Raw genomic sequence first — 72,089 nt, forward strand, 5'->3', positions numbered from 1 at the left:
TTTGTTTGAATGTGTTTGACTAGCATTTGATTCTATAGGCTTTATTTGATAGTGTTTGACTTTCATTTGATTCAATTAGCTTTGTAGAATTTCATTTGACTTTAATTTGATTCAAATAGCTTCTTTGAATGCATTTGACATTAATTTGATTCTAAAAGCTTTGTTTAAATGTGTTTGACGTTCATTTGATACAATTGGCTTTGTAAAATGCATTAGACTTTCATTTGATTCAATTAGCTTTGTTTGAATGTGTTTGCCTTTTATTTGATTCAATTAGCTTTGTTGAAAGCATTTGACTTTTATTTGATTTAAAAAGCTTTGTTTGAATGTGTTTGACTTTCATTTGATTTAATTAGATTTTTAGAATGCATTTGACGTTCATTTTATTCAATAAGCTTTGTTGAAAGCATTTGAGTTTCATTTGATTTAAAATGCTTAGTTTGAATGTGTTTGACTAGTATTGGATTTAATTAGCTTTGTTTGATTGTGTTTAACTTTTATTTGATTTAATTAGTTTTGTAGAATGCATTTGACTTTCATTTTAGTTAAATAGCTTCTTTGAATGCATTTGACTTTAATTTGATTCAAAAAGCTTTGTTTGAATGTGTTTGACTTTCATTTGATTCAATTTGCTTTGTTTGATTGTGTTTAACTTTCTTTTGATTCAATTAGCTTTGTAGAATACATTTGACTTTCATTTGATTCAATTAGCTTCTTTAAATGCACTTGACTTTCATTTGATTCAATTAGCTTTGTAGAATGCATTTGACTTTCATTTTATTCAATTAGCTTTGTTGAAAGCATTTGTCTTTCATTTGATTCAAAAAGCTTTGTTTGAATGTGTTTGACTAGCATTTGATTCTATAGGCTTTATTTGATAGTGTTTGACTTTCATTTGATTCAATTAGCTTTGTAGAATTTCATTTGACTTTAATTTGATTCAAATAGCTTCTTTGAATGCATTTGACATTAATTTGATTCTAAAAGCTTTGTTTAAATGTGTTTGACGTTCATTTGATACAATTGGCTTTGTAAAATGCATTAGACTTTCATTTGATTCAATTAGCTTTGTTTGAATGTGTTTGCCTTTTATTTGGTTCAATTAGCTTTGTTTAATGCATTTAACTTTCATTTGATTCAATTAGCTTTGTTGAATGCATTTGACTTTCATTTAATTCAATTAGCTTTGTTTGATTGTGTTTAACTTTCTTTTGACTCAATTAGCTTTGTAGAATACATTTGAGTTTCATTTGATTCAATTAGCTTTGTTGAATTCATTTGACTATCATTTGATTCAAAAAGCTTTGTTTGAATGTGTTTGACTTTCATTTGATTCAATTTGCTTTGTAGAATGCATTAGACTTTAATTTGATTCAATTAGCTTTGTTTGAATGTGTTTGACTTTCATTTGATTCAATTAACTTTGTTTGATTGTGTTTATCTTTCTTTTGATTCAGTTAGCTTTGTAGAATGCATTTGACTTTCATTTAATTCAATTAGCTTCTTTAAATGCACTTGACTTTCATTTGATTCAATTAGCTTTGTAGAATGCATTTGACTTTCATTTTATTCAATTAGCTTTGTTGAAAGCATTTGTTCTTCATTTGATTCAAAAAGCTTTGTTTGAATGTGTTTGACTAGCATTAGATTCTATAAGCTTTATTTGATAGTGTTTGACTTTCATTTGAATCAATTAGCTTGGTAGAATGTATTTGACTTTTATTTGATTCAAATAGCTTCTTTGAATGCATTAGACTTTCATTTGATTCAATAAGTTTTGTTTGAATGTGTTTGCCTTTTATTTGATTCAATTAGCTTTGTTTAATGCTTTTAAGTTTCATTTGATTCAATTAGCTTTGTTGAATGCATTTGACTTTCATTTAATTCAATTAGCTTTGTTTGATTGTGTTTAACTTTCTTTTGACTCAATTAGCTTTGTAGAATACATTTAAGTTTCATTTGATTCAATTAGCTTTGTTGAAATCATTTGACTTTCAGTTGATTCAAAAAGCTTTGATTGAAATTGGTTGACTTTCATTTGATTCAATTAGCTTCGAAGAATGCATTTGACTTTCATTTGATTCAATTAGCTTTGTTGAAAGCATTTGACTTTTATTTGGTTCATAAAGCGTTGTTTGAATGTTTTTGATTTCATTTGATTCAATTAGCTTTTTAGAATGCATTTGACTTTCATTTAATTCAATTAGCTTTGATAAATGCATTTGACTTTCATTTGATTCAAAAAGCTTTGTTTGAATGTGTTTGACTTTCATTTGATTCAATTAGCATTGTTTGATTGTGTTTGACTTTCATTTGATTAAATTAGCTTTGTAGATTGCATTTGAGTTACATTTGATTCAATTAGCTTTGTTGAAAGCATTTGACTTTTATTTGATTTAAAAAGCTTTGTTTGAATGTGTTTGACTTTCATTTGATTTAATTAGATTTGTAGAATGCATTTGACTTTCATTTGATTCAATTAGCTTTGTTTGATTGTGTTTAACTTTTATTTGATTTAATTAGCTTTGTAGAATGCATTTGACTTTCATTTGATTTATATAGCTTCTTTGAATGCATTTGACTTTCATTTTATTCAATAAGCTTTGTTGAAAGCATTTGAGTTTCATTTGATTTAAAATGCTTAGTTTGAATGTGTTTGACTAGTATTGGATTTAATTAGCTTTGTTTGATTGTGTTTGAATTTTATTTGATTTAATTAGCTTTGTAGAATGCATTTGACTTTCATTTTAGTTAAATAGCTTCTTTGAATGCATTTGACTTTAATTTGATTCAAAAAGCTTTGTTTGAATGTGTTTGACTTTCATTTGATTCAATTTGCTTTGTTTGATTGTGTTTAACTTTCTTTTGATTCAATTAGCTTTGTAGAATACATTTGACTTTCATTTGATTCAATTAGCTTCTTTAAATGCACTTGACTTTCATTTGATTCAATTAGCTTTGTAGAATGCATTTGACTTTCATTTTATTCAATTAGCTTTGTTGAAAGCATTTGTCTTTCATTTGATTCAAAAAGCTTTGTTTGAATGTGTTTGACTAGCATTTGATTCTATTGGCTTTATTTGATAGTGTTTGACTTTCATTTGATTCAATTAGCTTTGTAGAATTTCATTTGACTTTAATTTGATTCAAATAGCTTCTTTGAATGCATTTGACATTAATTTGATTCTAAAAGCTTTGTTTAAATGTGTTTGACGTTCATTTGATACAATTGGCTTTGTAAAATGCATTAGACTTTCATTTGATTCAATTAGCTTTGTTTGAATGTGTTTGCCTTTTATTTGGTTCAATTAGCTTTGTTTAATGCATTTAACTTTCATTTGATTCAATTAGCTTTGTTGAATGCATTTGACTTTCATTTAATTCAATTAGCTTTGTTTGATTGTGTTTAACTTTCTTTTGACATTTGACTTTCATTTGATTTAATTTGATTTTTAGAATGCATTTAACTTTCATTTTATTCAATTAGATTTGTTGAAAGCATTTGACTTTCATTTGATTTAAAATGCTTAGTTTGAATGTGTTTGACTAGTATTGGATTTAATTAGCTTTGTTTGATTGTGTTTAACTTTTATTTGATTAAATTAGCTTTGTAGAATGCATTTGACTTTCATTTGATTTAAATAGCTTCTTTGAATGCATTTGACTTTAATTTGATTCAAAAAGCTTTGTTTGAATGTGTTTGACTTTCATTCGATTCAATTTGCTTTGTTTGAATGTGTTTGACTTTCATTTGATTCAATTAGCTTTGTAAAAAGCATTTGACTTTCATTTTATTCAATTAGCTTTGTTGAAAGCATTTGACTTTCATTTGGTACAAAAAGCTTTGTTTGAATGTGTTTGACTTTCATTTGATTCAATTAGCTTTGTAGAATGCATTTGACATTCATTTTATTCGATTAGCTTTGTTGAAAGCATTTTACTTTCATTTGATTCAAAAAGCTTTGTTTGAATGTGTTTGACTAGCATTTAATTCTTTTAGCTTTATTTGATAGTGTTTGACTTTCATTCGATTCAATTAGCTTTGTAGAATGCATTTGACTTTTATTTGATTCAAATAGCCTCTTTAAATGCATTTGAATTAAATTTGATTCTAAAAGCTTTGTTTGAATGTGTTTGACTTTCATTTGATACAATTAGCTTTGTAGAATGCATTAGATTTTCATTTGATTCAATTAGCTTTGTTTGAATGTGTTTGACTTTTATTTGATTCAATTAGCTTTGTAGAATGCATTAGACTTTCATTTGATTCAATTAGCTTTGTTGAATTCATTTGACTCTAATTTGATTCAATTAGCTTTGTTTGATTGTGTTTTACTTTCTTTTGATTCAATTAGATTTTGATGTGATTTTTAGTCCGAAAACTAAGCCTCACAAAGATATGAATCTAACCTAATTCTACACAAAAAATACACCAAGAATTAAGCAAGAAACTTAGATTAATTAATCAAGAATCCACCTAATTAATTAACCTAGATGATTGTTTTAACTAAAACAAACAAAACAGCAAATTGGAATCCACCAATCAAGAATTTAAGAAATCCAACTTAAACAAAAGTAATAAGAAATATTATTATGAATGTATGATTAAACTTGTATATTATTCAAGATTACAACCCTATATTTATAGACTCAATCAACTATCCTAATCCCACTTGAAATAGAATTCTAATCCTCTAACAAAAACCTACGGATTGCATAACTTAATCAAGTTTAGATAACTTTGATTTAGTTATTTAATCCTACTTAAACTCTAACTACTCTTAATATAAAACTTGTCTATTTTATCCTAACTCAAGCTTGCACTCCAAGCTATTATTAACGCCTACTGGACTAAAAATAATTCCTAATCAACTTAGGAACTCACTTTGCTAAAAACAAATCCTAATCAACTTAGAAACTTGCTTCTTTCTTTCCAATTTAAGCTATTGAACCTTTCCTTGATTATTTCCTTGTTTAGGCAGCTTATAATGGAGTTGTTTAGACCATCTAAAAGTACATTAGATCCTTCAAAAGAATTAGCTTCTCTATTCGCATCAGATTTGTAGAATGCATTTGTCTTTCATTTGATTCAATTAGCCTTGTTGAATATGTTTGAGTTTTATTTGATTCAAAAAGCTTTGTTTGAAAATGTTTGACTTTCATTTGATTCAATTAGTTTTGTTTGATTGTATTTAACTTGCATTTGATTCAATTAGCTTTGTAGAATGCATTTGACTTTTATTTGATTCAATTAGCTTTGTAGAATGCATTTGACTTTCATTTGATTTAAAAAGCTTTGTTTGAATTTGTTTGACTTTCATTTGATTCAATTAGCTTTGTTTGATTGTGTTTGACTTTCATTTGATTCAATAAGCATTGTTAAATGCAATTGACTTTCATTTAATCAAAAAGGCTTTGTTTCAATGCGTTTGACTATCAGTTGATTCAATTAGCTTTGTGGAATGCATTAAAATTTCATCAGATTAAATTAGCTTTGTTTGAATGTGTTTGACTTTCATTTGATTCAATTTTTGTAGCATGGATTTGACTTTCATTTTATTTGATTATCTTTGTTGAATACATTTGAATTTCATTTGATTCAAAAAGCTTTGTTTGAATGTGTTTGACTTTCATTTGATTCAACTAGCTTTGTTTGATTATGTTTAATTTTCTTTTAATTCAATTAGCTTTGTTCAAAGCATTTAACTTTCATTTGATTCAATTAGCTTTGTTGAATGCATTTAACTTTCGTTTAATTCAATTAGCTTTATTTGATTGCCTTTAGCTTTCTTTTGACTTAATTAGCTTTGTAGAAAACATTTAACTTTCATTTGATTCAATTAGCTTTGTTGAATGCATTTGACCTTCATTTGATTCAAAAAGCTTTGATTGAATGTGTTTGACTTTCATTTGATTCAATTAGCTTTGTAGATTGCGTTTGACTTTCATTTGATTCAATTAGCTTTGTTGAAAGCATTTGACTTTATTTGATTCAAAAAGCTTTGTTTGAATGTGTTTGACTTTCATTTGATTCAATTAGCTTTTTAGAATACATTTGACTTTCATTTGATTCAATTAGCTTTGTTGAAAGCATTTGACTTTCATTTGATTCAAAAAGCTTTGTTTGAATGTGTTTGACTTTCATTTGATTCAATTAGCTTTTTAGAATACATTTGACTTTCATTTGATTCAATTAGCTTTGTTAAATGCATTTGACTTTCATTTGATTCAAAAAGCTTTGTTTGAATGTATTTGACTTTCATTTGATTCAATTAGGTTTGTAGAATGCATTTGACTTTTATTTGATTAATTTAGCTTTTTTGAATGTATTTGACTTTCTTATGATTCAAAAAGCTTTGTTTGAATGTGTATGACTTTCATTTGATTCAATTAGCTTTTTAGAATACATTTGACTTTCATTTGATTCAATTAGCTTTGTTGAAAGCATTTGACTTTCATTTGATTCAAAAAGCTTTGTTTGAATGTGTTTTACTTTCATTTGATTCAATTAGCTTTTTAGAATACATTTGACTTTCATTTGATTCAATTAGCTTTGTTGAAATCATTTGACTTTCATTTGATTCAAAAAGCTTTGTTTGAATGTGTTTGAATTTCATTTGATTCAATTAGCTTTTTAGAATACATTTGAATTTCATTTGATTCAATTAGCTTTGTTAAATGCATTTGACTTTCATTTGATTCAAAAAGCTTTGTTTGAATGTATTTGACTTTTATTTGATTCAATTAGGTTTGTAGAATGCATTTGACTTTTATTTGATGAATTTAGCTTTTTTGAATGTATATTACTTTCTTATGATTCAAAAAGCTTTGTTTGAATGTGTTTGACTTTCATTTGATTCAATTAGGTTTGTAGAATGCATTTGACTTTAATTTGATTCAATTAGCTTTGTTGAAAGCATTTGACTTTCATTTGGTTCAAAAAGCTTTGTTTGAATGTGTTTGACTTTCATTTGATTCAATTAGCTTTGTATAATTCATTTGACTTTCATTTTATTTAATTAGCTTTATTTGAATGTGTTTGACTAGCATTTGATTCAATTAGCTTTATTTGATTGCGTTTGACTTTTATTTGATTCAATTAGCTTTGTAGAATGCATTAGACTTTCATTTGATTCAATTAGCTTTGTTGAATTCATTTGAATCTAATTTGATTCAATTAGCTTTGTTTGATTGTGTTTTACTTTCTTTTGATTCAATTAGATTTTTGATGTGATTTTTAGTCCGAAAACTAAGCCTCACAAAGATATGAATCTAACCTAATTCTACACAAAAAATACACCAAGAATTAAGCAAGAAACTTAGATTAATTAATCAAGAATCCACCTAATTAATTAACCTAGATGATTGTTTTAACTAAAACAAACAAAATAGCAAATTGGAATCCACCAATCAAGAATTTAAGTAATCCAACTTAAGCAAAAGCAATAAGAAATATTATTATGAATGTATGATTAAACTTGTATGTTATTCGAAGATTACAACCCTATATTTATAGACTCAATCAACTGTCCTAATCCCACTTGAATTAGAATTCTAATCCCCTAACAAAAATCTACAGATTGCATAACATAATCAAGTTTAGATAACTTTAATTTAGTTATCTAATCCTACTTAAACTCTAACTACTCTTAAGATAAAACTTGTCTATTTTATCCTAACTCAAGCTTGCACTCCAAGCTATTATTGACGCCTACTAGACTAAAAATAATTCCTAATCAACTTAGGAACTCACTTTGCTAAAAACAAATCCTAATCAACTTAGAAACTTGCTTAGCTAAAACTATTCCTAATCAATCTAGGAACTTATTAAGCTAAAGCAATTCCTAATGCAATTAGAAATCCTAAGTGCTTAAAACAAGAAAAACCCTTTCAAGTGAAAGGTAAAAACTTGTAAGCAAAAACCTAAGTAAAGACTCACAAAATAAAACTAAGGAAAAGAAATCATTCTTTTCATATCGCTGCCAGAACACCACTTCACGCGCCACCACTTGTGACATGCGCCACACCACCTTGTGGATGGGCTCAGTCCGGTGCCGGAGGACAGGAGCGTGGGACCCATCTCGGCGTGTGGCCGCCTGTATCGTCGCCGAAAGTGAACTGCGCAACTTCTTCGTTCCTGGAAATCATGCTTCTTTCTTTCCAATTTAAGCTATTGAACCTTTCCTTGATTATTTCCTTGTTTGGGCAGCTTATAATGGAGTTGTTTAGACCATCTAAAAGTACATTAGATCCTTCAAAAGAATTAGCTTCTTGATTCGCATCAGATTTGTAAAATGCAATTGTCTTTCATTTGATTCAATTAGCCTTGTTGAATACGTTTGACTTTTATTTGATTCAAAAAGCTTTGTTTGAAAATGTTTAACTTTCATTTGATTCAATTAGTTTTGTTTGATTGTATTTAACTTGCATTTGATTCAATTAGCTTTGTAGCATGCATTTGAATTTTATTTGATTCAATTAGCTTTGTAGAATGCATTTGGCTTTCATTTGATTTAAAAAGCTTTGTTTGAATTTGTTTGACTTTCATTTGATTCAATTAGCTTTGTTTGATTGTGTTTGACTTTCATTTGATTCAATAAGCATTGTTAAATGCAATTGACTTTCATTTAATCCAAAAGGCTTTGTTTCAATGCGTTTGACTTTCAGTTGATTCAATTAGCTTTGTGGAATGCATTAAAATTTCATTAGATTCAATTAGCTTTGTTTGAATGTGTTTGACTTTCATTTGATTCAATTTTTGTAGCATGCATTTGACTTTCATTTGATTTAATTAGCTTTGTTGAATACATTTGAATTTCATTTGATTCAAAAAGCTTTGTTTGAATGTGTTTGACTTTCATTTGATTCAACTAGCTTTGTTTGATTATGTTTAATTTTCTTTTGATTCAATTAGCTTTGTTCAAAGCATTTAACTTTCATTTGATTCAATTAGCTTTGTTGAATGCATTTAACTTTCGTTTAATTCAATTAGCTTTATTTGATTGCCTTTAGCTTTCTTGTGACTTAATTAGCTTTGTAGAAAACATTTAACTTTCATTTGATTCAATTAGCTTTGTTGAATGCATTTGACTTTCATTTGATTCAAAAAGCTTTGATTGAATGTGTTTGACTTTCATTTGATTCAATTAGCTTTGTAGATTGCATTTGACTTTCATTTGATTCAATTAGCTTTGTTGAAAGCATTTGACTTTATTTGATTCAAAAAGCTTTGTTTGAATGTGTTTGACTTTCATTTGATTCAATTAGCCTTATAGATTGCATTTGACTTTCATTTGATTCAATTAGCTTTGTTGAAAGCATTTGACTTTCATTTGATTCAAAAAGCTTTGTTTGAATGTGTTTGACTTTCATTTGATTCAATTAGCTTTTTAGAATACATTTGACTTTCATTTGATTCAATTAGCTTTGTTAAATGCATTTGACTTTCATTTGATTCAAAAAGCTTTGTTTGAATGTATTTGACTTTCATTTGATTCAATTAGGTTTGTAGAATGCATTTGACTTTTATTTGATTAATTTAGCTTTTTTGAATGTATTTGACTTTCTTATGATTCAAAAAGCTTTGTTTGAATGTGTATGACTTTCATTTGATTCAATTAGCTTTTTAGAATACATTTGACTTTCATTTGATTCAATTAGCTTTGTTGAAAGCATTTGACTTTCATTTGATTCAAAAAGCTTTGTTTGAATGTGTTTTACTTTCATTTGATTCAATTAGCTTTTTAGAATACATTTGACTTTCATTTGATTCAATTAGCTTTGTTTAAAGCATTTGACTTTCATTTGATTCAAAAAGCTTTGTTTGAATGTGTTTGACTTTCATTTGTTTCAATTAGCTTTTTAGAATACATTTGAATTTCATTTGATTCAATTAGCTTTGTTAAATGCATTTGACTTTCATTTGATTCAAAAAGCTTTGTTTGAATGTATTTGACTTTCATTTGATTCAATTAGGTTTGTAGAATGCATTTGACTTTTTATTTGATTAATTTAGCTTTTTTGAATGTATTTTACTTTCTTATGATTCAAAAAGCTTTGTTTGATTGTGTTTGACTTTCATTTGATTCAATTAGGTTTGTAGAATGCATTTGACTTTAATTTGATTCAATTAGCTTTGTTGAAAGCATTTGACTTTCATTTGGTTCAAAAAGCTTTGTTTGAATGTGTTTGACTTTCATTTGATTCAATTAGCTTTGTATAATTCATTTGACTTTCATTTTATTCAATTAGCTTTATTTGAATGTGTTTGACTAGCATTTTATTCAATTAGCTTTATTTGATTGCGTTTGACTTTCATTTTATTCTATTAGCTTTGTAGAATGCATTTGACTTTTATTTTGATTCAAATAGCTTCTTTGAATGCATTTGACTTTAATTTGATTCAAAAAGCTTTGTTTGAATGTGTATGACTTTCATTTGATACAATTAGCTTTGTAGAATGCATTAGACTTTCATTTGATTCAATTAGCTTTGTTTGAATGTGTTTGACTTTTATTTGAATCAATTAGCTTTGTAGAATGCATTAGACTTTCATTTGATTCAATTAACTTTGTTGAATGCATTTGACTTTAATTTGATTCAAATACCTTTGTTTGATTGTGTTTAACTTTCTTTTGATTCAATTAGATTTGTAGAATGCATTTGACTTTCATTTGATTCAATTAGCTTTGTAGAATGCATTTGACTTTCATTTGATCCAATTAGTTTTGTTGAATGTGTTTGACTTTCATTTGATTCAATTAGCTTTGTAGAATGCATTTGACTTTCATGTGATTCGAATAGCTTTTTTTGAATGTGTTTGAGTTTCATTTGATTCACTTAGCATTGTGGGAAGCATTTGACTTTCATTTGATTCTAAAAGCTTTGTTTGAAGTTGTTTGACTTTCATTTGATTCAATTTGCTTATTGAATGCCTTTGACTTTCATTTAATTCAAAAATCGTTGTTTAAATGTGTTTGACTTTAATTTGATTCAATTAGCATTGTTTGAATGTGTTCGACTTTCATTTGTTTCAATTATCATTGTTGAATGCATTTGACTTTCATTTGATTAAGATTGATAGGGTTCTTGTTAATTCTATTTGGTTGGATAAGTGTAGTAAGGCTAGGGCTACCATTATGCCTGAAGGGCTTATGAACCACTGCCCTTGTATCATTTCTTTATTTGAGTATAAGGACAGTGGTAGGAAACCTTTTAAGTTCTTTAATGTCTGGACAAATTGCCAGGGTTTTTTAGATGCTGTTAAAGATGCCTGGAATATGCCTGACCAGGGCACTACTATGTATACTGTGACTAAAAAGCTTTATGCTGTTAAGCAGGCTTTAAAGCAATTAAACTTTCTTAATTTCTCTGACATTTTTAGTAGGGATACTCATTCTGCTTCTGTTTTGTATAAAAGTCAGGTGGAGCTTGCTTCTGATCATGAGAATTTTGTGTTGATAGAGAAGGAAATTGAGGCTCGGAGGCTGTATGCTGAAGCTCATGCTTTGAAAATGAAAATTTTAAAACAGAAAGCTAAGTTGCATTGGCTGAAGGAGGGGGATATTTGATGTGGATTTAAACCCCTTAACTTAATAAAGAATCTAAATCACACAAGTAACACAAGCCCTTCGAATTTCGTTAGAAAATCGAACAACTTAAAGATAACAAACCGGATATAACTTTGAAAACGACCACTCCTGGAACGAATTCAACGCCTCTCAAATTACCTAGACCACTCCTGGAACTAAGTACTTTGATGAACAAAACTTAGACTACTCCTAGAACTAAGAATTGAACGTTCTAATTATCAAAACAACTCCTTGAATTGAAAACTAGCAAAAGAATTTGTAAGCAATTAAGCAAAACAAACAATAAACTTGTATTGAATTTTCTGGTTTTTTGTGTACAAAGCCACGAAAAATCCCTTCTTTATAGACTAAAACTAACTATTCCTAAGTCTATTCAAACTAGAAAAAACCCTAGCCTTGATCCCAAAGTATCCTAGATAGAATAGGAAAACCAATTCTAATGGAACTAGGAAACTAGTAATAAGACTAGTTCTAATTAACCTAAAACTTCTTAAAACAATTCCTAATTGACTTAGAAATTATTTTAAACTAAAATAACAGAAGTTAAGAAGATTCCTAATTGCTTAAACCAAGAAAAACCCTTTCAAGTGAAAGGTAAAAACTTGCAAGCAAAAACTCTAGAAAAAACTAAGTTAGGAAAATCTTTCTTTTCGTACTGCTGCCGAACCACCACCTCACGCGCCGCCATCATCGACACGCGCCCCACCGCCGTGTAGCTGGACTCAGGCCGGAGCTAGGGAGCCGGCGCGTGGCACCCAGATCGGCGCGTCGCCGTCGCTGCCGTCGTCGGACCCAACTGGTCCTTGACTTCTTCTTTAATGGTTGCGCATGTTAACCATTCTTGATTCTTTACTCCAAGCTCGAACCCTATTGGCCTTAAAACCAATATGATTGGCTCTTCAAAAGAATTTCCCTCTTGATTCACATCATTCTCCCCCTCTTCAAAAGAATTTGTCCTCAAATTCACATCATCTAGGTATGGAGTCAAATCACCAACATTAAAAGTAGCACTTACATTACCATATTCGCTTGGTAAATCAAGTTTGTAAGCACTATCACCATAAACTTCCAAAACCTCAAAAGGGCCGTCAGCTCTAGGCATGAGCTTGTTCTTCCTTTTGTTTGGAAATCTTTCCTTCCTTAAGTGTAACCAAACAAGATCTCCCGGCTTGAATGTAGGTTGCTTGCGCTTTTTGTTTGACCTTTCTTTGTAAAAGTTATTCATCTTCTCAATCCTTACTTTAACTTGTTCATATATCCTCTTAAAAACATCAAGCCGTTTCTTAGCATCAATATGGATGTCCTCTTTGTTTAATGGCAACAAATCAATAGGCAAGAATGGATTAATACCATAAACAACTTCAAATGGAGCTTGTTGTGTAGTTGATGAAGGTGACCGATTATAAGAAAACTCCGCATGGCAAAGTCTCATATCCCAATCCTTTTGAGTCTTACTTACCAACCCTCTAAGTAAAGTACCTAAGGTTCGATTGGTTACCTCAGTTTGACCATCTGTTTGAGGATGATGAGAAGTACTAAACATGAGCTTTGTTCCAAGTAGCTTCCACAAACACTTCCAAAAGTGACTAAGGAACTTTGAGTCCCTATCCGAAACTATGCTTCTAGGAACTCCATGAAGTCGAACAATTTCCTTGAAGTATAGATTAGCTACATGTTGCGCATCATCCGTCTTGTGCATTGGAACAAAGTGAGCCATCTTTGAGAATCTATCAACTACAACCATAATAGCATCCTTCCCTCTTTGAGTTCGTGGTAGTCCAACAATGAAGTCCATGCTAACACTATCCCAAGGACAATTTGGAACTGGAAGAGGTGTGTATAAGCCCTTTGAAAAAGAACTCTTTGCCTTTTGACAAGTAGCACATCTTGAAATCACACTTTGAACATCCTTGATCATCTTTGGCCAATAGAAATATTCACTAAGCATATCAACTGTTTTGTGAACACCAAAGTGCCCCGCAATTGCACCACTATGCACTTCTCTAATAAGCAATTCACGTACACCACATTGAGGAATACAAAGTTTGTTACCTTGAAATAAGAAGCCATCTTGAAGCACAAAGTTGCGTGAAGGGTCTTTGTACTCTTTTTCCAAATCCGGACAGGTTGCATACAAATCAAGTATATGGTCAAAACCAATGATCCTAGCATCCACCATGGCTAGCAAATAAGATCTCCTTGATAGTGCATCGGCAACCACATTCGCTTTGCCTTCCTTATACTTTGAAGAAAACGTAAAAGACTGTAGGAACTCAACCCACTTGGCGTTTCTATAATTCAACTTTTGTTGTCCATGGATATACTTCAAAGCTTCATGATCCGAATGTAGCACAAAAGGTTTTGGTCTTAAGTAATGAGACCAATGATCCAAAGCACGTACAATAACATAAAATTCACGATCATAGTTAGAGTAGTTCAACTTTGCACCACTTAGTTTCTCACTAAAGTAAGAGATAGGTTGTGCTTCTTGAATTAGAACCGCACCTATACCTGCTCCACTTGCATCACATTCAACTTCAAACAATTTATCAAAGTTAGGCAAAGCTAGAACCAGTGTATTGCATAGACTTTCCTAGATTGTCTCAAATGCTTGTTGCGCCGAATTAGTCCACACAAAGTCCCCTTTCTTCATCAATTCCGTGAAAGGTGCCATGATACTAGAAAAGTTTCTAATGAACCTTCTATAGAATGATGCATGACCATGAAAACTACGTGCTTCACGAATGTTTTTAGGCGCCACCCAAGTAGAAATAGCAGCCACCTTCTCGGGATCCACTTAAATACCCTTTCCCGAAATAATATAGCCAAGAAAAGAAATACTTGGAACCATGAATGAGCACTTTTCAAGTTTGCCATATAGTTGTTGTTCTCTTAAGGTTTCAAATAATCTTCTAAGATGATCAATATGTTCAATATTATCTCGACTATAGACTAATATATCATCAAGGTAAACGACAATGAACTTATTTAAGAAGGGTCGAAGTACCTCGTTCATGAGCCTCATGAATGAACTTGGCGCATTGCCTAGCCCAAAGGGCATGACCATACATTCATATAATCCTTGCTTAGTTTTGAAAGCAGTCTTCCATTCATCTCCTTCTCTAATTCGCATTTGATGGTAGCCACTTCTAAGATCGATCTTGGAAAATATGGTAGAACCATGTAACTCATCAAGCATATCTTCTAGTCGTGGCATAGGAAATCGATACTTGATATGTAATGTTGTTGACCGCTCTTGAATCAATACACATTCTCCATGTACCATCTTTCTTTGGAACTAGTAAAGCTGGAACCGCACAAGGGCTCATGCTTTCACGAACATAGCCTCTTTCAATCAATTCCTCTATTTGTCTTTGAAGCTCTTGGGAAGCCGTAGGATCGCACCTATAGGCTGGTTTATTAGGTAGAGGAGCTCCGGGAATAAGATCAATAGCATGCTCTATTCCACGCAAAGGAGGTAGACCTTTAGGAAGTTCCTCTGGGAACACATCCTTAAATTCATCTAGCAACTCTTCTATGTGCATGTTTGTTGAGGAACTTGTGGATTTCGCCTCTTTTATCACTAAGGCAAAGACCGTGGCTCCCTTTTCTACTTCACTCTCAAGTTCCTTAGCATTCAAAAAGAAATTTGGCACTTGCTTCTCTTTATCTTTGGTATGACCGTAGCTTGAATTAGGGGGTAGAGGATTGAGTTTGAACCTTTTGTTTCCTATTTTGACCGAATAAGTATTTGCCTCACCATCATGTGTAACTTGACGATCAAATTGCCAAGGTCTCCCTAAAAGAAGGTGACAAGCACTCATAGGAATAATATCACACCATAACTTTTCTTTGTATTTGCCAATGGAAAAGCTTACTAAGGCTTGTTTCTTCACATGAAGTCCCTTAGAATCATCAAGCCAACTCAACTTGTAAGGATTCTCATGTACTCTTGTTGGAAGGTTGAGCTTAGTAACCATCTCTGTGGACGCCACATTAGTACATGAACCACTATCAATGATCACCTTGCATGATATATCTCCTACTTTGCAACGAGTATGGAATAAGTTTTCACGTTGAGATTTGTTAGGGTTTGCTTCGGCATGGAAGATCTTCCTTACCACAAGCACTTTTTCATCATCTTCGGGATCAATCTCATCGTTCTCTTCCTCACTACTTGTTGCCTTAGTTTCGGATTCCTCATCGTCACACCCAAAAACTATGTGTTTCTCTTCTTCTACTTGTTGTTCGTATTGTCTTATTGTGAGAGCTTTCTTGGAAGGACATTGATCCGACCTATGTCCCTTTCCTTGACATTTGAAACACCTAATTCGGGATTCGAACTCTTCTTTAGATATCTTAACAAATTTCTTTTCTCCACTTGTTGAGCTTTCTCCCTTAGACTCGTAGGAACTCGGTTTAAAAGGCTTGAAAGTTTTGCTTGTTTTGGTCCCTTGTGAGAACTTGGTACCAAAACTCTTTGTACTTGTGCTCTTCTTATCTTCGAGCCAATGACTTTCAATTTTTAAAGCTAGTTTGCACACATCATTGAATGATTCATACGTACTCAATTCAATCTTCCTAGAGATAGTGCGATTTAGACCTTTAAGGAACCTAGCAATCCTCAATGGTTCTTTTTCATTCAAATCACAAAGAGAGGTTAGTTTATCAAATTCAGTAATATATTCGTTAACACTCTTAGTACCTTGTACCAACATAGTGAGTCTCACATATAGAGTTTGTTCGAAATCATGTGGAAGATATTTAGAACACATCTTCCTTTTCAAAACCGTCCAAGTCTTGATTTTTTCTTTTCCTGCTCTAGCACGTCGTGCTTTCAAATTATCGAACCAAATTCCCGCATTCTTAGTGAGTCTAGTATAAGCAATCTTGAATCGTTGGGAATCATTAAAACCCTTATAATCTGAAATTTTCTCTAATTGTCTCGCCCACTCAAAAAAATCTTCGGGGCTTCCTAGACCCGTAAAATCATCAAGCTTGATACCTTTATCATCGATCTTATTCTTATTATGAGTATCATCATCACTACTAGAAGCATCACTATCACTATCATGCCGTTTTTTCTTCTTTTTCTTTTTATCAAGCAATAATTGTGAAAAAGCATTAAAACGTGCCTCCGTATTATCTTGCAATCTTGCAAATTCATCCATGAGTTTTCTCAAGGCTTCCTTCATGATTATAAGATAAAAACAGTCCTAATAGGACCCTTCCCTCAAAATATCACATCACAACTTCGAATAAAAACGCACACACAAAAACAAGTAGCAATTAATCGGACCAAACTGACACTGTTGCGGAAAACAGTCCAGTTTAATAGCAAACGACAGCCAAAAATTCTGCAATTTTACAGGCAGAAAGTTGACTACATTTCACCCAAAATCAAAAAACAAATCGTCTCAAAAGACCTCGTAACGAAGGAGAACGAGCCCTCTGAAGTTGACACAAAACCGGAAATCCGAGAACGAGTGCGCCTTGTAAGAACGAGTTGTGGAACGATCAAAATCTCCCCAAATCTGATACCAATTTGATGTGGATTTAAACCCCTTAACTTAATAAAGAATCTAAAATCACACAAGTAACAAAAGCCCTTCGAATTTCGTTAGAAAATCGAACAACTTAAAGATAACAAACCGGATATGACTTTGAAAACGACCACTCCTGGAACGAATTCAACGCCTCTCAAATTACCTAGACCACTCCTGGAACTAAGTACTTTGATGAACAAAACTTAGACTACTCCTAGAACTAAGAATTGAACGTTCTAATTATCAAAACAACTCCTTGAATTGAAAACTAGCAAAAGAATTTGTAAGCAATTAAGCAAAACAAACAATAAACTTGTATTGAATTTTCTGGTTTTTTGTGTACAAAGCCACGAAAAATCCCTTATTTATAGACTAAAACTAACTATTCCTAAGTCTATTCAAACTAGAAAAAACCCTAGCCTTGATCCAAAAGTATCCTAGATAGAATAGGAAAACCAATTCTAATGGAACTAGGAAACTAGTAATAAGACTAGTTCTAATTAACCTAAAACTTCTTAAAACAATTCCTAATTGACTTAGAAATTATTTTAAACTAAAATAACAGAAATTAAGAAGATTCCTAATTGCTTAAACCAAGAAAAACCCTTTCAAGTAAAAACTTGCAAGCAAAAACTCTAGAAAAGACTAAGTTAGGAAAATCTTTCTTTTCGTACTGCCGCCGAACCACCACCTCACGCGCCGCCATCATCGACACGCGCCCCACCGCCGTGTAGCTGGACTCAGGCCGGAGCTAGGGTTGACTTCTTCTTCAATGGCTGCGCATGTTAACCATTCTTGATTCTTTACTCCAAGCTCGAACCCTATTGGCCTTAAAACCAATATGATTGGCTCTTCAAAAGAATTTCCCTCTTGATTCACATCAATATTAATTCTGAGTTCTTCCATGCATGCATTAGGAAACGAAGGATTCAAAAAAGTATTCATTGTTTCAAGGATTCAAATGGGGTTTGGTTAAGGGATCCTAATCAGGTTGCTAATGCTTTTATAGAGTATTATAAGAGGCTGCTGGGGAATAGCTCTCAACCTAGGAAATTTATCCATCCTAGTGTCATTAGTGAGGGCTCTATTTTGAGTTCTGAAATGTAAGATGCTCTCCGTAGGCCTTTCACTTCTAGGGATGTGAAGGAGGCTCTCTGGAAGATATATGATGACAAGGCGCTTGGTCCTAATGGGTTTTCTAGCAAATTTTTCAAGGCTTCATGGGCGATTGTGGGAGAGGACATAACAAAAGCTGTGGTTGAATTTTTCTCTTATGGTAAGATGCTTAAGCATATTAACAACACTATTCTCACTATGTTTCCTAAAGTTGACTTTGTTTAAGAGATTAGTCAGTTTAGACCTATTGCCTGTTGTAATGTTGTGTACAAGGTCATCTCCAAGATTCTCTGTGATAGATTAAAGGAGGTTTTGCCTTTTCTTGTTTGTGAGATGCAAGGTGCTTTTGTAAAGGGGAGGTTAATTCTTAATAACATTCTGATTTGTCAGGATATGCTCAAAGGTTATAATAATAAGAGAATGCCACCTAGGTGTACTATTAAGGTTGACTTAAGGAAAGCCTATGATTCTGTGCACTGCAGTTTCATTGAAGATATGTTGACTGCTTTGAATTTTCCTCCTATTTTTATCAACTGGATCATGATTTGTATTTCTTCTCCTTCTTTCTCTATTATGCTCAATGGGGGTATGTTTGGTTTCTTTAAAAGGAAACAGGGTGTCAGGCAGGGGGATCCCCTTTCTCCTTTGTTATTTGTTTTGGTAATGGAGTACCTGTCTAGGCTTCTTATCAAAGTTGGGAAGTTAAGGCAGTTTAAGTTCCACAAGAGATGTAAGTTGTTGAATCTTAATCATCTAATCATTGCCGATGATTTAATGTTATTTTGCCATGGTGATAGAGGTTCTGTCTTGTTATTGGCTAAGGCTCTGAGAGTGTTTGAGCGGTGTTCTGGTCTCAGTGCTAATGTGGATAAGACTGCAATTTACTTTGGTAGTATGGATCCTTATTTACAGCAAGCTATTATGAATGATTCTGGGTTTTCTAGAAGGTAGACTCCTTTTAGGTACCTTGGCATTCCTCTTAATGCTAAGTACTTGAGAACTGATGATTTTGATAGCCTCATTGATAAAATGTTGAAGAAGATTACATGCTGGTCAAGTAGAAATTTGTCTTATGCAGCCAGAGTTGTGCTTGTGAATGCAGTGTTAATGAGCTTACATTCTTATTGGGCTTAAGTGGTTCTCCTTCCAAAGACTGTCATGCACATAATCACTCAATTATATAGGGCTTTTCTGTGGTGTGGGAATGCTGTTTTGTCTAAGGTTCCTCTTGTTTCATGGGATTGGATCTGTAGACCAAAAAAATATGGTGGTTTAGGAGTGAGGGATTATGGGAGTTAGAACAAGGCTGCTCTAGGAAAATATGTTTGGAAGACTGCTATGAAGGAAGATTCCTTATGGGTGAAATAGGTTCACTCTGTGTATATTAAACAGGCTGATTGGTGGACTTATAAACCTAAGAGGAGTGATGGTTGGGCATGGAAGAAAGTTTGTGATGTGAAAGATGATCTGAAGGAAGGCTTCCTGAGTAACAGCTGGACTGATAGTAAGTATCAATTGTCTGTGGTATACAGGTGGATTCAAGGTCCTATGGAGCCTGTGCATTGGGATGCCTGGGTATGGAAAAGATTTAATGCTCCTAAGCATGCATTCATTACCTGGCTTGCTTATCAGGGCAAGTTAAGAACCAGAGACAAGTTGTCTGCTTTTGGTGTCTATTCTGACATTAGTTGTTTGCTGTGTGGGCTGGAAATGGAGACTAAGGAGCATCTATATTTCAAATGCAGTTATAGTAAAAGATGTTTGGACCTGATTTGTCAATGGTTAAACCTGAGAGAATGCCATTATGATATTGACACTTCCTAAAAAAATTGGAAAAGGAAGTTCAGGACTGATATTACTCGAAGAACAGGTTATGCTATTTTGTCTGCCATGGTGTATCATCTTTGGCTGGCCAGAAACCAGGAGTTTTGGAGCAAGGTTGTCATGCATCCAAGACTATTATGCAAGGCTGTTTGTATATAAATTATAGATAGGATTAAATAGTTAATCAATTGTAAACGGAATAGAGCTTTATGTAAGTGGATACACCATATGTATCTCATTGTCCCTGTCTAGGCTTGTTGTTCTAGTTTGGGTGGCTGTTTGGGTGTAGTGGGTGTGGTTGTGCCTTTTGGTGCTTTCCTTGTTTTGGTTGCTCTTTTTTGGTAATATTATTTCTTACTTACCAAAAAAAATAAAAGAATCAAATGAAAGTCAAACACATTCAAACAAAGCTATTTAAATCAAATGAAAATCAAATTATTTTTACAAAGCTAATTGAATTAAATGAAAGTCAAACACATTTGAACAATGCAAATTAAATCAAATGAAAGAAAAACACATTCAAACAAATCTATTTGAATCAAATGAAAGTCATATGCATTCTACAAAGTTAATTGAATCAATTGAAAGTTAAAGATATTCAAATAAACCTTTTTAAATCAAATGAAATTCAAATGCATTCTTCAAAGCTAATTGAATCAAATAGAAGTAAAACACATTCAAACAAAGCTATTTGAATCAATGGAAAGTCAAATGCATTCTACAAAGCTAATTGAATCAAATGAAATTCAAACACATTTAAACAAAGATAATTGAATCAAATGAAAGTCAAACACATTCAAACATAGATTTTTGAATCAAATGGAAGTCAAATGCATTCCACAATGCTAAATGGATCAAATGAAAGTCAAACACATTCAATTAAAGCTAATTGAATCAAATGAAAGTTAAAGATATTCTAACAAAGCTTTTTAAAATCAAATGAAATTCAAATGCATCTACAAAGCTAATTGAATCAAATAGAAGTAAAACACATTCAAACAAATCTATTTTGATCAAATGAAAGTCAAATGCATTCCACAAAGCTACTAAAGCAAGTCTAGCAGTTAAGATTTTAGAAACTAGCTTATAAAGCACTGTTTTAGGCACTAAGGTAATAGTGGTACAATTCCACATTCTCAACATTTTGCCAATTCTAAAGAATTCCAGAACCCAAACATACACATCAGTCTTGACAATGTTCCAAGTTTTCTTGAAAAAGAAAGAGTTGAACCCATCAATACTAGGGGCTTTCGTGCTTTCAATACCCTTAAGAGCCAAATCAATCTCATCAACAGTGACAGGGCTAACAAGAATATCCTGAACTCCTCTAGACAATTGCCTACCTTTCCTCATGGTACAGAGATCAACACAAGATAGAGAGGTAGATCTAGAACCAAGGAGCTTCTTATAGAAGCTTGTGAGTTCCCCTTCAATGTCAGCAGGAACATTAAGGATCATATCATGTTCATTATACAAAGTGTCAATCCTATTTCTACTTTGTCTTTGTTTCATCACAGAAAAGAAATAGTGATTATTACCATCCCCCAGCTGCATCCAGTCTAACCTGGATTTATGTTAGTAGATACTCTCTTGAATCCTCAACCAATACTTAACATTAGCAATATCTTCTATTTCTTTATCATAGAGGTTAGTGTTAGCCTCATCCCCAGAAATTTGATGCTGAACAGTACTGAGTTGATTACAAGCATCCTCAACTCTACCATGAATATCACCAAACTTCTGAATATTTAGAGTCTTCAGCACACTCTTCACCTTTTTGAGCTTGCACCAGACTACATTCATAGCATTTCCAGAATGAGAACTTTGCCAGGCACCCTCAACAGTACTCATAAAATTTTCATGCTCAACCAAATAGTTTAGAAACCTAAAAGGCTTCCCTTTCCCTTGTTGAGGCTGAAAAATGTTGAAAACAAGAGGGCTATGATCAGAAAGAGAAAGAGGGAGATAAAGAGGGAGAAAACCCCATTCAACTTATCAGAAACAAACAGGACAGAATTAAAGTCTCCAGCATAGAGCCATGGGATAGAAGCACTAGGCACCCCTTTAAGAGCAGTCCATAATTGCATTCTATCATGAATTGTGTGCAGACCATATACAAAAGTAATTAGAATCTTAGTCTGTAAATCCTTTGAACACAACAGACAGTGAACAAATTGTTCAGTAAAAGCCATGTTGTCAAGAGTAAGGCAATCAGCCTTCCAACCAACCCAAATTCTACCTTTAGGAGAGCTAGAATAATTACAATGCCAAGACCAAGCCATCCCAAACTTCTTCTATATATTACTACTGTTTTGAACTTTTACTTTAGTTTCCAAAATACACAAAACATCAATTTTATGCTCTAAAAGTAACTGTTTAATAACAGCTACCTTCCCAGGGTCATTAAGACCCCTTATATTCCATGAAAGAACTATCATGTTCCTAGAGAGGGATTACCATCACCCTCAATAGGATCTTTATCAACAGTTTCAACAGGTCCCTCCTCTTCCAAAGGTAAAGGCTGGTAAGAATTAGACATAGAAACAGGGAAAGTAATCTGTCTAGTAGCTTTCTTCACAGTTTTCTTACCAATCATCTTCCATTCATCTGGTTTCTGAATCTGGGGTTCTGGTGTGATCTTAGAGCTACTATCTTTAGATGCTAGGACAGAATCGTTTTTCTCTGGGACCCATATCTTCTTCTGAACTTGATTATTCCCTATATCTGGTTGTTGAGGTTTAGGCTGACACTTAGGCATAGAACAGTCATGACCAACCTTATTACATTTTTTACAAAATGGCGGATGCCATTCAAATTGGATTTTAAGTTCAACTAGCTCACCACCTGGATCTTCAACCCACACAGAAGATGGTAAGGGCTTTGTAACATCAATTTCCACAAGAAGTCTAGAAAAAGAGACCCTTAATTGCCTTGAGGTACACTCATCTACACAGATTGGGACCCCTAACAGGCTTCCAATTCTGCTAAGAGTGTCAGCACCCCAGCAGTTCAATGGCAGATTTGGCAATTTAACCCAAAGAGGAATAGTTCTCAATACTTCTGAATGAAACTCAAATTTATCATTCCATGCTTTAATTATAGCTGGCTTACCATAGAACATGTGAGGTCTAGTACACAATATTGTATTCTTATCACTAACAGATTTCAGAATAATAATGAAGTACCCCTCATCATGCCAAAATATATCAGGTCTAGCTACACTCTTCCAATTTTCAGTTACAAATCGATGAATAACAGTAATAGAAGGAGAAAAGCCAAAAACGTAAAATATCAGAGAATTACCCCATCTCCTTCTACCTTCAGAAAGTTCAGCAGCAGTAATTTTAGCAATTGATTTCCCATCCTTGATTCCTAGAAACCAACGGAACAGTATTCGCTGAAACCCTAGTTACTGTTTCATTGGATTTACTTAGATTTTTAACAATTGAGCTTCCATGAAATTGCTTAAGCTTCCTCAAATCACCCCTGGATATCATACCAGCAGCTGGATTAACGAGGTGAGGGGGAGGAGTAACTAGTTCATCATCTTCAGCAATCGAATCCAGTTTTGAAGAAATCCCTGATTTCCTCAAATTATCTAAGATTTTATCGAATGGAGGTTGGTTAGAGTTTTGCAAGAGTGGAGTTTATTGTTTTTTCTTGCGGGGTATTGTGATGACAAAGCTAAATGAACGAACCCAACCTAGCAGTAGAGAATCGCCATAGGAGACCTACAAAAAGTCAACGAAAAGTCAACGCAAGCAAAAACTCTTCATTTGTTTGAATAGCTTTGATTAAAATAGCTTTGTTTGAATGTGTTTAACTTTCATTTGTTTCAATTACTTTTATAGAATGCATTTGACTTTCATTTTATTCAAAAAGCTTTGTTTGGATATCTTTACCTTTCATTTAATTCAATTAGCTTTATTTACATGTGTTTGACTTTCATTTGATTTAGTTAACTTTTTTGAATGCATTTGACTTTCATTTGATTCTTATAACTTTGTATGAATGTGTTTGACTTTCATTTGATTTAATTAGTATTGTTTGAATGTGTTTAACTTTCAACTGATTAAAATAGCTTTCTTTGAATGTGTTTGACTTTCATTTGATTCAAAAAGCTTTCTTTGAATGTGTTTGAATTTCATTTGATTCAATTAGCTTCGTAGAATGCATTTGACTTTCATTTGATTCAAATAGTTTTGTTTGAATGTGTTTGACTTTCATTTAATTCAAATAGCTTTCTTTCAATGTGTTTAACTTTCATTTGATTCAATTAGCTTTGTAGAATGCATTTGACTTTCATTTTTTTATTCAAATAGTTTTGTTTGAATGTGTTTGGCTTTCATTTGATTTAAATAGCTTTGTTTGTATTTCTTTGACTTTCATTATATTTAATTAGCTTTGCAGAATGCATTTGACTTTCATTTGTTTCAAATAGCTTTGTTTTAATGTGTTTGACTTTTATTTGATTCAATCAGTTTTGTAGAATGCATTTGACTTTCATTTGATTCAAATAGTTTTGTTTGAATTTGTTTGACTTTCATTTGATTCAAATAGCTTTGTTTGAATTTGTTTGACTTTCATTTGATTTAATAAGCTTTATAGAATGCATTTGACTTTCATTTGATTCAATTAGCTTTGTTAGAATGTGTTTGCCTTTCAATTGTTTCAATTAGCTTTGTTTTGATTTGTTTGACTTTCTTTTGATTCTACTAGCTTTGTAGAATGCATTTCACTTTTATTTTACTCAAATAGAATTGTTTGAATGGGTTTTAACTTTCATTTGATTTAATTTGTTTTATAGAATGCATTTAACTTTCATTTGATTCAAAAGGCTTTGTTATAATATCTTTCACTTTCATTTGATTCATTTAGCTTTATTTGAACGTGTTTGACTTTCATTTGATTTAATTAGCTTTGTTAAAAGCATTTGATTTTTTCATTTGATTTAAATAGCTTTATTTGAATGTGTTTGACTTTCATTTGATTTAATTAACACTATTTGAATGCGTTTGCCTTTCATTTGATTCAATTAGCTTTGTATAAAGTATTTGATTTTCATTTGATTTAAATAGCTTTGTTTGAATGTGTTTTACTTTCTTTTGATTCAATACCTTTTTAAAATGCATTTGACTTTCATTTGATTCAAAAAGCTTTGTTTGAAGGAGTTTGACTTTCATTTAATTCAATTAGGTTTTTTTTTTTTTTGGTGAATAGAATTTTTATTTCCAAAATAAAGAGTACAACTAACAAAGAAAGTTTCACTAGCAAGAACATCCAAACTACACAATTCTCGAAGGTCAAACCACCCCTAAAACAGTCCAAGGATCTGGTTTAGCCACCTTCTAGGAAGGGATCTAAACAAAGCCAAGATCAAACTAAGCCCAGGCCCCTGAGCACCTTCTAGGAAGGGTATTAGGAACAAGGACCAGGCAAATATAAACCAACCCAACTCAAACAAAACGCAAGGAACTATTACAAAATAATAGCAAAATATTACAAGCAACTCAAAATAGGTTGCAAGCTATAGGAACACATGCTGATAGGACACAGGCTAGAAACAAGAACAGGCACCAGGAATTAGCACCCAAATCGGAGCACAGAACAGAAAGCACAAGGGAACCAACCAGGAATAGGACAGAGCCAAAACAAACCAACCCAGCAAGCTAGAAAACAAGAGACAGAATGAGCTTCAAGAGGTCAGATTAGAACCCGACAGGAACACAACATCACCCTATCTTGACACAAGAACACCAGCAGAAACACAGAACACAGCAGCATAACTAGTTAGCAGTTATGATCAGCTTTTGTCTATCAACTGAATCACACCTGCAAGCAACTTTATACACTACATTTCTGAACACAGCATAAGCAGGATCACCAGTGCCATTGAACATAGTGTTATTTCTTTGGATCCAGATGCTATACACAGTTTCAGCTAAGAACATCAAGTGTAATCTGCTAGTTGAGCTTGACCTCCTACATCTTTTAATTGTCCATTCAACTTCCTGACTGAAACCTTGAACTGGTCTCTAACAGTTAAGAAGTTGTAAGACCTTCCCCCAAATTCTGCTAGAATAAGTGTAAAGAAAAAACAAGTGTTGAACACTTTCCCTTTCTTGTAAACATAAAAGGAAAATAGGATCACAAACAGGATTCCATTTGAGAATTCTGTCTTTTGTAAGCATTCTATCCCAAGAAGCAAGCCATAAAATAAAGATACTCTTTGGAGAAGCACTATTGTTACAGAAAATTCTTCTCTAGGGAACCTTAGAGCTTTGTTGTCTAAGTTTAGCATAGATCTTTTAATGCAAACTCTATTGTTCCTTATCACAGAGCTCCAACCTCCAAAGTAATCTATCATCCATCTGTATTTCATTACTTCCCTAAGAACCTAGGAGCCTTTCTGAGGGATATCAGCTTCCCAAAACTCAACAATTTTAAAGTAATGCACATGAACCGACCTTACCCAGAGGGAATCAGCTTTGTGAGCAATATCCCAGAGAAGTTTTCACACAGCAGCAGTATTCCAAGCATGAAGAGCAATAACATTCCATTCCCCACAGGATTTAGGTAAATAGACAGTATACCAAGCTATAAGGGCTTTCTTTGTGGGATTAGTAGTGCCTGTCCGGAGAAAGGCTTTAAACCTGCTTTCAATCTCCTTCATAGTCTTTTTTGGCAGCACAAAAATCTAAGCCCAATAAGTTTGGACCCCAAAGAGCACACTCTTAATAAGTTGTAATCTGCCAGCATAAGAGAGAAACCTAGCAGCCCAACTTTCAATTCTACTAGAAATCCTGTGCAGCAAAGGCTTACATTGTTTAATAGTCAACTTCTTTGAAGACAAAGGTACCCCAAGGTATTTAAAGGGAAGAGTACCAGCAGCCATACCCAGACAAGCTAAAAGGATCTCCTGGTCTTCCAGATTTATTCCCCCAAAATAAACCTCACTCTTATTAAGATTAGCAACTAAGCCAGAAGCTCTTGAAAATTTCTGAAATGCCTTGAACATAAGCTTGATAAAACACTCATTAGCTCTAGCAAACATAAGAAGATCATCTGCAAACATAAGGTGAGTAATCCAAAGCTTCTCACACCTTGGATGAAAATTAAAATTAGGCACCCTGACAAGCTCATAAAAACACCTGGACAGATACTCCATTCCTATAGCAAACAGGAAAGGGGACATAGGATCACCCTGTCTTATCCCCTTTTTTTGCCTTAAAAGGGTTAGTAGGAATACCATTGATCAAAATAGAAAAAGACACAGAGGTAATGCACCCCATAATCCAATTAATGAACACAATGGGAAACCTAAGCTTACACATTACATCCTTAATAAAGCTCCACTCAATGGAGTCATAGGCTTTCTTCAAATCAACCTTGATCATGCATCTAGGAGTGATGTATTTGTGGTTATACCCTTCAATTAGCTCAGTAGCTAGCAAAATATTGTCACCAATATGCTTGCTTGGAATAAACCCAGCCTGAGCTTCATCAACAACCTCCCCAATAACCTTTGCAAGCCTAGCTGTGAGGATTTTAGAAACAATCTTGCAGAGGACAATACAACAAGCAATTGGTCTAAAATCCCTAACATAAGAAGGGTTTTGCACTTTAGGAACCAAGGTTAAGGTTGTGCAATTCCACTGAGCATTCATAGTGTCAGTTTCAAAGAACTCATGCACAGCCTTATACACTTCAAGCTTAATGATTTCCCATGTATGCTTGAAAAATTTGGAGTTGAAACCATCAATCCCTGGAGCTTTGTCATTAGAGAAATCCTTTACCGCACAATCAATCTCAAAATTTGTCCCACGGACAATTAACATGTTCTGAGCATCCATAGAAAGTTGGATTCCAGATCTCATAGTAACTAGATCAATGGCATCAAGATCAGGAGAACTAGATCCCATCAGTAGCTTGTAAAAAGAACAATATCCTGCTCCACTTCATCAAGGGTTTTGAGAGGAACATGCTGATCAGTCATGATAGAGTCAATTCGATTCCTAGCTTGTCTTTGTTTCATCATAGAAAAGAAATACTTAGTGTTAGAGTCACCAAGTTTAACCCATTCTACCTTAGAGTTCTGCCTAAACACACTCTCCTAAATAGACCTCCAATACTTAAGCTGTTGAATAGCAGTAGCTTCCTAATCCCCTAGAGCAGGAGAATGAGGGTCAGAAGCCATTTGGTCTTGTATGTCTAACAAAGCCTGCTGAGCAAGATCAATTCTCATTTCAACATTTCTAAAAGAATGATGATTAAGCTGTTTAAGCTTAACTTTCAAACTCTTAAATTTCTTCCAAACTCTACTCATAGGACTACCATGAGTACCACCACTCCAAACATCATGCACTAGAGTCAGGAAATTAGGATGAGTAATCAAATGATTCAAAAACCTAAACGACCTTCCCTTACCTGGAGATGGGGGAAAAATCTCATAGAGAAGAGGAGTGTGATCAGAGAGGGAGGGAGGAAGGTAGATGGCCTCGACATTAGGAAATTAAAGCAGCCACTCCAAATTAACCAAACCTCTGTCAATTCTAGTTTGAGTTCTAGGACCACAATAAGCTTTGTTAGACCAGTAAAAACGAGAGCCCTTACTTTTAATCTCAACAAAACCCATATCTTCAATAAAATCTTTGAAGTCTCTAACTTCATAATCAGTGATCTCACTTCCATTAATTCTATCACCATCCTGCAAAATAGAATTGAAATCCCCAGTACATATCCAGGGAAGAGAAACAGGACCAATAGCTCTAATACCACTCCATAACTCTCTCCTGTCATGGATATCGTGCAAACCGTAGACAAAAGAAACAGCTACATGTCTGCTGTAATCAAGAGAACTGACAATGCAATGAATGAACTGAGTGTGAACAGTGATTACCTCAATATGAAGCCTTTCACTCTTCCATCCAAGCCAAATTCTACCTTTTTCAGAACAAGAATAATTGCACACCCAACTCAGCCCATGAGAAATTTGTTTCTGAATTCCAGTACACTTCTTTTGTTTAACTCTAGTTTCAAGAAGGCACAATACATCTGTTTTAGTTCTATTGAGTAGCTGTTTAATATCAGCCACTTTACAAGGGTCATTAAGACCCCTGACATTCCATACAGTGAGAATCATTGATGTGTAGGAGGCCTACCCCCGCTTGGTTTAGTAATGTTCTGTCTCTAAGGAGTAGTAGTATCTTCAGTATGATCTTTAGGAAGCACAGGATATATGTTTGTGGTCAACAAATGAACAGTATTCACAGCAGTTTCCTTCCCTTTCTTTTTCATAGTTTCCCACCTCTCAGTTGATTTGGAAGGAAAACCAGGCTCTTGTTTCACCTTCTGAACCTATGTTTTCTTCTATGGTTGAGCCTTAGGAACAAGTTGATTGTGACTTGCTTTAGGCTCATCACAGTTATGGCCAGCCTTATTACATTTCCCACAATAGGGAGGAGTCCATTCATTTATTACAGCTAACTCTAACACCTCACCTTTAGGGCTCTCAACTAAAATAGACTTTGGTAAGGGTTTAGTGATGTCAATCTCAACAAGCATCCTGGAAAAAGAAACCCTCAATTATCTTGATGTGCATTCATCAGCAAAGATTGGAACACCTAGAGTACTACCAATCCGGCTTAGAGTTTCAGGACCCCAGTAGTTAAGAGGAAGATTAGGCAACTTGATCCATACAGAAACATTGCGCAATATTTCAGTACTGAAGTCAAACTTCTCAGACCAAGGCTTGACTATAGCAGGTTTCCCATAAAACATGTAAGGTCCTCCACATAAAACAGCATTCAAATTATCTTGTGAGCAAAGATTAATTATAAAATATCCCTCATCATACCAATAAACCTCAGGATTGTTACTAAATCCCCATTCATCAACAATAAATCGTTTGACAGAGGCAATTGTGGGGTAATAACCAACAACATATAGAACAATTGCATTACTCCATTTCTTATTTCCTTCCTCAATTGCAACAGCAGGTAAGATATCAATGAGCTTACCATTTTTTATTTGAGGGGGAACAAAATTCATAGAAACCCCTTTGGCATTCAGCTTTCCAATGAAACCTCGATTACCATCTAGACAAGAACTAGCACCATCAGGCTCAACATCAACAGTAATAAGGGATGATCCACACCCAGTAGCTGGCAGAGCAGATGAACTCGCTGCTTGATTTCTAGGCAATGGAACAGTACTCGGAGAAATCACTGTTCCATTGGATTTAGGTCCAACAGAGCCAAAACTTAAGGCTAGCAATTCAGCATCTCTTCTAGTAATCATTCCCGTAGATGGATGAACAAGCCCAGGAGCTGGGGTTACAAGTTCATCCCCTTCATCAAAAACCTCATGAACAATTGAAAATCTAGCTGAAGCTGGGACAAACAAGGATTCAGCAATTTCATTTGTGATCTTAGAGGGAGCAAGGTAGCTTGCTTCTTTTTTCGAGCCATGATAATTGATTTTGGAAAGAAAAACCAGCAAAATCAAGCCATTATGGATGAAAACCAAGCGTTCTATCTCTAGGGTTTTTCACTTTCTCTCTCTTGATTCAGATAGCTTTTAATGATTCAATTAGTTTTATTTGAATGTAGTTAACTTTCATTTGATTCAATTAGCTTTGTTCTAATGTGTTTGCCTTTCATTTAAATCAATTAGCTTTGTTTGAATGTGTTTGACTTTCTTTTGATTCTACTAGCATTGTATAATACGTTTCACTTTCATTTAATTCAAATAGCTTTGTTTGAATGTACATAACTTTCTTTTGATTTAATTTTCTTTGTATAATGCATTTACCTTTCATTTGATTTCAAAAGCTTTGTTCTAATATCTTTAACTTTCATTTGATTCATTTACCTTTTTTTTAACGTGTTTGACTTTCATTTGATTCAGTTAGCTTTGTTGAAACATTTGACTTTAATTTGATTTAAATAGCTTTGTTTGAATGCGTTTGACTTTCATTTGATTTAATTAGCACTGTTTAAATGCGTTTAACTTTCATTTGATTCAATTAGCTTTGTAGAATGCATTTGACTTTCATTTGATTAAAATAGCTTTGTTTGAATGTATTTTACTTTCATTTGTTCCAATTACCTTTTTAGAATGCATTTGACTTTCATTTGATTCAATTAGCTTTATTTGAATGTTTTTGACTTTTAATTGATTCAAATAGCTTTCTTTGAATGTGTTTGACTTTCATTTTATTCAATTAGCTTCGTAGAATGTATTTGACTTTCATTTTATTCAGTTAGCTTCGTAGAATGCATTTGACTTTCATTTGATTCAAATAGCTTTGTTTGAATTTGTTTGACTTTCATTTGATTTAATTAGCTTTGCAGAATGCATTAGACTTTCATCTGATTAAAATAGCTTTCTTTGAATGTGTTTGACTTTCTTTCGATTCAATTAGCATCGTAGAATGCATTTGACTTTTATTTGATTCAAATATTTTTGTTTGAATGTGTTTGACTTTCCTTTGATTCAAATAGCTTTGTTTGAATTTGTTTAACTTTCATTTGATTTAATAAGCTTTGTAGAATGCATTTGACTTTCATTTGTTTCAAATAGCTTTGTTTGCATATGTTTAACTTTCATTTGATTCAATCAGCTTCGTAGAATGCATTTGACTTTCATTTGATTCAAATAGTTTTGTTTGAATGTGTTTGACTTTCATTTTATTCAAATAGCTTCTTTTGAATTTGTTTGACTTTCATTTGACTTAATAAGCTTTATAGAATGCATTTGACTTTCATTTGATTCAATTAGCTTTGATCGAATGTGTTTGCCTTTCATTTGTTTCAATTAGCTTTGTTTTAATGTGTTTGACTCTCTTTTGTTAATTATCTTTGTAGAATGCATTTCACTTTCATTTGATTCAAATAGCTTTGTTTGAATGTGTTTAACTTTCATTTGATTTAATTTGCTTTGTAGAATGCATTTAACTTTCATTTGATTCAAAAAGCTTTTTTTAATATCTTTTACTTTAATTTTGATTCATTTAGCTTTATTTGAACGTGTTTGACTTTCATTTGATTTAATTAGCTTTGTTGAAAGCATTTGTCTTTCATTTGATTCAAATAGCTTTATTTGAATGTGTTTGACTTTCATTTAATTTAATTAGCATTTTTTGAATGTGTTGTACTTTCATTTGATTCAATTAGTTTTGTAGAAAGCATTTGATTTTCATTTGATTTAAATAGCTTTGTATGAATGTGTTTTACTTTCATTTTATTCAATTACCTTTTTAGAATGCATTTGACTTTCATTTGATTCAAAAAGCTTTGTTTGAAAGTGTTTGACTTTTATTTGATTCAATTAGCTTTATTTGAATGCGTTTGACTTTCATTTGAATTTTTTTTTTTTGGTAAGTAAGCAGATAATATTATTACCAAAGAAAGAGGGCAAGCTCTCACCAATTACTTAGGCCAAACGGCCTCACACATAAAGATACAAGGTATAACAAAAAAAAAACAAACCCGAACAATTTCATTTGAATCAATACAAATGCAACAGCCTCCTTAACACCGCAGCTACGCAGCAGCAGGGCCACATCATAACATCCAAGCAGCCATCACCAGACAAGAAGAAGCAAACAGTAAAGCAACCTAGTAGCACAGAAACATAATTACACAACAGCAGCTCACAGACAACAGCAGCTCAACTTGTATAACAGCACAGAGACACAGCAGCAGCAAAGACACGCAGCAGTCCAGCAACATAGCAGGCCAGGAAAACAAAAACATAGCAAAACAGCAACAGAAAAACCAGCCCACAACAAAAACCTGACCAAGGCCAGCCACCACCAGGAAGCAGCAAAGCAACACAGCAGACCAACAAATAGAAAACAGAAGCTCAACAGCCTGAGCAACACAGCAGCACAACAACCAGCAAAACAAGCCACCAAAAATACTAGGAACAGACCTGTTGTCCTCTCTCAACCACACTCATGGGGTCCTGCTATCCAAACAGTGAATAAAAACAGCCCCCATCCCTCTAAGTTCCATACAGAACAGCATTAGCTACTTGTTGGAGACTTTCAGCGCTACTACATTGAATGCCAGCACCAGCAGCCCTCAACGAGGAGTCCCATTGCTGATTTGTTCTTCCATTCTCCCCCTGAAACTTTCCACACTCTGCCTGCACGCATTTAAACCTTCCCTGATCAAGAATTGCTGAGCTGCCGTATACATCAGCTTGCTTGCAAGAAGGTTGCACCGGCCTCCAAACTTTCCGAGCTGTGGGAACATAAGTTTGTTTCCATACCCTTTTGTTTAGGCAGATATCTACCATATGTCCCATGCCCTTACACATGGAGCAAGTGATAGGCTTCCACTCAAATATCATCTCTTGTTTCACATTGCTACCATTTTCATCTAAAAATTCAATATGGTCCATAAAACTACCATTAATCTCTACCTCTACTAAGATTTGATTCATAAAGCTTTGTTTAAATGTTTTTTACTTTCATTTGATTCAATTAGCATTGTTTGAATGTGTTTGAATTTTATTCTATTCAATTAGCATTGTTGAATGCGTTTGACTTTCATTTGATTCAAAAAGCTTTGTTTGAATGTGTTTGATTTTCATTTGATTCGTTAGCATTATTTGAATGTGTTTCACTGATATCTGATTCAATTAACTTTGTTGAATACATTTAACTATTAATTGATTCAAAAAGCTTTGTTTGAATGTGTTTGACTTTCATTTGATTCAATTAGCTTTAATTTGTTGAAAGCAATTGAGTTTCATTTGATTGATAAAGCTTTGTTTGAATGTTTTTTACTTTCATTTAAATCAATTAGCATTGTTTGCATGTGTTTGACTTTCATTCTGTTTAATTAGCTTTGTTGAATGCATTTCACTTTCATTTGATTCAAAAAGCTTTGTTTCAATGTGTTTGATATTCACTTGATTCAATTAGCATTGTTTGAATGTGTTTGACTTTCATTTGATTAAATTAGTTTTGGTTGAATGTTTTTAAATTTTATTAGATTCAATTAGCTTTGTTTGATTGTGTTTGATTTGCATTTGATTCAATTAGTTTGTAGAATGCATTTGATTTAATTTCACTCAAATAGCTTTGTTTGAATGTCTTTAACTTTCATTTCATTCAATTAGCTTTGTAGAATTTCATTTAATTTAAAAAGCTTTGTTTGAATATCTATATTTTCATTTGATAAAATTAGCTTTATTTGATTGAATGTGTTTGACTTTCATTTGATTCACTTCTCATTGTTGAAAGCATTTGACTTTCATTTGATTAATAAAATCTTTGTTTGAATGATTTTGACTTTCATTTAAGTCAATTAGCTTTGTTCGAATGTGTTTGACTTTCATTCGATTTAATTAGTTTTGTTGAAAGCATTTGACTTTCATCTGATTCAAAAAGAGATGTTTGAATGTGTTTTACTTTCATTTGATTCAAATAAATTTGTTTGAATGTGTTTGACTTTTATTTGATTCAATTAGCTTTGTACAATGCATTTGACTATCATTCGATTCAAAAAATCTTTGTTTGAATGTGTTTGACTTTCATTTGATTCAATTAGCTTTGTTTGTGTTGGGTTTCGTAGTGACCCACACTGCGCGGAATGAAAACCCGCCAAGACCCGCCCCCATAATAAATGCAATCAACAAGCAAAACATAATTTAAAGCATAAGAAAGGATAAAAGACTATACCTTTGATGTGTGCTTCGCTCGCATATCGAGCTCTTACTTCGAAAGCTTGAGCATCACAAGTGTGAACGCCTCTAATGGCTCGTACCCACAAACCCGACCCGAACGGTCCAAGTCCCAAAGGTTAGTCGGGACCCGACGAATAAAAACTTGGAGTTTTACGAACTTAGAGGTTTTCTCTCTTAATGGGAGATGCATCATTGAGTTCTACTCAAGTGAATTCTCAAATGCCCAACCATTGGGTATTTATAGAGAAAATCAACTTGTCATATCAATCATGATCAATGTGGGACAATTGCATTTTCCTACTAATTTATTTTAATCAAAAACAAATTAATAAACAATGCAATCAATGAGTTACAAGTGGCACATGGAGAGGAGAGGGTAGGTAAGGACCATTCCAAGAAGGCGGGACCATGGCCTTGGTGTCCAAGGCAATGCTTACAACTCTTGGTCCCCACTTTGCTCAAACCGGTTCTTCCATGTGGCTGCTAGGAACAGCTGGCTGCCAGCAAGCCTTGGCTGCCAAGGCAGCCTTGCTGGTGCCTGGCGCCTAGGTGTGCTAGCAAGCCAACCAGTACTCACATGCGCACAGCCAGCAAGCTACACACACCATGCGAGCTGCTGCTGTGCCATGCCTTGTGCAGTGTGCTGCCTAGCAAGGCTGTTAGTCCACGCTAATGCTATCCTCGCAATATGCCTAGCCCAGCTCTCGCATGCACAGCACGCATTGCTAGCAAGGCCCAGCCCTGCGATGCTGCGTGCTTGCGAGAGGCTGGCTGCTGGTCGCGCGCCATTGCTGAGCATCATGCAAGGTTTCCAGTGCCTAGCACCATGCATAGCCTTGCATCCTAAGCACGCTGCTATGCGATGCTCGATGCGTGGCTGCGATGGCTTGGCACTGCTATTGCCATGCGTGCTAGCAAGGCTGCCAGCGCCCAGCACCACGCATAGCATAGCATGCTACTATGCGATGGTGCGTGGCTGCGATGGCTAGGCTAGTGGTGCCAGCCCATGCCTTGCACCAGCGCGAAGCATGCATAAGCCTAGCACGCCTAGCATGCTAGGCTTGCGGTGGGTCTTGCCTAGCCTAGTACTCACATGGCTAGGCCAATGCGAGGCTACGGCTAGGCTTGTACTTGTAACTCGATTGATTTTGCGTCTCGTCGAATTCTAAATTCGACTCGACTTGCGATGCTTGATCTCGACGCTCTAAGCTCGATATCCGACGTCTTTGTTCGTAAAACTTCGACGACTCATCAAAATCCTTCGGATTGATTCGTCGTCTCGGATCGGTTGTTCGATTGGGTTCAACCCGAAGGGTTCAGTCAAGATTAAGCTGTAATATTAATTGTACATTATTATTACTGATCGAAAGCGGCCTCCACCTAGACATTCCGATCACTTGACCTTACTGAAGAATTAGGTTTCAGATAATTCTGAACCCTCTATCGGAATAATACACTTGTTGGAAGGACACTATTCCTTTCAATCTCCCACTTGTCCTTCCGGACAAGTATGTATATAGTGTATAGCCCATTTTCTATGTCTCTTAATGTCTCTTCGCGAACTATAAGGTAAGATTCATCGTCATCCTTATTACGTTCAGAAGTGTTTCTCGATCTCCGAGTTCGACTGTCAATAAGCAGATGATTTCTAAATTCCATCTGAGCATGGCCATGCATTTTCACAGTCTAGCTCTTCGAGCGGCCTTGTAAACAACAAAGACATATTCCCTATTGTTAATAGGGGGACATTCCCAGTCCTGCATTGTAAGTTTCTCTTACTAAGAGGATCTAATCTCCTGAGTGTTCCCGTTATGATCCCTAGTTACGGCAGACGTTAGGCAACATCAAAGAGACTAGTACTCAAATAAGAAAACTTCACAATACTCATGGTCGAGGAAACGAGTTCCGCTAGCTATAATGAGAAATGTACTTATGACAATTTTGAATCTCTTAAAGTACTCTCATAGGTCGATCCAGTACAGTTCCAAATTGGCACCTATGAAAATGATTCATGACCATCATGTCCTTGCAGCACAAGAAACGGTGCTGTGAATCATACTACACACTAATCTTTAGTGGTCATCAATCGTCCATCAGTTAGATGACCTCGATTAGGGATAATTTTCGATTTAAATATTCATTGTTCACTTAACAGTTGTTTCTTTATCCAAGACATGGTCTTGATACCCTATTTTGAATATTTCCATAAATCGAATGGACTCATTATTTAATTCTAAACCACAATTAAATAGTTCGTGGAATTTTATTAGTTAAATTTTATTCCACTATGAAACTTCCAAACGTTTCATCTTATGATAAATGGTGATTAGGGGATTTTTCCCCACCAATCACCATCTGACAAGTGGACCAATCAGGTTCTGCCATGTGTCCGTCACATGGGCCAATAGGAGCCTGCCACGTGTCAAGCAATGATCCGTCCACTATGGACCAATTACGACACGACACGTGTCCTTCCCATGACACCTGGGATAACCGGTCACCTAGGCCCAACTTTCGTGGGAAGCCCAATCAGCCCAAGGTTATCCTAAACCTAGATTGGCACGTTTCCCGAGGTTATAAATACCTCCCTTAATCCTCATTAAGGGAGATTACGCAGATTACACACATTAAACTCTCTCACCTAGAGAGACCCAATCACTTTAATTTCCGCATTAATTACTCCTTAATCAAGTACTAACTTGACCGTCGGAGGCGGATCTCCAATCATCCGGAGCATCTGTTTGTTTTGAAGGTACAGGCGTCCGGTTCCAGTCTCGGTATTGTAACTCTCCCGCAGGACATCAGAAAACCCCGAAACCCGTCATACCGAAAGGAGGGAACGGGAACATCTTCAAACTGGAAGCGAGCCAGCAGGCGCACCGCCTGTTCGGCAGCAGCCGACTGATGGGTCTGCTCCCATCACAAGGAACGAACTCATGACCTTCATGAGGGACTTAAAGGGAGAAATTCAAGAGTTGATCAACAAGAAGCCGCCTGCTCTGGACAAGGAGCAGTCGGCTAAGAAACCCTCCACTTCACGGAAGAGGAAGCCAGTTCAAGGGCGAGAGGCGACCCCTCATCCTAAATCTAGGAAGTGGGAGCCACCTGCCCTTTATTTCACAAAATACCGTTTTCCTACTCCAGGAAATAGGAAACCTGTTCGTCATATTCAGGCGGACGGGTCGAGGAAAACATACACAGACGCTCGGCTACTGCTAGAGCAGAAGAAGAGTGACCGATTGTCAGAGTCGGCCTCTACTTCAAACTTTCAAGACAGTCTGCGAAATACCTCGATGAGGCATACTCAGTCGTATCATGAGAGTCAGTCAGGCGGCACCTCCCGTCAGTCCGGCTTTCATAGCGACCAGGCGGTACCAAACTTACCGTTTGTACCGCAACAACAGTATTTTTTACAGCCACCTCCGTTTGGTGGACATGCAGCAAAAAATGTCCAACCTATGGACTGGTAGCTACGGTTGCTTAGACTTGGTGAACAGCCGTCGGCCTTCTCCAAGGAAATTACTGAAGCCGCTCAGCCGGTCAAAGTGAAAAATGTATTAGTAGGCGCCTATGACGGCACTATTAACCCAGAACACCATCTGATTGCATTCACCAACCTGATGTACCTTCAAGGGTTGGATGATCCCACTTGGTGCAAGTGTTTCCCAGCGACTCTCAAAGGAATCGCACAACAATGGTTCGGCAACCTGCCGACTGGTTGTGTAAATAACTTCAAGACGCTTGCTTACTTATTCACCTCCAACTTCGCCATGAACATCCCTGCGAAGAAGACGACCCTTGATTTAGGAACAATTCAGCAGGGCGAGAAGGAGGGGCTTCGTTCTTACATCAGGCGGTTTAACCTGATGAGAATAAAGATTCAAGGGTTACCGGATGAAGTAGCCTATACTGACTTTTTCGGAGGTCTCAAGGACGGTTCGACCTTCAAATTTGATTTGGTCCGAAGAGGGTGGCGACTCTTCAAGAGGCCTTGATTGAAGCGGAAGCTTATATACAGGCGACTGATCTTTGTAGTACGGTAAACCAGTCAGACGGGAGAAGGTCCGACAAAAGAGAAGGACGACAAAAACAGTCGTCAAACAAAGACGAGAAGAGAAAAGAGGTCTGGGCGGCTGATTCCTCTAAACAGCCGGCCCAGAAAAAGAAAAAAGAATTCAAACCATACTCCCCAAAGTATGCGTTTAACAAGGATAGCCAATTTATCCTAAAGGAAATCAAGGGACGGATCTCAATTGAGAAGCCGGTCCCCATGAAGGGTTCTGCAAACAACCGGAACCAAGAAAGATTCTTTGATTATCATGAAGATGTTGGTCATCACACCAATGAATGCATCAGTCTCATGCGGTATCTGGATCGCCTGGCTGAGCTAGGTGATCTTGACACTTATGTCAAGAAATCTACGGGGAACACTTCCTCGAAAAAGCAGTCGGCCAAAAAGAATCAACAGGCCGACAGTTCCGATACAGATGATACAGTCGTCTACACCATTGCAGGCGGCTTCTCAGGAGGCAGCCCCACTATTAGGGGCAACAAAGACAATATCAGACGGTTAGATGTAAATTTCGTTCACCAAGAACGGCCCTCCAAATATTAATTTCCTGAGATTGTCATCACTGAAGAAGATCTAGGAGGGGTAAGAGGGTCGCATGACGACCCTATCGTTATTGAATGTAAAGTGGCCAACCAGAGAGTTGGCCGAATCCTCATAGATACCGGAAGCTCCTCAGATCTCATCAGTAGCAAATGTCTGTCGAAACTAAAATATTAGACTGATTGCATACATCCGGCATCCCACCCTTTAGTAGGGTTTGGAGGAGGAGTCGTCCATCCAGTGGGACGAGTGGATTTACCCATCCGCCTGGGCGAAAAAGGGGAAGGACGACACATGGTAGTCCGGTTCTTGGTAGTAGAAGAACTCTCGGCCTACAACATGATTCTGGGACGACCAACCCTGAATAATTCCAAGGCTGTTATAATCCCATCTCTTATGTTGCTCAAGTTTGAGAGGGATAATGGAACAGTCGGGTCCCTAAGGGGAGATCAGAGGATGGCCCGTGAGTGCTATCTCTCGGATGTCAAGCCCACTGTTATGGCCACTGGGTCGAGCGGTGGAAAAATAGACCTTGACAATGTCAAGGAGAGTGCGCATGTTCAAGAAGCAGGCGGCAAGAAGAGAAAGGCATCCCAGACAGGGGCCGCAAGAAAAGACAGAAAATAGCAATCATTGGCAGAGGAGCGGTCGGATGAATTCCGCCCTCAGCCAGCTGGTGAGCATACAGACCTGATCTTAGATGACTCGCGTCCTGACAGAACAATCAAGGTTGGGACGACTGCTCTAAGGGACCTAGGTGACGACTTTCACAAACTATTGAAAGAATATAAGGACATCTTTGCATTCGAAATCCATGAAATGCCAGGCATTAGTCCTGATCTGGCGGTACATAAACTGGCCGTGGATCCGAAAAAGAAGCCGGTACGGCAGAAGAAGCGGAACCATGGCGAAGAAAGAAGTCAGGCGGCAGCCGCCAAAGTTTAAAAATTACTTGATGCAGGGTTCATTTTGCAATGTTACTTCCCAGACTGGGTTGCAAATGTGGTGCTTGTTAATAAGCCGAATGGCACCTGGCGAATGTGTGTAGACTACACAGACTTAAACAAGGCGTGCCCCAAAGACAGTTACCCTCTGCCTAAAATTGATAACCTGGTCGACTCAACAGCCGGCCATGCTTTGATGAGTTTTATGGACGCCTACTCTGGTTTCCATCAAATTCCTTTATGGGAGAAAGATCAGGAGAAGACGGCCTTCGTCACTGATCAGGGGTTATACTGTTACACGGTCATGCCGTTTGGTCTTAAGAATGCCCCGACCACTTTCCAGCGAATGATAAACATTGTGTTCTTTGATCAGATTGGGAGAAATGTCGAGGCATATATTGATGATATGATTGTCAAGTCTAAACTTCAGAAAGATCATCTGTCGGACCTCCGAGAAACTTTCGCCACACTCAGGCGGCACCATGTCATGCTCAATCCCAAGAAATGTGTCTTTGGAGTTGAGTCTGGGAAATTTCTCGGATTCCTTATCAATCAGAGAGGAATAGAGGCGAACCCTGAGAAGGGGCAGGCGGTCATCGACATGCAGTCGCCTCGTACCATCCGAGAGGTTCAGAAGTTAACAGGTTGTCTGGCGGCCTTGGGAAGATTTCTAAGCCGATTAGGCGACAAATGCCTATACTTTTTCCAGGCAATTTAGAAAAAGGCAAGGTTTGAATGGGGGTCGGATGCTGAGGCGGCCTTCCAGAAATTGAAAGTTCACTTGCATTCCTTGCCGAGGCTGGTCAGCCCTTTGCCCAAAGAAGTACTCTACATGTACCTGGCCGTCTCTGATCATGCGTTAAGCGCTGTTCTCCTTGCTGAAAGAGACGGTTGTCAGCTCCCGGTCTACTTTGTCAGTCATGTACTGAAAAATGCTGAGTTGAGGTATCCCTTAGTGGAGAAATTTGGTCTTGCACTCTTCATAGCTGTTAAAAAATTGAAGCCCTACTTTTTGGCACATGCAGTCGTCGTGTATACAGACCAACCTATCAAGCGGCCACTGACCATCATGGAGTCGTCAGGCCGAATGATCAAATGGGCCATAGAAATACAGAGCCTCGAAGTTACCTTCGAGCCTAGAAAAGCAGTGAAGGGGCAAGCCTTTGCTGACTTTATTGTTGAGATGACTCGTCCTCCTGACTCTCAAGTTCCAGACCAAGTCTGGAAGGTATATGTGGATGGAAGCTCTACTTCAAATGGTTGTGGAGCAGACGTCATATGTCAGTCGCCAGGTACGATTATGCTCTACGCTTCAGTTTTCAGGCCTCAAACAATGAGGCAGAATATGAAGCTTTACTAGCCGGAATCCGCATGTGCAAGGCGGCAGGGGCAAGAAAAATAGACGCCTTTTCCGATTCACAATTGATAGTGAGTCAGTACAATGGCGAATACGAAGCAACCCATCCGGCCATGATCAAGTATTTACAGGTGGTACGACAGGCGGTCGGATCCCTTGAAGATTTTCGTCTGACCCAAGTGCCGAGATCAGAAAACAACCAGGCGGATGCACTTTCAAAATTAACATCATCCGCCTCCTGTGATACTCCTCGAATTGTTTTTTGGGAAGTAATGGAGAGGAGAAGCATTGAGGAAGAACCTATTGGAATCTTAGACAGAAGCTCAACCTGGATGGATCCAATCAGGGCATATCTGACAAAGGGTACCCTGCCGGATGATCATCAACAGGCGGCAGCACTGAAAAAACGAGCAACTAGTTTTGAAATAATAAAGGGAGAACTTCACAAAAGGGGGTACCTTCAACCCTTCTTAAAGTGTGTTTCTCCAGAAAAGGGATGAGAGATACTAAACGATCTTCACTCTGGTTACTGTGCTTCCCATATAGGCGGTAGGACGCTTGCTCAACGGGCAAGGCGACAAGACTACTTTTGGCCTACTTTAGAAGTGGATGCAATGGAGATGGTGAAAAAATGTGACAAGTGCCAAAGGTTTGGCAAGCTAATTCACCGTCCGGCTACTGACCTCACTACCATTCATAGCCCACTACCGTTTGCTAAGTGGGGCATGGATATTTTGGTACGCCTGCTACAGGCGGAAGGAGGTACATACTTGTTGCCGTCGACTACTTCACTAAACGGGTAGAGGCGGAGGCTGTAAAGGGAATCAAGACGAAGGATGTAATTTCATTCATGTAGAAAAATGTCATCACTCGGTTCAGGGTTCCCATGTCTATGGTTTTTGATAATGGTCCCGAATTTGAGACGTCTGTTCTCAAAAGCTGGTTGGGTGACCAAGGAATTGCACACTACTTTGCATCTGTCGGCCGTCCACAAGCAAACGGCCAGGTAGAAGCGTTTAATAAAATCATCTCAGACGGTCCACAAGAACCGTTGCCTCGAACTTGGAATGCAGATAATCTTAAGAAATATTTCTTTTGAATGATGTAAATAGTCAAGGGCTACTTAATAAAAGTTTGCATACTTAATATTCAATTTTGTACTAAGAGGGGCACGCCTACTAACAAACAGTCGGCTACTCTCCATACTTAGTTTTCATTTTTACCTAAGAGGGGCATGCCTACTGACAAACAGTCGGCTACTCTCCATGTTTAATTTTTATTCTTATCGGCTACCCTCCTCTTACTTAGCACCTACGTTCACCAAGAACTAACCAATTCCACAAGCCAAATGATCAGTCCAGGCGCCAAGCCAACTGATCCAATCTTTAAACTAATACGACCTGTCCCAACATCATAGCAGGCGTCTGGTGGCATCCCTCCGGATGAAATTCGTCGCAGAGAGCAGCTCCCTTTGGGTGGAACATTGCTCTATAAACTAATTACACGGCACCTATACGACTGTCCCCAAGGGCAACCACGTAGCCGTTTTTGAGACAAGGATAACTCTATCACTAACCAAACTAGTAGTAGCAGTTGGCATCTGAGTCAGATGACCGCCTGTATTACTTAGGATAAATGCAGGGGGGTACCTCTTGAGTTAATAGCCAACAAACATTGGCGAATCAAAAGGTTCAGCCAGCCTCCGCCGCCTGGTACCTTTACTACTCAAGCAGGAGTGACGGCGACTGAGTAACACCAAAGTTAACTCATAGTCACTCTCTCAAACTTAGTATGGAGCCTAAAAGGTATGAGTCGTCTACCTGTTTTTAGCAAACAGGGGCTCTCAACCACTACTCCTGCTAGGTTAACAACCTATGAGTTAAAAGCCAACAAACATTGGCCATGTAACTATCCGTACCTGTTTGCAACTATCGGCCATGTAAAACAGTCGGTATAGTGTAAAATTGGATATCAGAATATTCAATACTTCAACAAATTTGAAGCAAAACAAAAAAAAAATCATTAAAAAGAAGCCGGTCATTAAAGATCGGCAAAATATTCAGAGCCCCGGCCCCCTGGCCGGGTAAATACAAACAAACGGTACGCAGGCCGTGGAAAGAAGACATAAAGCTTAAGAAGGGGGCAGATCTTCAATATTAGCAGCTGCCTCCTGGTCAGCACTCTTCTTGCTAGACTCGGCTTCAGCTGCATCCTTCTTTGATGCATTACCCCCAAGCGGCACAAGCGCCACTACCGGCTGCTCCTCCTCCTCCAACGCCTCTTCCTCAGCAGCCGCCAAGATCTCTTGATTATATCTATCAGAACACTGGCGGTACGTTTTTTCCCATGAGGCAAAGTCGGCATTGGGGAAGAGGCGGCCCCAAGTCATGCGCTGGATTTGAGCAGAGTCTTCCATCATCTCCCGGACCAGCTCTTTATTTTCTTGCTCGGCCTTTTCCAAGAGCTCCTGAGTAAGACTCTTCTCCTGGGTCACCAGGCGTACCTTTACACTCGCCAAGGATTTTTCCAAGGTTTCGTATGAGGACATCTTTTGGCGTAGAGGTCTCAGCTTGGCCTTGAGGTTGTTGATGGTCGCCTCCAGCTCGCTATTCCTCTTCTGGGCCGCCTCTAACTGAGCCTGGATAGCGGCGGTAGCCTGCGCCTGATAATAAAGAATATCAATGGTCAGAACTTCATTTTGGGCAATTTGAAACATTGCCTTATCACAGTCAGAGGCGGCCATAGCTTTTGAGCCTTTACCTCTTTGTTCTTCCGGTCAAGCGGCTTGCGAAGGCCGTTCACTCGGAGCAGGGCCTAAGTAAAAAGGGGAACAGGCGTCAGTTTCCAAACAAAAAAGAAAACAGGTGTCCTGGAATTCAAATACTCAAAAATATGCTAAGTATACCTCAGCAAGGACCCCTGCAATCCCGTCTAGGTCAAGGGTGCCGACACCCCTGACCGCCTCCCTTTTAGTTGGAGGAACGACCTTGATCATAGACTTGGCCACCTCGACCAAGTCAGGCTCTTGAGGGCCGGCTGCATCAAGCATAAACAAACGGATTAGACCTAGTAAAGAAGGGAGCAAGTCTAAAATTTACAAGGATAATTTCATACTTCTAGGTGGCCCAGCTGGAGTTTTAGAAGAAGTGGCCGGCTGTTTCTCAGCCGCCACATGTTTCCTGGCAGAACCAGGAGAGCTCGCAACAGTCGTCCTCCAGGCCTTGGGGTCTGGCTGTTGGGAAGAAGAAGCTCTTGGAGCGCCCGTCTAAAAAAGAAGAAAAGAGTCAGTATATGCATAAACACAACTCCAAAAAGAGGGTGAAAGGTTCGAAGCCCACCAAGGGTGCCCCCTTGTTGGGGGAGTCGGTTGAGGACTGTTGCATGATGGAGGCCCGCAACATGGCCGCCGCAGTCTTGGAGGTGGTAATTTTGCTCATGGCGTCCGCTACAAAAACAAATAGCAAAGTTAATAAAAGTCATAACAAGAAATGCATGGAACAACAGAGTATTCGACAGGCCGGCTGCCTCTTAAGCACCGACTGCTGAGGCCACAGGCGGCCAAAAAGTACTCGTCGTAGAGCCATTTGAAGCTCGGGACGCAGTGCAGGGGTACTTGCTCTCGTACCCCTGAAGTAGAGTTCACCTTCGACTCTACTTTGAAGAGTCCTTTATCTAGGATCTCTTTCTTAGCCTTGGGGGGAAAAGGCGGCATGCTGCGGCCGCCTGCAAGAAGGGGCGGATTCCTGTTCCACTTGTTGAAGCGCTTGTTCAGCTCTGTGTCTGAACTCTCAATGATAAGGAAGGTGCTCCGCCAGTCTTTCCATTTGTTTGCTTTACCTCTCGTCATGAGGTAGCCCCTGTGGCTCGTCAATTGATACCAGCCGGTACCGCCTGCCTTAGGGGTCCGGCTGAGGTAGTTCATGTGGGCGAAAGCCTCGAAGTTCGGCTCCACCCCGTGCAGTTCGCACCCGGCCACATAGCCGAGTACGTTGACCCAGGAGTTCGGGGCTAACTGCCATAACCCCAACTCATACCCATCTAAGATCCGCTGAACAGCCGGATGTAGTGGGAAGCGCAGCCCAGCCTTGATGGCCGCCTCGTAGCAGCCAAAGCAGGCGCCATCATAACTGGTACCAGCCGGCCAGACGAGTGTGTCTTCTGGATCCGACACGAACACTAAAAAGTCGGGGCCCATTGTGTGGTTTGCGATAAAGCTCTCCACTTTCTCTTGCATGGTTGTGATCCGGCCCCGAGGTACCGTGCAGTAGTAGGGGGTATTTTGCTCTCGGTGAGAGGCGGATGGCTCCGCCCAATCGTCCCCCTTCTCAACTGCGTGAGAAAGCCTCGCCTCTTATAGGCGACTGTTTTTCTCTTCTGTGTCCAGAGAAGCATGGCCAGAAGAGCTAGACTCGGAATCGTCCTCTGACGAGTCCGAAGAGGACGACTCCTCCCCTCTCCCGGAGGGGCCCGCCTCCTCTCCTTTAAAAGGAGAAGGAGAGAATGTAGAATTGTCAACTGTAAAATGGGAAGGGGTCACTTTGACTCCTCCCTCAGAACTACCAGCTTTCAAGCCGCTTTGTTTCACTTCCACATCTGGCGCCTGGTCAGATGTTTCACTAATCGGCACCCTGTGGGAGGAGCCGTCTGAGTTTGAGATCCTGGCAGTCTTTTTTTTTCTGGCCATCATGCTCTGCATAGACACAGATACAATCGGACTTTGTATAAAGGGCAAAGATGGGTCCAGAAAAGGGCAGGTGGCACTCCTAGTCCTAGATTCAGCCGTCCCCGGTGACCGGCTGATCACTAACCTAGGTCGTGTCGTGTGCTTCCGTGGTGCCATTTCAAAAAAGAATAAAGTAAAGAGAAAATTAAGAGTAAGAGAACCGACGGTTACCTGAACGAGTGACGATTGATGAAGTTCTGAAAATCCTTTGCAGTCGGCTTGTCAGAGCAGGAGGTAGGCAGAAAGGGTCCAAAATGTCAGAGCAAGTTCAGGGGTCCGAATGTTCTCTCACAAAGTTTTCAAGTGTGAATATGACCAAAGTCAACACTCCTTTATATAGGCGAAGTGAGAAGGCGAAGGGTCACTTCCAAAATTCAAAATTTTGGCGGGAGAATCTCTCGGCCTCTCGCCGAGTGACACCTGTAGCAGGTCATCGCCTGTTACAGGGCGATACCTGTCACAGGTAACACGTGACCAGTCACGTGCCACCTGTGAGGGGAAAATGATTAGGGGATTTTTCCCCACCAATCACCATCTGACAAGTGGACCAATCAGGTTCCGTCATGTGTCCGTCACATGGGCCAATAGGAGCCTGCCACGTGTCAAGCAATGATCCGTCCACTATGGACCAATTACGACACAACACGTGTCCTTCCCATGACACCTGGGATAACCGGTCACCTAGGCCCTACTTCCGTGGGAAGCCCAATCAGCCCAAGGTTAACCTAAACCTAGATTGGCACGTTTCCCGAGGTTATAAATACCTCCCTTAATCCTCATTAAGGGAGATTACGCAGATTACACACATTAAACTCTCTCACCTAGAGAGACCCAATCAATTTAATTTACGCATTAATTACTCCTTAATTAAGTACTAACTTGACCGTCGGAGGCGGATCTCCAATCATCCGGAGCATCCGTTTGTTTTGCAGGTACAAGCGTCCGGTTCCAGTCTCGGAATTGTAACTCTCCCGCAGGACATCAGAAAACCCCGAAACAAATGGCTTTCTTCAAATGTTTCAAGAGTAATGCTATTCACTAAACATTTATAGAAATCACACCCATATCTAATATGCTTGATTTCTTTCATGCAATTGCTAATGTTGCCGTTCACTTATTGCATAGGTTTAGCCACTATTACTTTGCAAATCTTAGCATCTTCATTATCAATATAATAAGATAACAAGATTTTGAGAGTGTTATGGATCATATGTGATTTAAGATTTATTGTCCAAGTGATGGCTCCCACTCATTTTCATGGCTTGAGATCTTTCAACTTGACAACCTACAATCAACGTACGACAACGAACTTTCCATTGAACACTTTCCTTTCATTGCCTTACAGGCAACAATATTCTCAACGTATATTTCAGTAGACATTCTAACGTTGCTTTGCTCGGATTTTATTCCGAACGACTAACAAAGATTTTGGAAGGCCCTAATCACTTGTGATTATGGAAATTTACCTTAAATTTCCTCACATTATACATGGATCCGTGTCCATGTTATCATTCTAAAGCCACGACGCATTCTAGCTCGTGCTTATAAATGGCTTCCTTATTAAGGATCTAATTCTTGCTAAGTATGTGCTTGCAACATCAATTCTCAAATTGCAATTGTTTCTATGCGTCAAGAACTTATCCCCTTTTACTCGTCAAAGTACTTTGGATTTTCTTGACCATAATCTAACGATACATTACTTAGATTTAGATTGATTGGTATTTTATACTTCTCATGCTCTAAGCATGTAAATTGAATGACGACTCCATATCATAGCATACATGATGATTTCAATCGCAGAATTATACCCAATATGTTCCATTTATGTGACCTTTTAGCTCATCCAGTTTCACTGAGTCTTGCTAAACTGTTTGCTATGTGATACGGTTGAAAGTCTCTACTAGAGTATTTCTTGTTTGACGTAGTATTTTCCCAGCTTATACTTAGTTCAAACATTTACTTATTTTTATACATATGGGTCGAAAGCCTTTTCAAGTCCTTCATGTTTAACACGGTAAATTCCTCTACTCGTTTAAACATTTCATTAAGTCTATCCAATAGATCTTAATTCCCATATGTACTAAGTGTCACCTTTTGCTTGGTCCATCGTCGAAAATCATTTCAAATCTAAGCATTTAGCATTTGATAGTCATATCACAATAGAGTTCACAAACTTCTTGTTGGACCATACAGGATTGACTCTTGCTCCCACTAAACTTATTGTTTATAAGAATTTCTATGATTCTCCTTTAGTCAAACCTTTTATTGACTTTATGAGAATACATGTTCCAATTCCTTCATGCAACGCTTCATTTAATCCCACAACGGATTTCTTGAGCTTGCTTTCAAACCTAGCATTACTTAGAATTGCAAAACCCTTAGACTATTTCCATAGTCTCTTCGAAAATCCAATATTAGGAAGGCGGTTTCGTATTTTTCCATATTTCATATGCGCAATTTTGCTAGAACAATCACGAAAAGACTTTACCGTTCCGATTGGTGAAATAGGTTTTTATTAAAATCAACGTCGTGAATTAATTGTATCTTTTTCATCCAATCTAGCTTTGTATGCTTGTGCATTTCCACATTTTTCAGTATTCTTCTTGTAAACTTATTTGCGATTGATAGGTCTGTCACCCTTCACGCAAATGAATCAAGTTCCAAACATGATTTACAAACATGGAGTCTATTTCGAATTTTATGGCCTCTAACCATTATTCGGAATTTGGATTTGTCGTAGCTAATTTACAAGACACTATTCCCTCACCATCCAATGGTGAATAATATTCTTGTAAGTCTTAGGTTTGTAGGATTCAATCCAAGCCTTTGGTGAATTCTATACCTATACGGGGTAATAGGTTGAGCATTTACATTGTCTGTTTGATTCTGACCAATCTTATCAACTGCTTCTAAAGCATTTTGATTGTCAGTTTTATCAGGTTGACACTGTTGCTCGTCCTCTCGAACTTCGTCGAGTTCGATTTTCCTCCCACTTGTCATTTTGGAAAGGTGTTACTTTCCAGAAAGACACCATTTAGAGCAACAAATACTATGTTGTTAATTAGGTTGTGGAGGTAATGCTCGTAGTCTCATTTGAATACTTACAAAGAGACATGTATATTGTCTTTGAGTAAAAGTTCATTGTGAAACAAACAGTTGGCTCCTTCTCGAGCTATCTTAGCCCTTATTGAGCCACTTAGCTCCCACTGAGACAATGAACTCCCACTGAGCTAAGAGCCCTAGACATATACTTGAAAAGACGCTAGAAACTATTTCTATCCATAACTGAATACAGTGTCCTTTCTTAGCTTTGACACTTTTGTTTAGTGTAACATTTAGTCATTTGTGCAAATCTTAAGAATTTTATAGGAAGGGATGTGATTCATCATCCTTCGAGTCATTTCCAAATGGCATCGAGGTCTCCGTCAAGACACACTATGTTCTTTGTGGAGCTAATTATGTAATTTCAATTCCATAAGTTTGATGTGATCACACTTGGCTCAAGCAAACATCGCTCGATCTAATCTAGCTAGACGTTGTGATATCTTGCCAAGTTGATTCTATACTTCACTGAACATTTGAGCTACTCAAGGTCCAGTTTGCTCACATTTGATGAATATAGCCATATTCTTGCAAATTCTTGTGAGACGTTGAAGTAATGGAATCCTCTTTAGCTTTTGGAGTCAATTGTCTTTGCCAAGCACAATAGCTCCTTTGTTTGTCGATTTCAACAAGTAAGACTTTCTTGTCTTAGAACGATTCCGAATTGATCATCTATCAAGATTCTATCTAATAGAGCCTTGAGTACGTTCTTGTTGTTAGTGACATTGCTAAAGGGTTTGGAACACAAATCATGTCCATGACTTGAACTTTGTGAGTTTCATGGTTGGGAAATGTTTGTTTATAATCAAGCATTCTTGACTCATGGCTTATGCGACCATGTCATTCAAATAAACCTAGCAACTATTGCTTTTACTTTTGAATGTGAGTCTTTCCGTGTGTAAACGGATCGTTTGCTGATTATGGAACACAATAACCATTATTTGTTCCAGCCTTAGCTTAAAAGGACTTTAAAAAAAACAAGTGACTTTACAACTGATGTAGCATTACTTGCTTCATTCTAAGCTTGTAAGTCAATAACTTAGCTTGTCTTCAACAGTTTGAGGTCACTTTCAAAGTGGAACACTCAAGTAGTATCCAATACTTGTGAAGACAACGAGTTGCTAAGTTGGCCATAATAACATGAACTCAAGGGTAGAAAAGGAATCTCATTCTTTTCTTTGTTCCTTGTTTCCTATATTTCTTATAGTACATCATCTCATAACTTTAAGAATCATTTCTTTAAGTTCCTTGACTTTTATACTTTGTTACGCATAATTAAGCATCTAATGCGCCGCAAAACAAAGTTCTATCTTTTCAACTAATTTGTACTTGAATTACTTCATCAATGAGTCCTACTCATAAGCGTATGAGGTGAAAAGATATGTTAGTTTGTCAACTATTGACAATTTTTGAGTTTTTTCAACTCAATATTTCATGTTTGTCAAAACTACCTAGTATTTTGAAAACATGATATCCAACCGTCCTTTCGGACTTTAGTCGTTTACGAGAAGTTGTATCTTAGAAGTGCCCTTTTCTTTCTACGAGAACCATTCTCGAAAGATTTCTTTTACCAATCAATGGAAACAATATAATTTGATTAAGAATTCTACTAATATATAAATGCAAAGTTTAACCATTTATCAAGATCATAATAAGTTTGAAATTCAAAGCATACATGTAAATTTTTCAATCTTATTATGCGTCTTATCCACGCATTGAAAAATTTGTCCCTTTTAGGCGAGAATAAGACGATTCCAAGATCCCAAAAATCAGAAAGTTATTAAGCATGCTTTGGCTTGTCTTAACACTTAATATTTTAGGGTAAGAAATCCAATTGCTAATAGCTCCAAGCTACTCTTGGTTCGATAAAACGTCGCATCTAATGCTTCCTTGACATTTTATCTCCATTGCCACGACATCTAAGGACTCCTTACTGATATCGTTGAGCTTAACCAAGACAACTTGTATACCTAGTATACCTTACGTTCCTAGGGAAGTAGTGATGTCTGGCTTTGGCGTAGCCCATCACATACGCGCATTAGTTCGGTAAGTGTTGTTCTTGGAACGACAAATTTTAGCTCAATTTTTTAAGGGACCTAGGGTTTCTATGTTGGTTGATTTAAGTGAACTTAATTAATCATCGCAACATTTGAAATCCTAAACATGCATCTAGCATTCAAATATATATATATATATATAAAGCATAAGATAGATGCATTTGGCAACTAGCATGACCCCTTGAAATCTTCAATTTCCATGGGTCTTCATCTTGGCTAGTCATCATCGAAACGCCGTCTTGAGACCTCTATGCCAAAATAAAATAACTAGCTACTACGACTAAGATTAATCTAAAGTACAAAAGTACTTAACGGTTCGCAGACCGTATTTAGATTTACAAAAATACATAACGGATCACAGTCCGTATTTTCTATCATAGTCGGGCCCCACTAATTGCCATTTTCAATAACCTGTTTTGAAAGCAATCTTTCATTCACCCATTCACTATTTGTTAATGGCCCATGCATTTCACGAAATACACAATTAAACACGCAAAACTAGTAACTAACTTAGGTGGTTAATCCAATTAACGCACTTAATTGAAACTAGTCAAAGTTGTTTAATTCATTATTTCTAAAAGCAAATTGCTCACGTAATCAATTAAGCTCCCACTAAATTCCGCATCCATACTTAATTAATCCGATTAATTAAGTCGGCATAACCCATAATTTGTCAAAATCAAAAATTTTGCAAAAGCCGAAAAAAAAATCGAGGTCTAACCTCGTTAAAATAATTACATAAATAATTTAAAACGACAAAAATTTTCGCAAAATTACATAGCCCGAAATTAAGCCAAAATCGCCCACTCGCATCCTAGTGGGCTGTGCAACATGGCTGCTAAGCAGCACATGGCATGTGCGTGTGGTGCTGGTTGCTAGCAAGCACGCCTAGCGCAGCCTACTCTGCTAGCTAACACCAGCAGCACACTACGCATGCTAGCTGGCGCAGGCTGTAGTGGGCTGGCTGGCTGGGGCTTGCTGCCTCGCTGCCCAGCATCTGCACCAGCACGCCAACAGCCTAAGGCCCACGCACCCAGCATCATGCAACAACATGTAACACACGCAACAGCCCTCGCCACACACTACACAGCAGCACCATGGCATGACCCCTGTGTGCACCATAGGCAGCCTACATGCGGGCTGCTGGGCAGCCCGGCTGGCCTTGGTGACGCTTGGAGTTTTGCCTCGATTTGCGTGCATTTTTCTCAGGATTTTGATCCCAATTTACGTGTGACATAAAATTAATCTAAATTTATTTTATAATTAATTTAAGGCAAAAATGAAAATAAAACAAGTCTAACTTAATTAAATTCAATTTTAATGGTGCACAAGCCTAATTTTCCAAAATTACTTTGGAACATTTTAGGTCGTTTTTTATGTTTAAAATCGAAAAAGGCTATGTCCATAATTAATTTAGCAAATATGCAAATTAATAATGGATTTGACAAATGGGAGTTGGAAAAATAAATTAATCAACTAATGATAAAATTTTTCCAATTTTCATACTTGTGTAAAATAACAAGATTACATCTTCCAATATGAAGATTAATCAACATTTACTCACAAGCATTTGAACTTCAAGGATTTTAATCAACCAAATATGAAAAAAATCCAAAATTAGTTCAATCATGGAATTTAGGGTTAAAGTTCCAATCAATTAAACACTTAAAGATTAGATCTTTAACATTCTAGGAACTTAAAATTACACATTCACAACAAGTATTCACACATTAATGCAATTTATTTGCATAATTGTGAAAAACAAGTTTATGTGAAAAAGGCATATCAACTCAAGCACTAATTAAAACTCCATAATTATGCTTAAGGATATTTAAAATAACAGTAGATTTGGGATGCAATAATGCATTTAATCTTACCTTGTAATTCTTGCATTAATCAAGGCTTAAAAAAGATTTATAATTTTCATTGAAAAACGAAAAAAACCCCAAAAACTTGGGTCTCTGGTTCGAATTTGGCTTCTCGACAGCCCTTAACAGGATTGATTCTGTCTTAAAATGTCGAATCCACCCAAAAATCACTATTTTTAAGCCAAAATTTGGGTTCGACAGCCAAATCGATAAAAAATACGAGTTTTAAAGTTAATTAAAACGAGCTTCTAATCTAATTAGAAAAGCAAAACCAGAAATGAAATCTTACTTTAAAACACCTTAATTAATCAATAATTGCAAAAATTAAAAGGAGCGTGGCTCCGATACCGTTGTTGGGTTTTGTAGTGACCCACACTACGCGGAATGAAAACACGCCAAGACCCGCCCCCATAATAAATGCAATCAACAAGCAAAACATAATTTAAAGTATAAGAAAGGATAAAAGATTATACCTTTGATGCGTGCTTCGCTCGCAAATCGAGCTCTTACTTCGAAAGCTCGAGCGTCACAAGTGTGAACGCCTCCAATGGCTCGTACCCACGAACCCGACCCGAACAGTCCAAGTCCCGAAGGTTAGTCGGGACCCGACCAATAAAAACTTGGAGTTTTACAAACTTAGAGGTTTTGTCTCCTAATGGGAGATGTCTCATTGAGTTCTACTCAAGTGAATTCCCAAACTCCCAACCATTGGGTATTTATAGAGAAAATTAACTTGTCATCCCATTCATGATCAATGTGGGACAATTGCATTTTCCTACTAATTTATTTTAATCAAAAACAAATTAATAAACAATGCAATCAATGAGTTACAAGTGGCACATGGAGAGGATAGGGTAGGTAAGGACCATTCTAAGAAAGGGGGACCATGGCCTTGGTGCCCAAGGCAATGCTCACAACTCTTGGTCCCCACTTTGCTCAAACCGGTTCTTTTATGTGGCTGCTAGGAACAGCTGGCTGCCAACAAGCCTTGGCTGCCAAGGCAGCCTTGCTGGCGCCTGGCACCTAGGCGTGCTAGCAAGCCAGCCAGTACTCACATGCGCACAGCCAGCAAGCTACGCACACCATGCAAGCAACTTTTGTGCCATGCCTTGTGCTGGGTGCTGCCTAGCAAGGCTGCTAGTCCACGCCAATGCAATCCTCGCAATATGCCTAGCCCAGCTCTCGCATGCACAGCACGCATTGCTATCAAGGCCCATCCCTACGATGTTGCGTGCTTGCGAGAGGCAGGCTGCTGGTCGCACGCCATTGCCTAGCATCATGCAAGGCTTCCAGTGAAGTACCATGCATAGCCTTGCATCCTAAGCACGCTGCTATGCGATGCTCGATGCGTGGCTGCGGTGGCTTGGCGCTGCTATTGCCAAGCGTGCTAGCAAGGCTGCCAGCGCCTAGCACCACGCATAGCATAGCATGCTGCTATGCGATGGTGCGTGGCTGCGATGGCTAGGCTAGTTGTGCCAGCCCACGCCTTACACCATCGCGAAGCATGCATAGGCCTAGCACGCCTAGCAAGCTAGGCTTGCGGTGGGTCTTACCTAACCTAGCACTCACATGGCTAGGCTATGCGAGGCTACGGCTAGGCTTGTACTTGTAACTCGATTGATTTTGCGTCTCGTCGAATTCTAAATTCGACTCGACTTGCGACGCTCGATCTCGACGCTCTAAGCTCGATATCCGACGTCTATGTTCGTAAAACTCCGATGACTCATCAAAATCCTTCGGATTGATTCGTCGTTTCGGATCGGTTATTCGATTGGGTTCGACCGGAAGGGTTCAGTTAAGATTAAGCTGTAATATTAATTGTACATTAATATTACTGATCGGAAGCGGCCTCTACCTAGACATTCCGATCTCTTGACCTTACTGAAGAATTAGCTTTCCGAAAATTCTGAACCCTCTATCGGAACAATTCACTTATTGGAAAGACACCATTCCTTTCAGTTTTAATGTGTTTGACTTTGATTTGATTTAATTAACTTTTTTGAATGCATTTTACTTTCATTTTATTCATAAAGTTTGTTTAAATGTGTTTGACATAAATTTGATTCAATTAGCATTGTTTAACTGTGTTTGACTTTCATTCGATTCAATTAGCTTTGTTGGATGCATTTAACTTTTATTTGATTCAAAAAGCTTTGTTTGAATGTGTTTGACTTTCATTTTATTCAATTAGCTTTTTTAAATGCATTTGAAATTTATTAGTTGCTAATTAGCTTTGTTTGAATGTGTTTGACATTCATTTGATTTAATTAGCTTTGTTTAGTGCATTTGACTATCATTTGATTCATAAAGCTTTGTTTAAATGTTTTTGACTTTCATTTTATTCAATTACCATTGTTTGAATGTGTTTGACTTTCATTCTATTCAATTATCTTTGTTGAATGCGTTAAACTTTCATTTGATTCAAAAAGCTTTGTTTGATAGTGTTTGATTTTCATTTGATTCAATTAGCATTATTTGAATGTGTTTGACTGATATTTGATTCAATTAGCTTTGTTGAATGCATAAGACTTTCATTTGATTAAAATAGCTTTGTTTGAATGTGTTTGACATTCATTTGATTGTATTAGCATTGTTGAATGCATTCAACTATCATTTGATTTAAAAAGCTTTGTTTGAATGTGTTTCACTTTTATTTGATTCAATTAGCTTTGTTTAAATGTGTTTGACTTTCATTCGATTCAATTAATTTGTTGAATGCATTTTACTTTCATTTGATTCAAAAAGCGTTATTTGTATGTGTTTGACTTTCATTTGATTCAATTAGCATTGCTTGAATGTGTTTGACTTTCATTTGATTAAATTAGTTTTGGTTGAATGTGTTTAACTTTTATTGGATTCAATTAGCTTTGTTTGAATGTGTTTAACCTGCATTTGATTCAATTAGTTTGTAGAATGCATTTGATTTTTAATTTGACTCAAATAGCTGTGTTTGAATGTGTTTTACTTTCATTTCATTCAATTAGCTTAGTAGAACTTCATTTGATTTAAAAAGCTTTTTTTGAATATCTGTATTTTTATTTGATTAAATTAGCTTTATTTGAATGTGTTTGACTTTCATTTGATTCACTTCTCATTGTTGAATGCATTTGACTTTTAATAGATTTATAAAATCTTTGTTTGAATGATTTTGACTTTCATTTGAGTCAATTAGTTTTGTTCGAATGTGTTTGACTTTCATTCGATTCAATTAGCTTTGTTGAAAGCATTTGACTTTCATTTGATTCAAAAAGATATGTTTGAATGTGTTTTACTTTCATTTGATTCAAATAACTTCGTTTGAACGTGTTTGACTTTCATTTGATTTAATTAGCTTTTTTGAATGCATTTTACTTTCATTTGATTCATAAAGCTTTGTTTGAATGTGTTTGACTTTAGTTTGATTCAATTAGCATTGTTTAAATATGTTTGACTTTCATTCAATTCAATTAGCTTTGTTGAATACATTTAACTTTAAAGCTTTGTTTGAATGTGTTTGACTTTCATTTGATTCAATTAGCTTTTTTGAATGCATTTGAAATTTATTAGTTGCTAACTAGCTTTGTTTGAATGTGTTTGACTTTAATTTGATTCAATTAGCTTTTTTGAGCGCATTAGACTTTCATTTTATTCATAAAGCTTTGTTTAAATGTTTTATACTTTCATTTTATTCAATTAGCATTGTTTGAATGTGTTTAACTTTCGTTCTTTTCAATTAGCTTTGTTGAATGCGTTTGATTTTCATTTGATTCAAAAATCTTTGTTTGAATATGTTTGATTTTCATTTGATTCAATTAGCATTGTATGAATGTGTTTGACTAATATTTGATTTAATTAGCTTTGTTGAATGCATAAGACTTTCATTTTATTAAAGTAGCTTTGTTTGAATGTGTTTGACGTTTATTTGATTGTATTAGCATTGTTGAAAGCATTTAACTATCATTTGATTGTAAAAGCTTTGTTTTAATGTGTTTCACTTTTATTTGAATCAATTAGCTTTGTTTAAATGTGTTTGACTTTCATTTGATTCAATTAGTTTATTGAATGCATTTTACTTTCATTTGATTCAAAAAGCGTTATTTGTATGTGTTTGACTTTCATTTGATTCAATTAGCATTGTTTGAATGTGTTTGACTTTTATTTGATTAAATTAAGTTTGGTTGAATTTGTTTAACTTTTATTGGATTCAATTTGCTTTGTTTGAATGTGTTTGACTTGCATTTGATTCAATTAGTTTGTAGAATGCATTTGATTTAATTTAACTCAAATAGCTGTGTTTGAATGTGTTCTACTTTCATTTCATTCAATTAGCTTTGTAGTACTTCATTTGATTTAAAAAGCTTTGTTTGAATATATGTATTTTCATTTGATTAAATTAGCTTTATTTGAATGTGTTTGACTTTCATTTGATTCACTTCTCATTGTTGAATGCATTTGACTTTCATTAGATTAATAAAATCTTTTGTTTCAATGATTTTGACTTTCATTTGAGTCAATTAGCTTTGTTCGAATGTGTTTCACTTTTATTTGAATCAATTAGCTTTGTTTAAATGTGTTTGACTTTCATTTGATTCAATTAGTTTGTTGAATGCATTTTACTTTCATTTGATTCAAAAATCGTTATTTGTATGTGTTTGACTTTCATTTGATTCAATTAGCATTGTTTGAATGTGTTTGACTTTTATTTGATTAAATTAAGTTTGGTTGACTGTGTTTAACTTTTATTGGATTCAATTTGCTTTGTTTGAATGTGTTTGACTTGCATTTGATTCAATTAGTTTGTAGAATGCATTTGATTTAATTTGACTCAAATAGCTGTGTTTGAATGTGTTCTACTTTCATTTCATTCAATTAGCTTTGTAGTACTTCATTTGATTTAAAAGCTTTGTTTAAATATATGTATTTTCATTTGATTAAATTAGCTTTATTTGAATGTGTTTGATTTTCATTAGATTCACTTCTCATTGTTGAATGCATTTGACTTTCATTAGATTAATAAAATCTTTGTTTCAATGATTTTGACTTTCATTTGAGTCAATTAGCTTTGTTCGAATGTGTTTGACTTTCTTCCAATTCAATTAGCTTTGTTAAAAGCATTTGACTTTCATTTGATTTAAAAAGATATGTTTGAATGTGTTTTACTTTCATTTAATTCAAATAACTTTGTTTAAATGTGTTTGACCTTTATTTGATTCAATTAGCTTTGTACAATGCATTTGACTTTCATTTGATTCAAAAAATATTTATTTGAATGTGTTTGACTTTCATTTGATTCAATTAGCTTTGTTTGAATGTGATTGACTTTTATTTGATTCAATTAGCTTTGTTTGAATGTGTTTGACTTTCATTTGATTTAATTAGCTTTTTTTATTGCATTTTACTTTCATTTGATTCAGAAAACTTTGTTTGAATGTGTTTGACTTTAATTTGATTTAATTAGCATTGTTTAATTATGTTTGACTTTCATTTAATTCAAATAGCTTTGTTGAATACATTTAACTTTTATTTGATTCAAAAAGCTTTGTTTGAATGTGTTTGACTTTTATTTGATTCAATTAGCTTTTTTAAATGCATTTGAAATTTATTAGTTGCAAATTAGCTTTGTTTGAATGTGTTTGACTTTCATTTGATTCAATTAGCTTTGTTGAGTGCATTTAACTTTCATTTGATTCATAAAGCTTTGTTTAAATGTCTTTGACTTTCATTTGATTCAATTAGCATTGTTTGAATGTGTTTTTCTTTCGTTCTATTCTATTAGCTTTTTTAAATGCATTTGAAATTTATTAGTTGCTAATTAGCTTTGTTTGAATGTGTTTGACATTCATTTGATTTAATTAGCTTTGTTTAGTGCATTTGACTATCATTTGATTCATAAAGCTTTGTTTAAATGTTTTTGACATTCATTTTATTCAATTACCATTGTTTGAATGTGTTTGACTTTCATTCTATTCAATTATCTTTGTTGAATGCGTTAAACTTTCATTTGATTCAAAAAGCTTTGTTTGAATGTGTTTGACTGATATTTGATTCAATTAGCTTTGTTGAATGCATAAGACTTTCATTTGATTAAAATAGCTTTGTTTGAATGTGTTTGACATTCATTTGATTGTATTAGCATTGTTGAATGCATTTTACTTTCATTTGATTCAAAAAGCGTTATTTGTTTGTGTTTGACTTTCATTTGATTCAATTAGCATTGCTTGAATGTGTTTGACTTTCATTTGATTAAATTAGTTTTGGTTGAATGTGTTTAACTTTTATTGGATTCAATTAGCTTTGTTTGAATGTGTTTAACCTGCATTTGATTCAATTAGTTTGTAGAATGCATTTGATTTTTAATTTGACTCAAATAGCTGTGTTTGAATGTGTTTTACTTTCATTTCATTCAATTAGCTTAGTAGAACTTCATTTGATTTAAAAAGCTTTTTTTGAATATCTGTATTTTTATTTGATTAAATTAGCTTTATTTGAATGTGTTTGACTTTCATTTGATTCACTTCTCATTGTTGAATGCATTTGACTTTTAATAGATTTATAAAATCTTTGTTTGAATGATTTTGACTTTCATTTGAGTCAATTAGTTTTGTTCGAATGTGTTTGACTTTCATTCGATTCAATTAGCTTTGTTGAAAGCATTTGACTTTCATTTGATTCAAAAAGATATGTTTGAATGTGTTTTACTTTCATTTGATTCAAATAACTTCGTTTGAACGTGTTTGACTTTCATTTGATTTAATTAGCTTTTTTGAATGCATTTTACTTTCATTTGATTCATAAAGCTTTGTTTGAATGTGTTTGATTTTCATTTGATTCAATTAGCATTATTTGAATGTGTTTGACTGATATTTGATTCAATTAGCTTTGTTGAATGCATAAGACTTTCATTTGATTAAAATAGCTTTGTTTGAATGTGTTTGACATTCATTTGATTGTATTAGCATTGTTGAATGCATTTTACTTTCATTTGATTCAAAAAGCGTTATTTGTTTGTGTTTGACTTTCATTTGATTCAATTAGCATTGCTTGAATGTGTTTGACTTTCATTTGATTAAATTAGTTTTGGTTGAATGTGTTTAACTTTTATTGGATTCAATTAGCTTTGTTTGAATGTGTTTAACCTGCATTTGATTCAATTAGTTTGTAGAATGCATTTGATTTTTAATTTGACTCAAATAGCTGTGTTTGAATGTGTTTTACTTTCATTTCATTCAATTAGCTTAGTAGAACTTCATTTGATTTAAAAAGCTTTTTTTGAATATCTGTATTTTTATTTGATTAAATTAGCTTTATTTGAATGTGTTTGACTTTCATTTGATTCACTTCTCATTGTTGAATGCATTTGACTTTTAATAGATTTATAAAATCTTTGTTTGAATGATTTTGACTTTCATTTGAGTCAATTAGTTTTGTTCGAATGTGTTTGACTTTCATTCGATTCAATTAGCTTTGTTGAAAGCATTTGACTTTCATTTGATTCAAAAAGATATGTTTGAATGTGTTTTACTTTCATTTGATTCAAATAACTTCGTTTGAACGTGTTTGACTTTCATTTGATTTAATTAGCTTTTTTGAATGCATTTTACTTTCATTTGATTCATAAAGCTTTGTTTGAATGTGTTTGACTTTAGTTTGATTCAATTAGCATTGTTTAAATATGTTTGACTTTCATTCAATTCAATTAGCTTTGTTGAATACATTTAACTTTAAAGCTTTGTTTGAATGTGTTTGACTTTCATTTGATTCAATTAGCTTTTTTGAATGCATTTGAAATTTATTAGTTGCTAACTAGCTTTGTTTGAATGTGTTTGACTTTAATTTGATTCAATTAGCTTTTTTGAGCGCATTAGACTTTCATTTTATTCATAAAGCTTTGTTTAAATGTTTTTTACTTTCATTTTATTCAATTAGCATTGTTTGAATGTGTTTAACTTTCGTTCTTTTCAATTAGCTTTGTTGAATGCGTTTGATTTTCATTTGATTCAAAAATCTTTGTTTGAATATGTTTGATTTTCATTTGATTCAATTAGCATTGTATGAATGTGTTTGACTAATATTTGATTTAATTAGCTTTGTTGAATGCATAAGACTTTCATTTGATTAAAATAGCTTTGTTTGAATGTGTTTGACGTTTATTTGATTGTATTAGCATTGTTGAAAGCATTTAACTATCATTTGATTGTAAAAGCTTTGTTTTAAAGTGTTTCACTTTTATTTGAATCAATTAGCTTTGTTTAAATGTGTTTGACTTTCATTTGATTCAATTAGTTTGTTGAATGCATTTTACTTTCATTTGATTCAAAAAGCGTTATTTGTATGTGTTTGACTTTCATTTGATTCAATTAGCATTGTTTGAATGTGTTTGACTTTTATTTGATTAAATTAAGTTTGGTTGAATTTGTTTAACTTTTATTGGATTCAATTTGCTTTGTTTGAATGTGTTTGACTTGCATTTGATTCAATTAGTTTGTAGAATGCATTTGATTTAATTTAACTCAAATAGTTGTGTTTGAATAAGTTCTACTTTCATTTCATTCAATTAGCTTTGTAGTACTTCATTTGATTTAAAAAGCTTTGTTTGAATATATGTGTTTTCATTTGATTAAATTAGCTTTATTTGAATGTGTTTGACTTTCATTTGATTCACTTCTCATTATTGAATGCATTTGACTTTCATTAGATTAATAAAATCTTTTGTTTCATTGATTTTGACTTTCATTTGAGTCAATTAGCTTTGTTCGAATGTGTTTCACTTTTATTTGAATCAATTAGCTTTGTTTAAATGTGTTTGACTTTCATTTGATTCAATTAGTTTGTTGAATGCATTTTACTTTCATTTGATTCAAAAATCGTTATTTGTATGTGTTTGACTTTCATTTGATTCAATTAGCATTGTTTGAATGTGTTTGACTTTTATTTGATTAAATTAAGTTTGGTTGACTGTGTTTAACTTTTATTGGATTCAATTTGCTTTGTTTGAATGTGTTTGACTTGCATTTGATTCAATTAGTTTGTAGAATGCATTTGATTTAATTTGACTCAAATAGCTGTGTTTGAATGTGTTCTACTTTCATTTCATTCAATTAGCTTTGTAGTACTTCATTTGATTTAAAAGCTTTGTTTGAATATATGTATTTTCATTTGATTAAATTAGCTTTATTTGAATGTGTTTGATTTTCATTAGATTCACTTCTCATTGTTGAATGCATTTGACTTTCATTAGATTAATAAAATCTTTGTTTCAATGATTTTGACTTTCATTTGAGTCAATTAGCTTTGTTCGAATGTGTTTGACTTTCTTCCAATTCAATTAGCTTTGTTGAAAGCATTTGACTTTCATTTGATTTAAAAAGATATGTTTGAATGTGTTTTACTTTCATTTAATTCAAATAACTTTGTTTAAATGTGTTTGACCTTTATTTGATTCAATTAGCTTTGTACAATGCATTTGACTTTCATTTGATTCAAAAAATATTTATTTGAATGTGTTTGACTTTCATTTGATTCAATTAGCTTTGTTTGAATGTGATTGACTTTTATTTGATTCAATTAGCTTTGTTTGAATGTGTTTGACTTTAATTTGATTTAATTAGCTTTTTTTATTGCATTTTACTTTCATTTGATTCAGAAAACTTTGTTTGAATGTGTTTGACTTTAATTTGATTTAATTAGCATTGTTTAATTATGTTTGACTTTCATTTAATTCAATTAGCTTTGTTGAATACATTTAACTTTTATTTGATTCAAAAAGCTTTGTTTGAATGTGTTTGACTTTTATTTGACTCAATTAGCTTTTTTAAATGCATTTGAAATTTATTAGTTGCTAATTAGCTTTGTTTGAATGTGTTTGACTTTCATTTGATTCAATTAGCTTTGTTGAGTGCATTTAACTTTCATTTGATTCATAAAGCTTTGTTTAAATGTCTTTGACTTTCATTTGATTCAATTAGCATTGTTTGAATGTGTTTTTCTTTCGTTCTATTCTATTAGTTTTGTTGAATTCGTTTGACTTTCATTTGATTCAAAAAGCTTTGTTTAAATTTGTTCGATTTTCATTTGATTCAATTAGCATTGGTCAAAATACTCATGGATAGAAGGGTCACAAACATGAAAGGTAGACTCATCAAGATGGGGAAGGGGGTTGGAATCACAAAATCAACATTTTCTTCATTCTCAACTCTTCCACCATCACTCAAGGGACTCTTAATCTCTCTTCGTAGCTTAAATTCATCATCATCATCCTCATGAAATCCCTCAACCAATATTGAAGATGGCTCACTCACATCCTCACCAAGGGTAGCTCTCAAAGAGGAAGGAATTGATTAAAAATCCTCAAAAATCCTCTCACCACAACCAAATCTCCCCTCGGCAAGTCTCACTTCTCTCAATATTTGTTCCTCTTGAAGTTCATTGACTTGTTGGGTAAGATATTATACTTGGGCAAGAATTTGGGCAACAATGTTATTGGGGTGAGTTTCATGGTCAAAATCAAATTCCATATCATTAAAATTAGCAAAAACCTCATCACAATGAGCATATAAGGGGAAGGGGTCAATATGCATAATAGGTTCTTCATAAGGAGCATTAGGCACATCAAGGGAGTTCATGCAAAAATTAGAAGAATTTTCAAAATTTGCATCAAGAGTAGAAACATGAGAATCTCTATCACAAGTATCCCTAGCAAACCAAACGAAGAAATTCCAAGCATCATCCAAGGACAAAGCACAAAATTTACCATTAAACATACTTTCAACCATACCCCTAGTATACTCATCCGTTCCCCAAAAAGTTATTTCACATGCTTCCCAAAGAGAACACCCATGAAAACTAAGGAAACCTAGAGGTCTTTCAAAGTAAGCATAGAAGGGTTCATCATCAAATTGAGGAAAAGATAAGCATGCCATTTTTTTTTTTACACAAAGCGAAGAAAAGCAAAAAAAAAAAAAATCAAAACTATACACAAGAACCTAGCTAATCTAATCAACACAAACTAATAAACGCCTTAGTCCCTGGCAACGACGCCAAAAATTTGATTGCTGGATAATAGGTCGTGGTCTACTATCCTAGATCAAATCAACAATTTATATTCCTAATCTTACTCTACCAAGTTTACACAAGACAGTGGCAAGCTAGGGTCGAACCACAAGGACTAAGTGTATTAATTTGAGCTAATTAAACTAGTAGGAAGGATGTGTTTGACTTTCATTTGATTCAATTAGCTTTGTTGAGTGCATTTAACTTTCATTTGATTCATAAAGCTTTGTTTAAATGTCTTTGACTTTCATTTGATTCAATTAGCATTGTTTGAATGTGTTTTTCTTTCGTTCTATTCTATTAGTTTTGTTGAATTCGTTTGACTTTCATTTTATTCAAAAAGCTTTGTTTAAATATGTTCGATTTTCATTTGATTCAATTAGCATTGGTCAAAATACTCATGGATAGAAGGGTCACAAACATGAAAGGTAGACTCATCAAGATGGGGAAGGGGGTTGGAATCACAAAATCAACATTTTCTTCATTCTCAACTCTTCCACCATCACTCAAGGGACTCTTAATCTCTCTTCGTAGCTTAAATTCATCATCATCATCCTCATGAAATCCCTCAACCAATATTGAAGATGGCTCACTCACATCCTCACCAAGGGTAGCTCTCAAAGAGGAAGGAATTGATTAAAAATCCTCAAAAATCCTCTCACCACAACCAAATCTCCCCTCGGAAAGTCTCACTTCTCTCAATATTTGTTCCTCTTGAAGTTCATTGACTTGTTGGGTAAGATATTATACTTGGGAAAGAATTTGGGCAACAATGTTATTGGGGTGAGTTTCATGGTCAAAATCAAATTCCATATCATTAAAATTAGCAAAAACCTCATCACAATGAGCATATAAGGGGAAGGGGTCAATATGCATAATAGGTTCTTCATAAGGAGCATTAGGCACATCAAGGGAGTTCATGCAAAAATTAGAAGAATTTTCAAAATTTGCATCAAGAGTAGAAACATGAGAATCTCTATCACAAGTATCCCTAGCAAACCAAACGAAGAAATTCCAAGCATCATCCAAGGACAAAGCACAAAATTTACCATTAAACATACTTTCAACCATACCCCTAGTATACTCATCCGTTCCCCAAAAAGTTATTTCACATGCTTCCCAAAGAGAACACCCATGAAAACTAAGGAAACCTAGAGGTCTTTCAAAGTAAGCATAGAAGGGTTCATCATCAAATTGAGGAAAAGATAAGCATGCCATTTTTTTTTTTACACAAAGCGAAGAAAAGCAAAAAAAAAAAAATCAAAACTATACACAAGAACCTAGCTAATCTAATCAACACAAACTAATAAACGCCTTAGTCCCTGGCAACGACGCCAAAAATTTGATCGCTGGATAATAGGTCGTGGTCTACTATCCTAGATCAAATCAACAATTTATATTCCTAATCTTACTCTACCAAGTTTACACAAGACAGTGGCAAGCTAGGGTCGAACCACAAGGACTAAGTGTATTAATTTGAGCTAATTAAACTAGTAGGAAGGATGTGAGGTAGAGAGAGGAACAACTAAAACACTACTTTAAACGGTCAACAAAATATTAGGGAATGTGGAATCCAATTACATTAATGAATTCAACAATAAAATTTCAATTAGATGATCATGATCTCAATTAGGAACGATCAACACACTCAACTCACTCCCACGCAATTAAGCATGTTAATTATCCTACTAAGCTAATTCACTCCCACGCAACTAGCCTAACCCGCCATCTAGACTATCAACCAACTCACTTCTGCACAATTTATTGCAAGCACAATTAGAAACTTAGAATCAATTAGCTAAAAAGACTCAAAGCAATGTAAGCATCATCCATACACAATAATCAAGAATCAATTCCATACTAATCACAATCAATCATTCAATTCATCAATCATACCCTTCATCCATTTCCCTAGAACAAAATCTAAACAATTATAATGAAGAAATGAAAGGAATGGTGTCCTTCCAACAAGTGTATTATTCCGGTAGAGGGTTCAGAACTATTATAAAGCTAATTCTTCAGTAAGGTCAAGTGATCGGAATGCCTAGGTGGAGGCCGCTTCCGATCAGTAATATTAATGTTCAATTAATATTACAGCTTAATCTTGACTGAACCCTTCGGGTTGAACCCAATCGAACAACCAATCCAAGACGACGAATCAATCCGAAGGATATGATGAGTTTTCGGAGTTTTACGAACAAAGACGTCGGATATCGAGCTTAGAGCGTCGAAACCGAGCGTCGCAATTTGAGTCAAATTTAGAATTTGACGAGACGCGAAATCAATGGAGTTACAAGTACGAGCCTAGCCGTAGCCTCGCATTGGCCTATCCATGTGAGTGCTAGGCTAGGCAAAACCCGTTGCAAGCCTAGCATGCTAGGCGTGCTGGGCTCATGATGTTAGCTAGCCATCGCAGCCCCGCACCATCGCATAGCAGCATGCTATGCTATGCATGGTGTTCGACGCTAGCAGCCTTTCTAGCACGCTTGGCAATAGCAGTGCCAAGCCATCGCAGCCACGCATCAAGCATCGCATAACAGCGTGCATATCATGCAAGGCTATGCGTGGTGCTAGGCGCTGGCAACCTTGCTAGCACAGCATCGCACAGTACCATGCGCCAGCCAGCAACGTGCTAGGCTGTGCGTGTGCCTAGCATTTCAGCACCCAGCACATCGCACCAAGCAGCAGCGATGCATTGTGTGCTGGCTGGCCTTGTGCTGGCTGGCAGCGCATGCATGCATGCGGGCTGTGTGCGTGTGTGTGCTGGCTGGCTGGCCAGGCTGCCCAGCCTTGGTGCTAGGCGCTAGCTTGCAGCCTTAGCAGCCAAGGCAGGCTGCCAGCCAGCCATGTGGAAGGGAGTGCCGGTTTGAGAAAGTGGGGACCAAGGTGAGTGGGAATTGCCTTGGGCACTAAGGCCATGGTCCCCTCCTCTTGGAATGGTCCTCACCTACCCACTCCTCTCCATGTGCCACTTGTAACTCATTTATTCCTTTGCATTTTATTTTGTTTTGATTAAAATAAAATAGTGGAAAAATGCAATTCTCCCACATTGATGGGAGAAGGGAGAAGGGAGAATCAAGTCTCCTTTCCCTATAAATACCCAAGTTTTGGGTTTGGGAAAAACCACTTGAGTAGAACTCAATGAGGTATCTCCCATTAGGTGAGAAAACCTCTAAGTTCGTAAAACTCCAGTTTTTATTTGGTCGGGTCCCGACTAACCTTCGGGACTTGGACCGTTCGGGTCGGGTTCGTGGGTACGAGCCGTTGGAGGCGGTCACGATTGTGACGCTCGAGATTTTGAAGTAAGAGCTCGATTTGCGAGTGAAGCATGCGTCGAGGGTAAGAATGTCTTTTCTCCTTCTCTCTTTTTGTTGTTAATTATGTGATTAAATATTTAGTTGCTTTAATTAGTGAGCGGGTCTTGGGTGGGCTTCACTTCCGCATAGCGTTGGACGCTACGAAACCCAACAAGAAAAACATGAAAATCAAGTTAGAACAAGAATTAAAGCAAGGATCAAACAAGTAATCTAATTATCTACTCTAATTAACAAAGAAATAAGCCAAAAACAACAATTAGAGAAAGCAATAAAGGTGAGAGAAAGTTAGAAAAGCTCATTAAATAATTGAGAAGAGAATCCACATAAAAGCTTCTTCAAGCTCTCAAATCTCCATTGAATCTCAAGCTTTTTCTCTCTAAACTACTCCTAAACTAGAGAGAGAACCTCTTAATCTAAGCCTAATCCTAATTAAAGGAGAGAGAAAATGTAAAAATCTGCTAAAAGAAGTCTCAAGAAGTCCCCCAAAAACAGGGTCGTACACTCTGTATATTATAAGAAGAAAACGGAGAAAAATCAAAGATTAAACGTAAAGAAAACACAGAAGATTGTGCCCGCGCTCGCGGTAAGGCATCTTCGGGGCATCTACATGAACGAAGTGAAATATGGAAAAATGAAGCACCACGCCCACGGTGGGCAAAAACAGGCTGCCACGCCATGGCAGGGCTGACCGTGTCACAAAAGGACTGACTGTGTCACGACAGTCTGCTGGCGCTTGCTTGGTTCTTGTGCTGCTTGCTTTTGCTTGTTTCTTTCCTTCTTTTTGGCTTCATAGCTTCTTTTTATGAAATTTTTGGCTTTCTCTCGGGTTATCAACATCGAGGAAAGTGCCAAGTACCTGACAAATAGACCAAGGGAGAAAAGAGTGAAAGATCACATAGAAAAGCATGCAAATCAAGCTAGAAATCGAGCAAAAAGCGCAATATTCACAACTAAGACCTAAAAACATAAACTAAGACTTTATTAACCAAAATAAGAATACAAGGACAAAAAATAACCAAGAAAGACCAAAATAAACCTAAAAGTAAGGGAGAAAACCACCCTAAAATGTGTCATAAATGACACTTATCAGCTACACTGAAGGGTATTGCCCAACAGTGATTCGACGACTTGCCGTCTGGGTGCATCAACAATTTTAGGATGCTTGCGTTCCTGTTTGCCTCTATCTTCTCAATGAACATATTGGCCAAGAAGACCAGCATCGACTTGTGTACGGTTGTTTAGGGAGACCGTGAGGGGCACCACTTTTACGTCAGGCGTTTCAATCTGATGAGAATCCATATGTAAGGGTTGTCTGACGAAGTTGCTTTTAAAGAATTCTTCAAGGGTCTGAAGGACGGGTCACAATTCTACTTTAACCTCGTCAAGAAGAGAATCTTCACTCTTCAAGAGGCGTTAAGAGAGGCAGAGGCTTATATACAGGCAACAAAACTCTGCTCCTCATGCAAGTAGTCGGACTCAAAGAGGTTTGACAAATAGAAGGGGAGTCGGCAAGACCAGCCAGCTCAGAAAAATGAAGAGAGCAAAAAGAGAAAAGATGTCTGGGTGGTCCACGACTCCAGTTAGCTGTCCAAAAATAAGAATAAAGAGGTTAAGCTGCACGTCCCTAAGTACGAGTTCAACAAGGACTGTTATTTCATCTTCATGAAATCAAAGACCGGGTGAGCATTGAAAAGCCCTCGGCAATGAAGGGTTCGGCTAAGAAGCATGATAAGAGCAAATAATTCCATGAGGACGTAGTCCACAACACCAACGACTGCTACAGCCTCAAGCGGTTTTTGGATAAGTTGGCTAGGAAGGGATTGCTGAAGTCCTATATTCTTAAGTCCAAGGTGAACTTGCAGTCGGATCCTAAGAAACCGCCCAAGAAACCTGCCAAAGAGGCTTTACTTTAGGAGGTCCGACTATTAGAGGTACCAAAGACCATGTCAGAAAAATGATCAATTTAGTTGAAGAAGGCAGACGTCTGCCGAGACATTTCCGGAGTCTGTCATTACTGAAAAAGGACCGAGGCAAGGTCCGCTGGCCACATGACGACCCTATTGTTATTAAATGCAAGGTGGCCATCCAAAGGGTTGGCTAGATCCTTATTGATACCGGCAGTTCATTTGATATAATTAGTTGGTAGTGCTTGTCAAAGTTGAAGTACAACCCAAGCAGCATGCACCTGGTTTCTCACCCCTTGGTAGGTTTTTGGGGTGGAGTTGTACACCCTTTCGGCCGAATTGATTTACCCATCCGGATAGGTGAAAAAGGAAAGGGGCGGAACATGGTCCTCTGGTTCTTGGTGGTAGAGCAGTTGACAGCCTATAATCTCATTTTAGGCCGTCTAACTCCAAATGAATCCAAGGCCATTATAATCCCCTCCCTCATGCTGCTAAAATTTGAAAAAGATGATGACACTGTTGGCTCCTTGAATAGAGATCAGCAGACGGCTCGAAGTGCTACCTCTCAGACGTCAAGCCAACAACAATTGGCCAGGATGTGGAGCCAGTAGACCTTGAGGAAATCAAGGAACCTAAGTTTGTCCCACCAGCAGGCGGCAAGAAGAGAAAGGTTGACAGCTGGTAACCATCAAGAAATAGAATTAATATAAATTACTAACCGGGGAACGATCAGATGACCTCCGTCCCTAGCCGGCTAGAGAGCACATTTATATCTTTCTAAACGACACACGTCCAGAGCACACTGTTATGGTTGGGACGGTTGCCTTTTCAAAATTGGGGGAAAACTTGCACAATTTGTTGAAGGAATTCAAGGATGTTTTTGCTTTTGAAGTGAGATGGACGACATCAGCAGCCGTCCACAAACTCGCTGTTGACCCAAAGAAAAAGCCTGTTAGGCAAAAGAAAAGGAATCATGGCGAGGAGAAAAGTTAGGCCGTAGCCGTTGAAGTCAAGAAGTTTTTAGACGTCGGGTTCATTCGACAATGTAACTACCCAGATTGGGTGGCGAATGTTGTTCTTTTCAAAAAGTCAAATGGGACCTGGCGCATGTGTGTTGATTACGCAGACCTGAACAAGGCATGTCCGAAGGACAATTACTCGCTTCCAAAGATCGACAGTTTGATCGACTCTACAGCCGTACATGCCATGATGTGTTTTACGGATTCCTACTCAGGCTTTCACTAGATACCCTTGTGGAAAAAAGATTAAAATAAGACGGCTTTCGTCACTGATCAGGGGTTATTCTATTATACCGTGATGCCGTATGGCTTGAAAAATGCGTCTGCTCCATTCCAACATATAATTAATATGGTCTTCATTAACCAGATTGGTAGGAATGTGGAGGCATACATTGATAACGTCAAAGTCAAATCCAAGCTACAGACATGATCACCTTGCTGACCTCCGAGAAACCTTCACCACACTTAGGCGGGACAAGGGCATGCTCAATCTCAAGAAGTGTGTCTTTGGTTTTGAGTCTAGGAAGTTTCTCGGATTTTTAATCGTTCAAAGGGGGATATAGACAAATCCAGAGAAGGTGTAGACGGTCATTAACATGAAGTCACCCCGCACTGTCAGAGAGGTACAAAAATTAACTGGTTGCTTAGCATCATTGGGGAGATTCCTCAGCCAGTCAGGTGATAAGTGCCTTTATTTCTTCCAAGAAATCCGAAAGAAAATAATGTTTGAATGGGGAGATGATGCTGAGGCAGCATTTTAGAAACTGAAAGAACACTTGCACTCCTTGCCAAGGCTTGTAAGCCCTCTTCCCAACGCTTTACATGTATTTGGATGTCTCAGATCATGCTCTTAGTGTTGTTCTCCTTGCTGAGAGAGATGACAATTAGCTTTCGGTTTATTTCATTAACTATATTTTGCGAAATGCGGATCTCTGATACTTAACAGTTAAGAAATTTGGCCTTACTCTGTTTATGGCAGGTAAGAAGTGGAAACCACACTTCCTTACACATCCGGTGGTAGTCTACACAGACCAGCCACTCAAGCGGCCAATGAAAACCCTAGAGTCATCCGACCAAATGATCAAATGGGCTATTGAAATGTAGAGTCTTGAAATCACCTTCGAAGTGAGGAAGGCGTTGAAGGGTCAGGCGTTTGCTGACATCATCGTTGAAATGAAACGTCCGGTAGAGTCGGAGAACCTTGATCAGGTTTGGAAGGTGTATGTAGACGGAAGCTCAGCTATGAATAGTTGTGGTGCATGGATTATATGTCAGTCTGCTAAAGGGGATAAGTATGAATATGCACTACGGTTCAAGTTTTAAGCTTCAAATAACGAAGCTGAGTATGAAACCCTGTTAGCCGACATCCGCATGTGTAAGG

The 72,089-nt window shown here is 36.2% G+C and overlaps 1 protein-coding gene across 1 annotated transcript; it reads right to left on the reverse strand.

The window, feature by feature from the left end:
- Nucleotides 1–28,235: 28,235 nt before the first annotated feature.
- LOC110739084 lies at nucleotides 28,236–29,219 on the reverse strand. The gene is made up of 2 exons (XM_021919535.1): nucleotides 28,619–29,219; nucleotides 28,236–28,441 (listed from the first exon to the last, which is right to left on the reverse strand). Exons 1-2 carry the CDS (start codon nucleotides 29,217–29,219, stop codon nucleotides 28,236–28,238), a joined length of 807 nt encoding a protein of 268 aa, XP_021775227.1.
- Nucleotides 29,220–72,089: the final 42,870 nt, after the last annotated feature.

This window comes from Chenopodium quinoa, unplaced genomic scaffold, assembly GCF_001683475.1.
Source record: "Chenopodium quinoa cultivar QQ74 unplaced genomic scaffold, ASM168347v1, whole genome shotgun sequence".
NCBI classification, from domain to species: domain Eukaryota; kingdom Viridiplantae; phylum Streptophyta; class Magnoliopsida; order Caryophyllales; family Amaranthaceae; genus Chenopodium; species Chenopodium quinoa.

Coding starts and splice junctions, on each gene's coding strand:
- LOC110739084 (XM_021919535.1), bottom strand. CDS start 29,219: ATGATTCTCACTGTATGGAATGTCAGGGGTCTTAATGACCCTTGTAAA. Junction 28,442..28,618: donor TCAAACTAGAATTGACAGAG/GTTTGGTTAATT, acceptor TCCTGACTCTAG/TGCATGATGTTTGGAGTGGT.